The sequence below is a fragment of the Henckelia pumila genome, chromosome 2, assembly GCF_033568475.1.
Source record: "Henckelia pumila isolate YLH828 chromosome 2, ASM3356847v2, whole genome shotgun sequence".
Taxonomy (NCBI): domain Eukaryota; kingdom Viridiplantae; phylum Streptophyta; class Magnoliopsida; order Lamiales; family Gesneriaceae; genus Henckelia; species Henckelia pumila.
In genome coordinates this window covers 160,613,683-160,685,771 of record NC_133121.1, presented here as the reverse complement: position 1 = coordinate 160,685,771, position 72,089 = coordinate 160,613,683, and the positions used below count along the sequence as shown (strand labels likewise).

Genomic DNA, 72,089 nt, shown 5'->3' with positions numbered 1-72,089 from the left:
GTTGCTGAAACGTCCTAAAACTCCTACTGAATTTTTTTTTAAAACTCTCTAACTATAAAATAATGAATATAAATATATATATATATATATGCCAATACATATATATATATATATATATATATATATCGTACTTTAAAAATAACTTTAATTAATTTAAAATACATATACACAATAAATACAATAAAAGTACACGAATGCAATTAAATACTTAAAATTTATTTACTAAATATTCATTTATAAAAATTCCATAATGAAATTTCTAAATAATAATTCTACAACAAAATTCATGCAAACATTAAAATAAATAATTAAATCTAACATCCATGCATATACTAAAAAAATCTAAAGTACTAAAACATGTGTGGAAATAAGTGTTCTAAATCTCAACGTAAAAATAATCATAGAGCAATGGTCATGGGTTCTAGCCGCCTGGATACTCATACGCCCTCGCCGCCAGTCGGGAACACATTATCCACATCGACAATATGCTCACCTGCACCATTTAAATTTAGTGAGCCTAGAGGCTCAGCACGTTCTATCCTTATGTAACAACATGAAACCACACACAAGCACACATCATATAAAATATGTGAATATACTTATACATGCATGATCTTAAAATTATATGCATATAAACATGAAATAAATAATTATACTGTTTTATCATCATGATATAACATATATCATCATACTTAATAAATCTCATAAAACGACATAACATGATTTCTTAGTTCTCAACAGGTCGTATCTATGTCGGTGGCCTCATACTAAGCGATTGATCAATCTTAAACCAATGTATGCGACGGTGGGGTTTCCACCTCTGTGCTGCCACTTCACCAGTTCTCTCAGCTGGATCCATAAGCTCATCATACATAAACATCATTAGGAAGGTCACCGGGTCCATGTATCCCGGCCTCCAACCACATCACTTTTCACCTTCACTTCAACTTCCATAAAAATTATATTTTTCTTAACATGCATTTAAACTTATCATAAAAATTCTTACATGATGCATGAACTTGAAAATTCTCACTTATTTCTTTATTTTCATGAAAATTTGCCCGTAAATATATATTTAATTTATTTTCTTAAAAATCATACTTATATAACTAATAAAATACATGTATGAATTAAATATATATTTACGGACCCTTTTTTATTTTCCATGGACTTGTTCGAGCTGCTGACCACTGAACTTAAACCCATAAATTTCTAGACTGACTCAAAAACCCAAAAGCCCCAACCTGACCTGGCCCATTAAGTTTTATGGGCTCCCAGGCCCATGGAAAACTAATGAGCTCACTTAAAACATAATTTAGGCCCATCAACTTATTAACTTAAAGTTGAATTAATAAAATTATTAACTACCCATTAACTTATAAATTTGACCGATAAAATTACTAAACCCGACACAACTTGGCCCAATAATTCTCATGGATCACACGGCCCATGACAAATTAGTGGGCTCACCTCAATAATTATTAAAGCCCATTAAATTAGTCCAATTAATTAATCAAGCCCAACCCATAACTTAAACTCTTAATTAACTAAAATAACATACCCGAGCCCAATTAATAAAATCTTGACCCAGACTAAAATTAATTTGAATCAACACATGTTGACCCGAACCGGACCTGGATCCAAGGACCCAATCCCAGCCCACTAAACACTCCAGAACCCACGGCCCACTTTCAAACAAATGTGACCTGCACAAAAATTGTGCAGGTCTCGGCCATGCAGTAGCAGGCTTTGAGGCCTGCTGCCGGCCAGCTCCGACCGCCAAACGGCTGGAGCTCCACCGCCCAGACGTAGCCCACGTCTGGGCAGTCCCAACGAACCAAGCCTCGCCTTGAACCGAACCCTACACCGCCCTAGTGACCCACGATTTGGGAATCCCGAAACTGCCGCGATTTGCTACCATCAACCCTTACCAGCTTCGACCTCGACCCAATACAACCCAAACCTAGCATCCCGAACCCCTCTCCCCATAAAAATAACTTATTTTGGGTAAAAACGGGCACATAAATATATATAAATATAAATACTATAATTTTCTTGAAATAATACCTTAAAATAATATTTTATGGCTCCTAAAAATCTCATAAAATATTTTGGGTGAAAAAATAATATCTCGTCCGTCCACGGTCCCGCCTACGCGATCGTAAAATAACATTTCTCAAACAAATTCATAAATTACCACCTAACGGTTTAAATGCCGCAATAATATTTAAAACGTGCAACTAAATCACATAATAACACATAAAATTAATTTAACACATTTTTACTTTATTTTAAAATCATTAAATCTCCTAGTTATGTATGCGGGTTTACGTAGCGAATTTCCGGACGTTACAGTTGCGATAAGAAATTTGTTGAATGATCTTTCTAGGATAAAGAATAATATTGTTTGTGGAGGAAAATTGTTTCATGTTAGATGTTGTGCACATATCTTGAACCTCATAGCTCAAGATAGCCAAAATGAAATCAAGGATATTGTTGATGATATTCGACATAGTGTTGATTTTATAAGGCGAACAGATGCTAGGCTCCTTAAATTTGTTGAGATTGTGAAGTATTTAAATTTATCTGAAAGGAAATTGATTGATGATTGCAAAACAAGATGGAATTCCACGTACGAGATGCTCAAAGTTGCATTATCTTTCAAAGAGGTTTTTCCAAGATTCAAGGACAGAGAACCAAGTTATGTTGATTGTCCTACTGATTACCAATGGAAAAGATTGGAAAAGATATTTTGTATCTTAAAGGTGTTTCATGGAGAAACAAAGGTAATTTCCAGAACAGAATATCCCACTTCTAATTTGTTTTTGAATGAGGTTTTCAGAGTGAAGATGATATTAGATGACAAATCTCATGATGAAGAAGAGTATATTCGCAGAATGACTCAAAGAATGAAAACCAAGTTTGACAAATATTGGGGGGAATGCAATTTACTGATGTGCATAGGTTGTGTTTTGGATCCAAGGTGTAAAAAGAGAGTACTTGTGTAGTAACCCAGATTCCATTTTAAGATAATAATCTGTTAAACATGCTTTAGGATTGGTGATTAACCAAATTCAGGGTTTAATCGGACTTCAGAATCAAGAATTGGATTTTAATTTTCTGAGTCAGTTCGGACGGTCCGAAGAGGACTTCGGACGGCCCGAACTCAGCACACCGGGGGCTCCGAAGGTGAGCTTATTGACTTCGGAGTTAAGGCAAGTTCGGACGATCTGAAGTAGGATCGGACGGCCCGAACTTCACCTGTGCCAAGTAGGCAGGATTACTCAGCTATGGTTTTTGACAAGTGTCGAATTTAGGACACTTCGGAAGACCTGAAGTGGTGATAGGACGGTCCGAACTCGACGTGTCTCGCATGCAGGCAGTGAGTTGGATCGGACGATCCGAACCCCAGTTCGGAGGGCTGAACTCGACCAGGAATTTTACTATAAATAGGGCTCGTTCGATTTCAATTTGAATTACAAATTTTCGAGTATCCTTCTCCAGTTTTATATTGTGAGTTATACACTTGAGGGCCCTATCGGTTATAATCGAGGTTCTGGAATAACCAAGGTGTGGTTATAGTCATCCGGGACTAGCGACTCCAAAGGGCTATCTACGGACGAAGGTATGATCCGGGAATCTATTTAAGTTTTGGGAGTACTTATTAGCTTAGTTAAGGCTTATAGAATTTATGTAGTGATACGGTGAACTTTTGAATATAGGCTTGGAACCTAGGATCTACTATACATGAACTAGCCTAGAGGTACGTACACATTGACTGAGATTGCCAGCGAGTATACATGTTTATATGTTGCATTTATTTGACATTATTATATGGCATGATATATGATTTACCGTTTTCCATATTCATATGTCATGTGCATATACACATTGAGCATATACCTTGTTATACCTGATTATAGAGCCACTCAGCTCTATACTCGATAGTCTGTCACTGAGAGTACCGCGACGGCGGGGACATGTATGTCTGACTACTTTGGTATACTAGACGAGTGTGGTTGCACCCATAGGTTGATCCATGCGGTGGCAGCACTCATGTGGCGCCGGTACTGAGCATGACTTTTCAGATGACCTTTTACTAGTCATCATGTTGCATGCATTATATACATATGTTTACTCATGTTTATGTACTGGGCGTTAGTGCTCATGTCCTATTGTTATCTTGGACACCCTATTTCACGGGGTAGGTCGCAAGATGGACGGAGCTGGTAGTTCAAGGCAGGACTAGGGAGCAGGAGCCTTAAGGAGTTTATTATACAGCAGGATTCGATATAGCTGTATAATGTTTACTTTTAAGTTTTTTCGATATGGTTGTATCACTACAGTATTAAGCCTGGATATATTTTACTAAGCTGATATGTAATTTATGGATTATGTTTCCGCACGTTTTACTCTGTTAAATATTTTGCTGGATTAAGTTTAATGCATGCTATTAGTTGCCAGTTAGTAGGTGATTCCATGTAGGGTCACTACATTTTTGGTATCAGAGCATGCTTAGATTTTGGGAATTAGTACTTGAAATTTAGTTTAGTCTTGAGTAATTCTTGCGCATTTGGGATTTTAAATGTGCAATTCTTTTCAGGATATAGCTGACAAAAGTCATGGTAGTGTTGGCCAGGGAGGTGGTCATCATCGTCATCATCGCCATCATGATGATCGATATCATCCTCATGAGGGTAGACGTCGTTACTCTTTCAATAAGTTTATGCAAGTAGGACCGAAACCCTTGGTGGGAGGCGAGAATCCTGAACAGGCAAGAGGCTGGATGTCTAAACTCGAGAGTGCTTTTCGAGCTTTCGATTGCACTGAGGAGCAGAAACTGGAAGTTCTAGAATTCGTTCTAGAGGATCGAGCACGCTTATGGTGGGATTCCAAAGCTACTCAAGCACGTACTGAGAGAGGACAGGTGACTTGGGGGGATTTCTGTCAGCAGTTTCAGAAACTATATTTTCCTCCAGCAGTTCGACAGGCACGATCTATGGAGTTGCTGACTCTGAGGCAAGGATCAATGACTATTGATCAATATCAGCAACGATTTCTTGATCTGCTACCTTTTAGTCCTCATATCAATGACAGTGATGCGTCCAAGTATGATATCTTTTTGAAAGGCCTGAATCAAGATATCTACTCACAAGTTGTCGTATGTGATAATCCGACATCTTATTAGGCTTTGGTGAACCATTACCGTCAAGTGGAGAACAGCAATAGGCGGGCACTGTTGATGATGCCAGGACAGCCTAGTGGATCTCTTGGGCCTAGGGCTCAATCTGTTGTGCAATCTGGACCTATGTCCTCTTCTACTCCTACTACTTCGTCTGGTTGTCGTGGTTCACGAGGTACTTTCCGCTTTGGGAAGAAGAAGAAGAAGGAGGAATTTTGCAGCCACTGTGGTGGGAATCAACCTGCAGCTTCGTGTCGGAAAGCTACTGGTGCTTGTTATATTTGTGGTGAGCAGGAACATCTGCGGAGAGATTGTCCTCAGCGCATGGGTTCTGCTGGTGGATCGGGATCACAGGTTGGATCTCAGGCTTCTACTTTTCCACGTTAGCAGAAAGAACCACAGAGTTCTTCTGGTTATCGTCCACAGACTCAAGGGCAGGTATTTGCTCTGTCTCAGGAGCAGGCTATTGAGGGAAGAGATCGCATGTTGGCAGGTAACTTTTTGTTATGTGGTATTCCTGCACTTATTTTAATTGATACTGGAGCATCGCATTCCTTTATTTCTAGTTGCTTTGTTAAGAGACATAGATTACCTTATGTATCATTAGATATGGATTTAGTTGTATCTACTCCGCTGGAGTAGGAGGTAGTGACTAAGCGTCTAGTGATGGGTTGCCTTCTAGAGTTTCAGGGTCATGCGTTATCGGCTAATTTGATGATATTAGCGATGGCAGATTTTGATTTTATTTTGGGAATAGATATGCTGACTTTGTATCACGCTACTGTGGATTGTTATCAACGTCTGGTACAGTTTCATCCGGATGAGGGTGATAGCTGGTACTTTTATGGTGAGGGTGCGCGACCTCCAATGACACTTGTATCGGCTCTGAAGGCATGTCATGTCTTGGAGTCAGGTGGGGAGGGCTACCTCATTTATGTAGTTGATATGTCCACGAGTAGTTCGAGTATTGATCAGCTACCGATTGTCAGCGAGTTTCCTGACGTATTCCCTGATGAGATTCCTGGTTTTCCTCTGGTTCAAGAGGTTGAATTTGGTATTGATCTAGTACCAGGAACTACGCCTATATCCCGAGAACCTTATAGTCTGGCACCGTCAGAGATGAGAGAATTGAAACAGAAGTTGCAGGATCTTCTAGATAAGGGATATATCCGTCCGAGTGTTTCTCCGTGGGGAGCACCTGTGTTGTTTGTCAAGAAAAAGGATGGATCGATGCGATTATGTATTGACTACAGGCAGTTGAATCGTGTCACCATCAAAAATAAGTATCATTTGCCGCGGATTGATGATCTGTTTGATCAATTACAGGGTACTTCTGTTTATTCGAAGATAGATCTGAGATCTGGATACCACCAGATGCGGGTACGAGACTCAGATATTTCTACGACTGCTTTCAGGACCAGATACGGCCATTATGAATTTCTGGTGATGCCATTCGGTTTGACGAATGCACCGGCAGTATTTATGAATCTGATGAATCAGGTATTTCGGGAATATCTGGATTGATTTGTCATCGTCTTCATTGATGATATTCTTGTCTATTCTCATGACAAGAATAAGCATGCACAACATCTGAGAATTGTTGTACAGACGTTACGAGATAAGCAGCTGTATGCGAAATTGGATAAGTGTGAATTCTGGCTTGATCGGGTAGTGTTTCTCGGTCATGTGATTTCTAGTGAAGGAATATCTGTTGATCCAAGTAAGATAGAGGCAGTGCTGAACTGGTCTCGTCCAACGACGTTTGCTGAGATTCAAAGTTTCTTGGGTCTAGCGGGTTATTACCGTCGGTTCATAGAGAATTTTGTACAGTTGGTCAGGCCTTTGACATAGCTTACACGGAAAGATGTTGCCTTCATATGGTCCTCGGATTGTGAGGAGTCATTTCACGAGCTGCGTAGACGTCTTACTACTGCACCTATGCTAGCTCTACCTTCTGGATCAGGAGGTTATGTTGTCTATATTGATGCCTCTGGTCAGGGGTTAGGATGTGTTCTTACACAGCATGGACATGTTATTGCCTATGCTTCTCGACAGTTGAAGACGCATGAGAATAATTATCCAGTACATGATCTCGAGTTAGCCGCCATTGTATTTGCACTCAAGATTTGGAGGCATTATCTTTATGGCGAGAAATTTGAGATATTCACGGATCACAAGAGTTTGAAGTATTTATTCACTCAGGCGGAGTTGAATATGCGACAGAGACGCTGGATGGATCTTTTGAAGGATTATGATTGTAAAATCAAATATCATCCAGGTTCTGCTAATCTTACTATTGATGCCTTGAGTCGGCAGGTGAGACTTTCTGCACTTCAGACTAGTGAAATATCTCATTTGGTTCAAGAGTGTTGTTCATTGAGTTTTACACTCAAGCACAAGAAAGGAAGAAATGGAATTCATTTATATACTATATTATCTGAGCCAGCATTGTATTCTCGGATCAGAGATGCTCAGATATATGATGTTAAGACTCAGCGTTTGGCACGTTTAGCCAATGGGGGTAATACATCTGGATTCCATTTTCAGGTAGATGGTTTATTGTGTTTATCAAATCGAGTGGTTGTACCTGATGTTACGGAGCTCAGGAATGATATTCTATCTCAAGCTTACAGGAGTCGATTGTCTGTTCATCCTGGAAGCATGAAAATGTATAAGAACTTGCGAACCAGATTCTGGTGGAAAGGGATGAAGCAGAGTGTATATCAGTTTGTTTCAAGATGTTTGGTTTGTCAACAGGTCAAGGCTGAACACCTACGACCAGGTGGATTACTGCAAAATCTTGAGATTTCCAAATGGAAGTGGGAGCACGTGACTATGGATTTTGTCGCCTACTTGCCTATGACTTCACGTCAGTGTGATGCTATCTGGGTCGTTGTTGACCGTTTGATGAAATCAGCACACTTTATTCCTTACAACCGGGAGTATTCTTATGATCGCATGGCACGCTTATATGTCCAGGAGATAGTGCGATTACATGGGATTCCAGTGAGTATAGTTAGTGATACAGACCCGCGATTTACCTCACGTTTTTGGGGTAGTTTTCAGCAGGCTTTGGGTACCACTCTGAGTCTGAGCACTGCATATCATCCGGAGACTGATGGGCAGTCAGAGCGGAAAATTCGTACGTTGGAGGATATCCTACGTTCTTCTGTCATGGATTTTAGCTTATCTTGGCAGGATCAGTTACCTTTGATCGAATTTGCCTACAATAACAGTTATCATCGTAGTATTGATATGGCACCTTTTGAGGCATTGTATGGTCGATGGTGTCGTACTCCGTTATTCTGGGATGAAGTCGGGGAACGACAAGTCGAGGGTCCTGAGCTGGTGCAGCAGATTGTAGATAAGCTAGATTTGATCAAGCGGAGGATCAAAGCTGCTCAAGATAGACAAGCCAGTTATGCTAATATTCTTCGCAGGCCATTGCAGTTTGAGCTTGGTGAATATGTGTTCCTACGAGTATCACCATTCAGGAAGGTGATGAGATTCGGTGTGAAAGGCAAGTTGTCACCTCGTTTCATTGTGCCTTTCCAGATACTGGAGAAGATTGGAGATGTTGCATATTGTTTGGCGTTACCGCCATCTCTTTCCAGTATACATAATGTTTTTCATGTGTCGTTACTTCGACAGTACATACCTGATGAATCTCATATTATCCATCAAACTGATATTCAGCTAGAACCAAATCTGTCTTTTGTTGAACGACCACTCCGTATCCTAGATAGGAAGAAGAAAATTCTTCGGAACAAGACTATACCACTTGTGATGGTACAGTGGCAGCGCCGAGGCGTTGAAGAAGCAACTTGGAAAACCGAGAGCTATATGCGGGCTGAATATCCTGAGTTGTTTGCTTTGTACTTTTGATTACCATGTAAAGATGTAATTACAGTTGTTGTAATAAAACATGGTTTGATGTTTCATATTGTTATCTTGATTTGTCTTTAGATTTTATTTCGCGGACGAAATATCTAAAGGTGGGGAGAATGTAGTAACCCAGATTCCATTTTAAGATAATAATCTGTTAAACATGCTTTAGGATTGGTGATTAACCAAATTTGGGGTTTAATCGGACTTTAGAATCAAGAATTGGATTTTCATTTTCTGAGCCAGTTCGGACGGTCCGAAGAGGACTTCGGACGGCCCAAACTCAGCACACCGAGGGCTCCTAAGGTGAGCTTATTGACTTTGGAGTTAAGGCAAGTTCGGACGATCCGAAGTAGGATCGAACAGCCCGAACTTCACCTGTGCCAAGTAGGCAGGATTACTCAGCCATGGTTTTTGATAAGTGTTGAATTTAGGACACTTCAAATGACCCGAAGTGGTGATCGGACGGTCTGAACTCGACGTGTCTCGCATGCAGGCAGTGAGTTGGATCGGACGATCCGAACCCCAGTTCGGAGGGCCCGAACTCGACCAGGAATTTTCCTATAAATAGGGCTCGTTCGATTTCAATTTGAATTACAAATTTCCGAGTTTCCTTCTCCAGTTTTATAGTGTGAGTTATACACTTGAGGGCCCTATCGGTTATAATAGAGGTTCTGGAATAACCAAGGTATGGTTATAGTCATCCGGGACCAGCGACTCCAAAGGGCTATCTATGGACGAAGGTATGGTCCGGGAATCTATTTAAGTTTTGGGAGTACTTATTAGCTTAGTTAAGGCTTATAGAACTTATTTAGTGATACGGTGAACTTTTGAATATAGGATTGAAACCTAGGATCTACTATACTTGAACTAGCATAGAGGTACGTACACATTGACTGAGATTGCCAACGAGTATACATGTTTATATGTTGCATTTATTTGGCATTGTTATATGGCATGATATATGATTTACCGTTTTCCATATTCATATGTCATGTGCATATACACGTTGAGCCTATACCTTGTTATACCTGATTATAGAGCCGCTCAGTTTTATACTCGATAGTCTGTCACTGAGAGTACCGCGACGGCAGGGACATGTATGTCTGACTACTCTGGTGTACTAGACGAGTGTGGTTGCACCCAGAGGTTGATCCGTGCGGTGGCAGCACTCATGTGGCTCCGGTACTGAGCATGAATTTTCAGATGAACTTTTATTAGTCATCATGTTGCATGCATTATATACATATGTTTATTCATGTTTATGTACTGGGCGTTAGTGCTCACGTCTTATTGTTATCTTGGACACCCTAATTCACGGGGTAGGTCGCAGGATGGACGGAGCTGGTAGTTCAAGGCAGGACTAGGGAGCAGGAGCCTTGAGGAGTTTATTATACAGCAGAATTCGATATAGCTGTATAATGTTTACTTTTAAGTTTTTTCGATATGGTTGTATCACTACAGTATTAAGTCTGAATATATTTTACTAAGCTGATATGTAATTTATGGATTATGTTTCCGCACGTTTTACTCTGTTAAGTATTTTGCTAGATTAAGTTTAATTCATGCTATTAGTTGCTAGTTAGTAGGTGATTCCATGCAGGGTCATTAGAACTTGAATTTATTTTTCCAAAACTCTACTCCCCTGTCGAGGCACGAGAGAATATCACAAATGTTATGAAAACTCTGTCCTTGATTTACAAGGAATATGTGGATGCTACAATTGAAAACATGCAAGAATCAAGAAATGGTTTGGAATCTCAAGGTAGTAACCAGGTTAGGAGAAATGTTGAAGATAGTAGAAGTTCATCTTCAGGATGGTTTGAGTTTTCTTCTTATTTAAGAGAAACTGAATTGGTGCAGCCAGAAAAATCTGAATTGGATGTTTATTTGGTGGAAGGGTGCCATTTGTATGAACCAGAAGAAAATTTTGATGCTTTGAGTTGGTGGAAGTTGAATACATATAAATTTCGAATACTATCTTCTTTAGAAAGAGATGTTTTACGCATACCAATCACCACAGTAGCTTCAAAAGCTACCTTTAGTGTGGGAAGTCATGTTATTGATAAGTGTCGTGCTTCTTTAGCTCCCACTATCGTGGAAATGCTGATGTGTGGAGGAGACTGGTGTCGAAAACAATATGGAGTGACCAAGAAGACAAATGTAAGATGATTAAGTACATTTGATGTTTTTATTGTTGAATAATAATTTTATTTTTATGATTTCAGGTTGAAAAACAACATTTAACAATTGAGTTGCCCAACAATTGAACAGACATTGGTATTCAAATTTATTTATTGAAGTTAACATCATTTTGTGTTATTGTTCATTTTAGTTATAATAATTGTATTTAACTATTTGATTTACATACAGGTTTGCATAATTTGAGGAAGTATTTTTTGTCGTGTGGTGAGTTGTTTTTAGGATTACCTGATTTGTTAGCATTATAGTGCATTATTATAAATTTTAGAAATACAATTATATTTATATGTAATATTACTGTTTTTAAAATTGTAGAATATAAATATACTTTCTTGGATTGTAGGATCGGTGGAGTATAATTTAGCAGACTTGGAGGAACTGATTTTATGAAGAATTTGTTAATTTCGTGGGATGAGACACTTATTGATTAAATGGATTGTTTTGATGAATTAGTGTTTTGTCATTTTGATGAGATATTTAAATATTGAAACTCATGATATGCATGAATTATATTTTGAGATAATTTAAGTTTTATTGTTAATTGGATGTATTTAGAATGTACATTTATTTACAAAAATTTTTATATCTTGTAACATAATATATTTTCAAATCAAGCTTCAAATCGAGCATTTTTGAACTCGAGCTCGAGCTTGCTATCGAATCGAACTCGAGCCAAAAATAAACTTATTTCGAACTTCGAATCGAGCTTCGAATAGTTCTATTCGAACTTGAACTCAAATACTAAAATTTTCTTATAGTTCGGCTCGGCTCGTTTACAGCCCTAGATGAGACTCCTCCATGGCAACTAATGCACCTGCTGAATCCGCTACACTTACTTTGTTCAATGCAGTCACTTGTGTAATCAAAGCAGACAACTGGGCAGAGATAAAAGTGAGAGGATCAACTGCATAAACTCCTACAGATTTCTTGACTACCGGTGATCTTCCTTTTCTTCCTCATGAAGCTCCCCCAACTACTCAAAACCAATTTCCTTCTGATCGTCTCTTTGAAACTCTACATCTTATTGAGTCGAATGTTAACCGCATTGAGGGTAGCATGGCCAAGCACTTCGCCACTTTTACAGTGTCTATCGATGCTTTGACTTATCGAGTTGCTCTGTTGGAGTCTTGATTTGACCACTTCATGGCTCATCCTCCGCCGCGGAATAAAGACAACTCTTAGATTTTATTTTTGTATTTAAGTTGTACTTTTTTAATTTCAATGTAATTTCTTTTAAGTTGTTTAATGAAATTAGCTTATGTTTTATTTCTCTCTGTTAAATTATTAGTATTTTTTATTATCGCAATAAGGGGAGAATAAAATTGGTTAAATAATAAAATTAATTAAATGGGGAGTTATTTAAATGTTTATGTTATTTTAATTCATATTTATTTCTCCTATTTAACAAAGTTTTGTGATCATCAAAAAGGGAGAGATTGTTACGCCTTAAACACATACAAATCTCGTGTTGTGAGATTAATGTTTTTAATGCATTAACAAGTTTCAAATATTATGTTTTGATGATTAAAAAACTAGGTCAATTTTTAATAATAATTTAAAGTGAGAAATTTGCAGATATTAAAAATTCTCGTCAAAGAAAAATATTGGAAGCAAGTACCGATAGCTAAAAATTGAAGAAGAATTTTATAATTAAGTGTTCAAAATTGTAGAGTTCGGAGGGTCCAAATATTTTCTATGAATTATTTAAAGAGTTCGGAAGCTAGTTCGGATGCTGCGAAGACAGAGTTCGGACGATCCGATCCAGGATCGGACAGTCCGAAGTATTTCCCTGAATATTTTATTCTTCGGAGGGTATTTCGGATGCTGCGAAGTCAAGTAGTACGGACGGTCTTCTATGAAGTTCATCAATTATGTTATTCTTCGGAGTCAAGTTCTGTGGCCACGAAGTTCATGTTTGGAGGATCCGAAGACCAGATTGGACGGTCCGATCTCTTTACGGCGATGATAGATTTTGTTCGGAGACTTTTTCCTGACAGTGAATTTAATGCAGCCGATCGGACGATCCGATCTCAGTTCGGACGGTCCGAACAGTGCCACATCCACATATTTTGAATTTGAATCAGCACAGTTAGGAGGCTCCGAAGTCCAGATCGGACGGTCCGATCTCACCCTATTCAGCACTATAAATAGAGACATTCCGAGGCCATTTCAAACACAACTCACACTTCCAACTCTCTCAAGTATTCAAGCATCTTCTGAGTGATTATTCAAACATTTTAATCATATTTCAAAGTCCCTCAATATATATTTTTGTATCGAGTTGTATAAGTGCTTGAAATTGTAGTTTTGTATACTCGAGTGTGAAGCCGAGTTTATCGAGTTGTTGTGGCTATCCTTGGAGCTCTTAAGGCCAAGTGTTTCGAGTTGTTGTGATGTTATCCTTGGAGTCCTTAAGGCCAAGAGACGCGGTAATCGTATTATTGTTGTATCGGCTAACTTGGAGCCATCAAGACCAAGACAAAGTGCCAGTGATACCTTGGTTAATCGATCTTAACCACTAAGGGGAGACGTAGACGATTTATCGTCAAACTTCCATAAACATATCCTCTCTATTTACTGCTTTATTTACTTTCCGTTATTTACTTTATTTACTTACTGCATTTATATTTGACTGTCCTAAGTCTTCTGCTTGCGTTTTTGCAAAATCATTTTAAATTTCTAAAGTTGCCAGTAGAACATAATTTCCCCATTAGGTTCCAACACTCATATTCTTAAAAGGGTTGACCCCGAAGGAGACCTCATCCCACATGAGTCAGAGACACATTGACTCATGCGGTGATTAAATCGAGGGATGTGCACGAGCGGCATGAACCTGAGTGAGGGAGCAACATGTCCAACCCTCAGAGCATACCCCACAATATTTCAGCAGAGAATATGTTCCACACAAGGATCGAACTCGCAACAGTGAAAAATTTCTTCCCACATCATCTTAGGCCTTATCAACTCGTCTATGCCCATGTGGACAATTTATCCTTATATTATCCGTTCCGTTGATTAGTACGTTCATCAAGGCCGGCCCTGGCCCTGGGCAGCCAGGGCACGCACCCAGGGCCCCACCCTTGTGTGGGGCCCCAAAAATTTTTTTTAAAAATTTTTTATATATATATTTATTTATATATAAATATTATATATTATGCTCTCACACAAAATTCATCCACATAAAAAACAGGATTTGAGTTTTTAATTTTGAGAGTTTCGATAATATTTTGCTCTTTTGTTAGTTTGTGGTTGCGTGCGATTACGTGAATTGACTATCAATAGTTTAAGAATTCAGAAAATAGAGAAGTACAGAATTTATGAAAATATACAAACACATTCAACAAAACGATCCAAGGTATGAATTACAAGACTCTTGTTCAATTTTATTTTATTTTCGAATTTTGATATATTGTTTAATCTTATTTTGATTTAATGTTTTTGTTCACATTATTTTGGTTTAAGGTAAGATATTAATATTGTTGTAATTTCACATAGATTCTGAAAAATTCGAGGATTACAGGTCTGAAAATGAATATTTTTCCTATGATCGTGGTTGCGTATCAAATTTTATTGACTATTCCTGTGACTGTAGCATCAGTTGAGAAAAGTTTTTTCAAGTTAAAATTATTGAAATTTTATTTGAGAACCACAATGAGTCAAGAATAACTGAATGATTTGGCGATCCTCTGCATTTAAAAAAAACATATTGGAAGGTATATCTTATGACGACATAATTGATGATTTTGTTTCAAAAAACATAAGAAAAGATAATTTTAAATAATATTTTTTGTTGATTAAATTATTTTAAAAAATTATGTAAACCTTTTTTCATTTGTGTACTTTATTGATTTATGTATTTTGGTTTATTTTAATTATGTTATTCGAATATATATATATATATATATATATATATATATATATAAATTTTCAAGTTAATACAAAAGGGTCCATGATTTAAACTTTGTTTAAGATCTCATTTTTTTTAGGACCGTCCTTGACGTTCATGCACATCCAAATCCAATTGTGAGTTCATATAAAAAAATAAAAAAAAATAAAAAAAAAAACAAGATAGAGAATCAAACATGGAGAGTATTACTGCACGGCACCGGCGAAAAGTCTTACCGCCATCCCCTCAAACTTATCTCTTTAATCACTCTCCAAATATTAGTATAATAATATAATATATAAATAATTCACATCACATTTTCATTTTCATCAATCTATTGAGAAGCGTGCCTTTTATCCTCTTATTATTTTATATTTAACACACGCAAAGACTACATTTTTACATCCACATTTTCATTTTCATCCATTCTTTTCCTTTCTTTGCGTTGTGTTTTTTATTGTAGCATAGTTTAATGGAATCGAGGGCGGAGCGGCGGCTGAGATTGATTCAAGGGCATCTCATCTCCTCTGAAGATGATGATTCACTGGCACGGTTTTCTGCCACCCCCACTGCTGCTGAATTCAGCCATGGTATTATCATTTTGCTGGTTGTTTTGTGTTTATGGGAGACTTCTTTTCAATCTTTGACCTTTCGTTGTTTTCTTTGAATGTTGTGTTGTCTCTTTTTTTAGCATGGATCCCTTTTGATCGATCGCACATTAGCATTTTCGTTGAAAAGTAGTGTTCCGCTTTTTTACTTTTTGTAACGGAGCATATTAGATGCTAAGAGATTCTGGTCAATCATCTGCGATTATGGGAATCTAGATGTGTAACCCTCTGGTGTGGCCAGTCCTGGTCGTATGAAGGGCCCATTTCTTTCGAGAAAAGATAGGAGTTCTTGGTACCTAAGAGCCCACTTCTTCTTTTTTTTTTTTTTTGGTCTCCTTTATATCTCCTGCCAAAGCTAATAGTTTGGACACACACGCTCATCATTATTAGACCACCCGATGTCTTGCCAACAAGAATTTAATAACTTCCTGCGATTTCCTGTTTCTTGGCATCTTCATGTAATAATTTTGGCATTGCACTGCGTCAATTATATATGTATCAGATTTCTGATGGCAACACAACTTGTTTCTATTTTCAATAATTTCTTTTATATTGTGGAAAATTATTCTGTTTACCTCTTTCATTATCAAACTGATCAATATTTCCTTTTCATAATAGATGATCTGGGCCATTGCATGACTGGAATATTCTTTAACCATTTCGTGGAAATCAGATTACAGGCATTGCCAGCCCAATAGAACTGGTTTTGATAACTTTTAGACCGTATATAAGGTTTCTGGAAGATTGGATTTTGTAAAATCTAGACTTGACTTTGTGTCACAACCTTCTTTGTATCATGTAAAAGTGAATATATATCAATTATTCTTCAAAAAGTAACTTTACTAGTCTGGAATTTGTGGGATTTTCAGACGTTTAATATTTACTTTGAAAGACCCACTTATATCGCTGAGCCTTCCTCCTTTTGAGGCCAACATGCTGATGCATGGAGAGACATGCACATAATTTATTTTATTCTTGTCCTTGGTCCTTTTTAGGTAGGGATATTCCTAAATTATATCTGTTGATATTTGACATTCATGTGTACAGATGAAATACAAGATACTTGGTTGATCTCAATTCAGCTTAGGATGGATAATTTGTGCCTTGTTATTCTTTTCTTATATATCTATGAGCAATATGAAATATTTATGTTTTTCCACATGCCAAGGGATATCTACTAAATTATTTAAAGGCAAGGTGTACTTACACAATTTTTATTGAATATGAGTGGATGTACTTAAAACTTGTGCACTTGGGGAATGATTGTATTTATCCCAATATTTTATAAGTTTAGTGTGGAAAATTAATTTTTAATATGTTCAGGTGAAAGATATAGTGTAGTTCTTCCTGAGAAATTGCGGACGGGGAAATGGAATGTCTACAGGTGCTCTCATTTCTTAAACTTAAACTAGTTGACATTCTTGTATTGTTTTGTCTCGTGAAAGGTATGCATTTTGACCCTTTCTTTGTAATGCTTGTCTTATGGAAGGTCCACAATCTCTCCACTGAAGCTTGTTGAAAGATACCTAAATCATCCTCAAATTGGCACATTGCATGATAATTTTCAGTGAGAATTCCTGCTGGTTTGGCAGTTACCATTCTGATGTTGATACTTGTGTTTGATATTTATTTTTATGAACCCTAGTTTTAGCTATTATGCGAATGTGTTGTTGGGTCACATTATTCTTTTTTCAAACTATCAATATCTAATGCTTCCATATATATTGGAGAATCTAATTTTTCATTAAGCTGTTATAGACTCGTATGGTTCCCTTGTAAGGTTATTTTACTTCCAGGCACGCAGTTGAAAATTTCCAAGACCATAAATACTTGGGCACACGTATTCGAATTGATGGAACTATCGGAGAGTAAGTTATCAAGGAAATCTTATCTTCTTGCGTTGGAAAAAAATTAAACTGAAGAAACCTAAATACTGTGTTGGCTTTATGTTATCCTCGTCATGTGAAGCTACAAATGGATGACATATGGAGAGGTAGGTACTGCTCGATCGGCAATAGGCTCTGGTCTCCGTCATCATGGTTTACAATCGGTATGTTATGGTAAACTTTTTTTCTTTATATGTCAATCTCGGCAGTCGGTGTGTTCAACACATATGATTTGATTGAAATGAAATTTTCCTTAAAAAAATCAGAAGAAAAATAAACGCAAATAAATTAGCTGATTTATCAATCAACTAGAGAAGGGAAATGTATGAAACAGTAATATTAGCTGGATCCTAATCTATTCAGATATCGAGAATTTAATTGATTGAAATGATTATTTTATTTGATTTTTGAATGCTACTCTTGAAACGAACGAATGAAATATGCTTTAAGCTTGCGTAAACGTTAAAAACCCAATTGATATGGACATGGAAGCAATTACTTTGTCAAATAGCATACTTTGTTGTTAAGCCCCTGATTGCCAAACTCATAAGGTGCTTGATAAGATTTTTTCATTATTTACTGCTCAAGAATGTGAAGATTGATTGCTAGTAGGATGATACACAGTCATGGAAAAAAATGCCTTGGCACAATGAATCGATGCTATATGCTGCTTGTCTTGTAAAGGTTAACTTACTCTCTCGTATTATATCATTTTTCCCGATGAGGATTAACAAAATATATTGCCATTTCATGTAGCAGTCATCATTCCATACCATATTGGCACTTATGCAACTCATAATTTTGTAACGACTCTTAAATGATACAGAATTGCGGTAAGGTGAATCAAAGGGATGAAAATTGGTTACGAAAACTCATAAGAGAGTGCTGAAATTGAAATTATGATTGTGCAATGCCTTTGGACTGCTTTGAAAAGTCAATGGCTTTTTAATAAAATAAAACTAAGTTGAAAAACTCAATGTTGAGCTGAATAAATCTGAAGACAAGTTTTTTCTCTTCTATTTGTTGTGACAGCTATGGGTCAAATAGATGGTGCTGCAGTGACACTAGGGTTTGACAATTATTTCTCTCCTCAAGAACTTTCAATAACTTTGATAATTCAATGTCAAAAGAGTGGATGTATTATTCTTCTCTTTTTGATACTCTGTTTGCACTTCTAGCACCAGAGTTGTTTTGGAAGTTGGAAGTTGAAAGTTGGAACATCTGTTAAATCTAACAAATGGCTCCTTTTCTTCTTTGATATGGATATTTGAACTTATTTATCATATATTTTGAGGTGTCATGCACACTATCAGTGAACTGAAGTAACTTGATTTTTTCGTGGAAGGGAGCTTGTATTGGACTTTATTTTATCAACAGACCAGAATGGCTCGTTGTCGATCATGCCTGCTCAGCATATGCATATATATCGGTTCCTTTATATGACACCCTTGGTCCGTAGGTTTGCACATTAATCATTCTTCTCTAGTCTAGTCACCTTTATAAAACTTGTGACAGTTTGGTTGTTTTGCAGGTCCTGATGCTGTTAAGTATATAGTCAATCATGCTGATATACGTGCAATTTTTTGTGTGCCCAATACCTTGAACACCGTGAGTCCTTTTCCTCCCTGTAATGTTTGGTTGCGGATGTGACAACCCATCAAATGTCTTCTGGAACACTCGCAACTGCGCTAGTTTTTACTCAACTTTAACATATAACACAAGGCATGGAAATGGTGACAGTGTAGTTTTGAAATCACTTGTACGTCTCTTGTTCCACCTAGTAAACTGGAAAAATTGAAAATAAAATAGCACCGCGTGGTATCATTATGTGGAGATGTATGATTGGATTTCGATGTCATGATCTTTGTAGCCGTTCTTTCTATTGCACCATTTATATTACCACGGACTGAGAAAGAAACACTATTGGTGGTGTTGTTCTTCATTGAAATTAATAGTTAAAGTTCTTGAAGTTTTTTAACTTATTTGTCTAAATTTTACAGCTTCTTACGTTCCTGTCAGAGATTCCATCTGTACGTGTTATAGTGGTATGCTCGGGAATCCAGTCTGACTTTTAATTTTGTAATTAAAAAAACATAGCACCATTTCTTTTAATTGTGTCTGAATGTTTCTTAAATAATTTAGGTAGTGGGAGGGATAGATGAACATCTTCCAGCTCTACCCTCCGCGTCAGGGGTTACAGTTATATCATATTCCAGGTTACTCGGTCAGGTAATTGTACTTTCTTTGCAGTGGCATGCTTTTCTTTTTGGACACTGCATTAATACTTTTAGTTTCACTGGATGCATAGGTGTTTTGGGGCCTGTGCTAAAGATACTAGTCAATTTTTCTCTCGCAAAAATTGGTAGATACATGTCAAATTTCATTGGTAACATGAAAGATCAGCCAAAAGTTCTTGTTACATACAGTGGTTTTTCTGGCTAAAAAGAATTGTGATTTGTGAAAATGTTGGTTTTAGAATGAAGTTGAATGGTTGTCTATCATATTCTTTTACATTTATCATTTATCTATTTAGGCTCGTCATAATCATATTAAATAGTGGTAAATACTGTAGCAAGGCATGTCGAAAACCTCAAACATTCCAAAAAATGTATTGCTTATTTTGCTCAATCCGTATCCCTTGAATTCTGTTCCGGTATCAATCTGTGTCAAGTACTGAGGCAACACATGTTCCGAGGATCAATATCTTTCCCTTGAATTATGCCTTGCCTTATAACCAACCCAGTTTAACTTGTCGCTTCCAAGCTACGAAATTCTGTCTGTCTGAAACTTGAGAGGAGAAATGGATGTATGCTTCTTTTGTGAATCTTTCCGATGACTGGAATGCAAATTTCAGTATAAGCAACACAAGAAACGTTCCTTGTTCCTTGTTCCTTGTTCCTTGTTCCTTGTTCCTTTACTTGAGCAGCTTGTTGCCACCATTTTGTTTTTAAATGCGACGTGCATTGGAATAAGACGATATTTGTGGCCTCCTTCCCACTTCTATATTGAAGCAACTGGACGAAATTTTTCTTCTTTCCTTTACTTCTAGTATGTTTTCCAAGTAATAACTTAGTTCTTTGCTTTATCCTAATTTGGATGCTTGCTTCGGAAAACAATTGCCCAGTGATTGAAAGATCAATATATAAATCCTGGTAGTTTTTGTACTTGTTAGGGCCGCGGTAATATGCATCCATTTTGTCCTCCCAAACCTGAGGATACAGCCACTATATGCTATACAAGCGGTACTACTGGGACACCAAAGGTACAGTTGTCAGTATTAATTTTTGGATATAGACAGCTGAAGCATCCTAAAAAATTGGTGGTTATTACAACGCAATGCCACTTTTTCTTGTTTTCCCATCTGTTTCATTTTATTTTACTTTGCACAGGGAGTTGTATTGTCACATGGAAATTTGATAGCAAGTATTGCTGGAATGACACGTTCAGTCACATTTTATTCCTCAGATATGTGAGTTTTGTCTTGTATTACATGTATTATTTCTATTGCCCTTTTAATCATGGAATAACTTGTTACTCTTTTGACAGTTACATATCTTATCTTCCCCTGGCACACATCTATGAGCGAGCTAATCAAATCATGAGTGTGTACTACGGTGTTGCCATTGGCTTCTACCAGGGGGTATGTGATTCCTGCATGGCAGATCTTTTTCTTCCAGGGATCTGTCTATACACTTGAGGGTATTGTTGGCTTTGTTTTACATGTATACCTGAATAAAGAAAACATAATTCTGAAACTTGATAGCTTGAAAAGAATATACTTCCGTAGCTTCTCACCCTCCCTCCTCTTGCTTTCTCTCTGCCTTAGATAATTTTCATGATATATGATAGTGGAACGTAAGATGATTACTTCGTAGAAGAACTGGGTCATTAAGTGCTTTTTGTTTAGAAAATTGACTAGCCGAGGCATCCTATTTTTAGTTTTTACTATCATACAGAAGTGGTGAGAGAAGTTATCCTTGTCTAGTAATTAGTACTTAATTATATTTCTCATTCTGGATTTAAATGATGCATAAAATTGGTTAACACCCGTCGACACAAAATCAATTACAAGTGGGATCTGTTTCCAAATAGTGTTTCTTATACCTACTGAGTGGCTACAGTAGGGACTCACTTAGTCACTGAGCAGTGGAAATTATGTCCAGGTTACGATCATTAACCAATAGCTTAAAAATTGGAAATAGGAATTGCAATGTTCAGCTTTTGGCTATTAATTGATAAAGTTAAAGTGCCTTGATGGAGCTTAATTGTGAAGAAGAGGTGGTTGACTTGGTGGCAGAAACCGGTTGTGTTGTGGGAGAGATTCTTGGCCTATTAAATACTTGGGGATTTCATTTCCGTTGGAGGTAATTCAGTGAAATTATCGTTTTGGGAACTGATTTTGTCTAAGATTGCAAAGAAATTAGCAACTAGCAAGTTGGAAGAAGACATTTTTGTCCAGACTCCAGAAGGGGTAGAATGACATTAATTCCAGCAGTGTTGAATGTTTTGCCGATGTATTTCATGTCTCTGTTTGGAGTACCGAAAGGTGTAGCGGATGTTATGGAAAAGATTATGAGAGATTTCCTTTGGGAAGGAGCTGACGGGGATTCACATGATCATTGTGTGGCTTGGGATAAGGTCTGTACACCGAAGGAAAAAGGCGGTCTGGATATTGGGAATATTTCCTTAACGAATAGGGCTCTTCTAGGAAAGTGCAGGTGGAGATTTTCACGAGAGAGGGAGAGAGGCATTGTGGAGAAAAGTTATTGTTAGTAGGTACGGGATGCAGAATAATGGATAGGATGCAGGGTTGGCTAGCATCGTCACATTTAGAAGCCCTTGGAAGTGTATCTCCAAAGTTTACCCGGTTTTCATCCCGTCGGTGAGAGCAGTGCTCAAAAGAGGTAACATTTTAAGATTTTGGGAAGACAAGTGGTGGGGGGATTCTGCTTCCAAGGATCTTTATCATTCTCTCTTCCAGTTATCTTCGTTCATATTTCTCTAATTTCTCGTTTTGCTTGGTTGGAAAGTCAATCCCTAGATTCGATTGTCTCGTGGAATTTTCATTTTAGGCGGGTTTTGACAGATGTGGAAGATGATGACTTGAGTCTTTTGTTAGAATCCTTAGAGAGGGCTAGGTTGGATGCAGGGGCTTCGGATTTTAGGAAGTGGGTGGGTGATTCTTTGGGTTTTTTCTCGGTTAAATATTTCTATGAGTTCTCTTTCCTTGACAGGGATTCCCTTCGTTCTCATTGTTTCATGTCATTTGGAAAATGCTTATCCCATCGAAGGTTCAAGTTTTTCGTGGGATGCAGTGCAAGGAAAGCTTCCAACCTGTGACACTTTGCAAAAGCATTGGCCCTCTTGTTCTCCAAGCATAGTTGTCAATAGCGCTTCAGCGAGGCGCAATGCCTGCACTTCAGTGTGCTTCAAAGCGCACGACATCCATGAAGTGTGCGCTTCTATGCGCTTTTTTGTGCTTTGCGCTTCACATAGAAGCGTGCTTCGGAGAACAGCTTTTTTTAAAAAAAAATATTTGAGAGAGGTGAAATTGCCTTTTAAAGTGCTATTTATCCTTTATTTACCCTGAAAAAAACATAGAAACCCCAACATCAAATTGCCTTTCCTCCCCAACGCCTCTGCCCTTGTGTCATTTCGTCATTTGCTCTCTGCATTTTAATATTTGATATTCAAAAGATGAAGATTATGATGATTTCAATATTTGATGTCTTATGCTTCATAAATTTTATTTAAAAAGTGAATGTTTTTATATTTTTTAAGAATAATTTTTTATTGTTCCGTAAAGCGTGTGCTTCGCTTTGCACTTCAAGCGACACTTGAGCGCTTTAATTCGCCTTGCGCTTTTGACAACTATGTCTCCAAATCCAAGTTGGTGTGTGCTTTGTCGGCGGGATGTGGAAACACAGAACAACATATTCATTCACTGTCCTTTCACCAGTGGCCTTTGTATAGGGCTCTGGCTGAGTTGGGTTTCTTGTAGATAACTCCAAGGTAAACAAAGGATTTATTTGCGGGTGATCCAGGGCGCGAACTTGGTAGGAGGGGGAGACTACTTTGGACGGTGATTCATTGTATTTGCTGGCACGTTTGGCTGGAGAGGAACAAGAGAATTTTTTAAGATAAAGCGGAATCGGGAGTTGTGTGTTGGTAAAAGATCAAACTGAAGGCCTCTACGTGGATTAGGAATCATAAAGAGTTTGCTATATTCTCGATTCTAGATTTAGTCAGAGATTGAAGTGTTATATTTTGTTGATATTTAGTGGGTACTAAGAGTTCCGTCAGCGGATATCTTATCCGCCTTTTGTAATTATCACACGATCCTTTTCATATATATAGTATAATATGTTCTCGTTTCTTATTTTAAAAAAATTGATAAAGTTGAAGTTTCTACTTTGTTTAATGGTTTTCCCACTGCACATGCAGAGTATGTTCTTTGTTGGAAAATTTGAATTGTTATGTCGTATGAGTGTTCTATGCATGAAATTTGCTACAAACTGCAGGATAACTTGAAGTTGATGGATGATTTAGCTGCTCTAAGACCCACGATATTTTCAAGTGTTCCTCGTCTATACAACAGAATTTATGCTGGGTATCAACTGATTGATTATGTCCATTTAATTATTGCTTGAAAGTTGAAACTTTTCATTAGAATTTAGAAGTCTAGTATGATATTCATTTGGGGTGTGTAATTGCAGGATAACTGGTGCTGTAAAAACTTCTGGTGCCCTGAAGGAGAAGTTATTTAATGCAGCATACAATTCAAAAAGGCAAGCCTTGATAAATGGTATGACCTAGTGCAACTTAGTATATTTGTTCTTACAGTTCTCTTTTGTAATCTCTGGTTCATCGTAGTGGAATTTTTTAGTTGCAGCGAGCAAGTTGTTAAAAGCGAGGGTGAGAGGCGCCACCAGGCGACCCCTCTGCGCCTGCGCCTTGGTATAATAAGGCGAGCCTAGAGCCTTTGAAGCCCATTGAGACGCGCTGTTATTCCTTTTTTTTATTTCTGTTTTAAAATTTAAGATAAAGGGAGGAAAATCTACCAAACCCTAGAATAAAATAAATGGGATAAAGAAATTCATATATTTCCTTAATTATTTAATTTAAAGAATATTTAATTGAGGTTCTATTTCCCAAAATATTAGAAAATGACATTTATAGATAGTTGGATAACAGATATAAAGTAGGATTTAAATTGCCAATCAGCCTTAAACTAGAAATTAGTGGAGAAAATTTCTCCACTAGTAATCTAGATTAGAAAAATAAAAGTAATGCAGAAATATGCGAATAATGAAAGATTTTTACCCCATTCTAAATAGGGGTGTCAAAACTCAATCTAACCCGCCAACCCGATCCGAAAAATTTCTAATGAAAGATTTGGGTTTGGGGTTTTTTGGGTTCTGGTCGAATCGGTTTGACCCGATAGCTAACCCGAAAAAAGTAACCGGGTTGGGTTCGGGTCAAACCCTGGTTGATCCGAGATGACACGAAAATTTGTATTATTATTATTTTTTATATAAAATTAAGAAAGATTTTCTACATTTTTATACATTGTATGTTTGAAATTTTTTTATTGTATATTGATATAATAGATTTTCGTCATTTAAATGTTTATTTTGTACAATTTTTATTTTTTAAAATAATTTTTTTTGTTTTGTAGTAAATATACTTTAAATTTTCTACAACTATACTTTCAAATTTAAATTATATATAAGTTTAAATTTTGTTATTATGTGATTAAATTAAATATTACTATTATTATTGTGTGTTTTGAATTTTTATTTAATTATTTTTTTAAAAAAATACAAATAAAAATAAAAAAACGGGTTGGTTCGGGTTAGTCGGGTTCTGGTTCGCCATTTTCGGGTTGGCGAAAATTTTTAAAAATTTCTCAACCCAACTCGAACCCACCCGACCTACCCGAATTGACACTCCTATATAAAAAAGATAGCCACTTTACCACAAAATAGCTTAGTAGATAAATATTTTTTTGTGACGATATAACTTTTCTTAGCTTAAGCTCTAATTATTTCAATAAAAATGTTTTGTCATGTAGTAGCAATAAATAGATATATTTTTCTAAAAATTAATAGCGCGCCTTGTTTCGATAAGGCACGCGCCTTGTGCCTTTAACAACTATAGTAGCAAGTGGACGTCGCTCTCACGTCATCAGAGCCACTATAAATTTTGTGTACATTCTGTGTTTTTTTTTCACCAATTATTGTTGCTTACAATAGATTAGGGCTTTGGTCCTGATATCTATATTGTTTAAGTTCTCTTTGTACTCTTACCTATTAAATTCCCTAGTAGTTTTTTTTTCAGCAAATTATGTAGCGCAAGATTCAAGATTTGGCTTGACTTGATTTCTTACCTCCTAAAATACGTTTTATAGGGTTTCTGCATATGTTTACAATATTCAGTGCATTTTAGGTCGAAAACCATCGCCAATGTGGGATAGATTGGTATTCAACAAAATAAAGGACAAACTTGGAGGTCGAGTTCGTTACATGACCTCAGGTGCTTCACCTTTGTCTCCTGATGTGATGGAGTTTTTAAGGGTGTAAGTTTATTTTCACATTCTTCCATTGCATAACCAATATGACCCGTTCCAGCCGTTTTAGTCACTCTCTTGCCTAAACACCTATCTGCAGATGTTTTGGCTGTCAAGTAATTGAAGGCTATGGTATGACCGAGACTTCCTGTGTCATAAGTTCCATGCAGGAGGACGACAACTTAACTGATCATGTTGGTTCTCCCAACCCTGCATGTGGTAAATAACCAAATTATTTATGCCAATGTCAACACTGTGATGCTGCAGAATCTTTAGCATGTAAAATATTTTTATTTCCTCATCCTTGAAGAGAACTCTTGAAAAGAGGGAATATTAGAGAGCTTAAGAAGATGCAGTATATCTTAAGCTTTTTCCTTCAATGATATGATGGTTCTTTTCAATCGATTTCAAATTCTTCGCAGAGATCAAGCTAGTGGATGTTCCTGAGATGAATTACACTTCTGAGGATCTACCTCATCCTCGCGGGGAGATCTGTGTCAGAGGACCCATTGTTTTCCAAGGCTATTTCAAAGATGAACTTCAGACGTACTCACCTTTCTGAATTAGAGTTTTATGTGCTGAGATTGAAGTTTCTATTCAAATCATAGTTGCTTTTTTTTAATATAATGATTAACAGGAGAGAGGTATTAGACGATGAAGGCTGGCTGCACACAGGAGATATTGGATTATGGCTACCTGGTGGCCGCCTAAGAATTATTGATAGGCAAGTTTTGACATCGCCACAAGACATCCCTATTCATGCTAAAAAAATGCAGTTAGTTTGGGTAGTTATTTTATCTTTTTATTGATCTTTAAATGTCACTATTCAGTTGAGGACCTTCAATGAGGTTTGAAAATAAAGATATCGATTTTTTCTTTAAATATCGTTTTTGGTTCAATATTTTGCTTGAACTGCTTTAGTCTGAAAGTTTTCTTTTTCTAGTCAGGTTTTGGTCAAGGTGCAAATATTTAACTTTTCACTGTTAACAGGAAAAAGAACATTTTTAAGTTGGCCCAGGGCGAGTACATAGCTCCAGAGAAAATTGAGAATGTCTATGCAAAATGTAAATTTGTTTCACAGTGCTTCATATATGGTAAAGCTTACTTTTGTCTCCTATATAAAAATTTCCACTGTTTATTTTTACTGAAAGTATCATCCTGTTCATAGGCGATAGCTTGAACTCCTCTTTAGTTGCTGTTGTCTGCATCGAGCCCGAGTCATTAAAGGATTGGGCTGTATCACAAGGTGTCAAGGTAATTTATACCCTTCTACTTGTTCGGCGGCAGAAAATTATGGTAGCACTGATATTATCTGATATTATCATCTTACATTTGATTCAGTATATAGTATAGGGTGCTCCGATGCTACACATAAGATAGTACCCCAACTCTTAATCCAAGAGCTATATGAGGCCGCATGCATTTTTTTAACATGGGTGCACATTGCATTACATGCCTTGTATTAACACTTGGGACACTATCCATATGATAGCATGAATAGTGTTGGATCCTTTTCCACGTATGTGAAGCTGCATTTTCTCATTTCTTATCTAATAATATAAAATCTCTCTTATTTACACAGCTATTTATACAAAATATTTAATGTACTCTGTCTGCGATAAAGTAAAACAATCCTTGAAAATCTTCTGGGAAAGGGACTTAAAAAATTACGACATTCTTTGATAATTGGATCCGCCTCCAATATATGAAACTGGAACACGGAAAATGTTGATTTTGTTTTGTTTTGAAGGAAAATAGTAGGGAAAGGCTTGGACAATAGTCATCACGAGATCTGGTTAATTATGCATGCACTCCATTCGTCTTTTAATTGATGGTTGATCTCATTTTCATTTTTTTTTATTTGAACATGATTCAAATGGAGCATCTGCGAAAAATGGAATGAATTCACAAAATTTTGGGAACTCAAATTTGGAATCTTTATTCGTCGTCTTCAGTCTAAAGAAAATATTTGCACTTGTTCCTTATGTTTGTTATTTCGTTGAAGAGGAAGACGGTTTGATGTACGAGTTCTGTATCTATCTTATGTACCTGGTGAACTTTACATGTATCATAGCATGATAATTTGGGTGAGCTATGTTCCAATCCAAGAGCAAAGGCAGCAGTTCTCGCCGAGATGGATGCTGTTGGAAAAGAAGCTCAGGTAATCTGATTTCACGGAGATTTTACTTTATAATTTCATTAAGAAGATTTGGTTTTGAAGTTAGGCATCTGAATCAATTATATGCATATATATGATTATTTGAATTTGCTGAGCAGTTGAGAGGTTTCGAATATGCAAAAGCTGTGACGTTGGTGCCAGAGCCATTCACAGTGGAGAATGGCCTGTTAACACCTACCTTCAAGGTATTCAACTTTACATTAAATCTCAGATGTAAATAAACGTCCGAGGTTGAGATTGCTAAATACTAATTTTGCATTAAACACTTGTTTTGGAAATTCAGGTGAAGAGGCCTCAAGCAAAGGCATACTTCGCTGAAGCAATATCTGTGATGTACAAGGAGCTTCAAACATCTGATCCGACACCCCAGGCAATGTTGTAACAGGGAGTCTGTTATCGACAATGACAGATACTTTCTTGAATTTTGAGAAATGCTTACACTTTAAGTCTTACTAAATTTACTACAGCTTCACAAAGATTGTAGAGATCAAGTGGCTTAACAAGGACTCGCACAAGAGATGTAACCAGTCGACACCTTGAAGTGTGTTTACTACATCCATAAACATGTATATTTGGGAGAACAAGTATGAACTTTATTTTTATATAAAATAATATTATTCCATGCAAATGTGTGATCCATACAGCAAATGCTATTTGACATTAAAACAGGTAAAAATACAAGACTAGGTTTGTACTTGAGATCAAGTTGAGTAATCCAGGATTCGGAAAAAGTATAATGGCATGCAAACAATGGAAATTATAGGCTATTTCTGTGCAGTAAACAAACTAGCATCTACCTTAGGTATAACCAAGTGCAGGTCGTTGGCAACACGTTATACATTTCCATGTGCTTGAAAATTAAGGTTCAACGACTGGGCCTTGTATTATCCCAAAGCCACTGTCTTGCTGCACCGTCCAGCAATGGAGAAACCTGAGGATAAAAAGGAGTATATTTCAATACGAACCATATGCACTCTGGTCCCGACCATCAATCTACAAATGCAATTTCCAAAGAAAATAATAGATACAACACAAATCATTAGTTACTTTTTGTAGATATATTATACGTTCTTGGCACTGCATTTTATACACTTGCAGTACCCTAAAACATGCCCAAAAGATGGATGAATCAATTCCTAAAGTGGCTCTTTCTAGCACTGTATGCAATTGGTGGACAGCAAGTAAAGAGGAAAAATCTACTGTGCACAACATGCATCGTAGTCTGGTGTAATCCATTAAAAGTTCAAATGGCCATCACAATATTACTAAGGACTAGTTTTATGATATTGTTGATGTCTCAGTCATAAAATGGGAAACATTAAATAGAAAGCGAGCAGATATATATTACACAAGTCAACATGATTCGTCAATGCAACTAATAGATGTTCTCTTACCTTCTCCCACACTTGTTTATGGTAACCATTGAGCCAATCGATCTCTGCCGCAGAGAGTAACGAAAAGTCAACCAACTTGATCTGCATGACATACGAATAGATAATTACTTACCAACTTGATCTGCATGACATACGAATAGATAATTACTTATTGACATAAACACAGATCACGTTTTCAATTAGATCTCATCACAAGAATGCAAGCTAAATTCATGTTACACCATCAGGAAAAATGGAGCAAAATTGAAGTCTTCGTGAAATATATGGAATACCTAAATATTTGATATAAGGCTGTCACGAATGGTCCCAAAACAGTATTATTAAAATATTAAAATAACAGTAGATCTTGCAGAGCAATGACATGCACATCAAGGGGTTAGACAGTAATGAACCAAGTCAAACACAGGCAAATTGTTGGACAAGTCAATGTACTTATAAACCTTGAACGCTGTTGATATGTAGGAACAACACAAAGCTTTATTGCCTAGTACCTATTGCCCCATGGCCACAATAAACTTATTCATAAACACTCGCACACTGGTACGTGAAGTTCCTGTTTATCTGATCCAAGGTCCGTGATTTTAAATCACAACTAGAAGTACATCATGGTGCAGAGTGGATAGCACAATGAGATTCAAATGTCCTAACTACATCATCCATCAGTAGCTTGTTGGAAGTAACATTTATCTCGGGACTTCTCAAATTAAATAATTATCTGCCTCACAATTGGTATAGAACAAATAGGTTAGACTAATAAGATATCCGCTGCAAGATGAATCTGGGTATTTATTCATCAGAACAGACTGAACTCCGAACATTACTTAGTGATCAAGTGAGAAGATTATACAGAGTTCCAGATTCATGCTTCGCTTTGTGAGCACACTCACAATTTATCTTATCTGGTCATTGTTTTCCCAATTTTCGGAAATTGGAAAGAAAAATGGTATCAAAATAAAAGTGATTAGTAACTTAGTAAGTGTTAAGATTCTGGACTTGGACTAACTCAATCCGAAAAGCTAACACAGTCTCTCAAGCCCAGGAATGAACATTTCGAGTGTGGAGATATTAACGGTGACCCAACTATGGACGGCCCAACACATAACGGCGGAACTTGGCTATGACACCATCTTAATATAAATGGACTTGAACCTAACTCATCCCTACTAGCTAGTTTAACGGGGGAGGATTGTCTTTGACTATACACGCAACTCTCAAGAATTTTATTTCAACCGACACACCCCCACGCCCAGAAATGAACATCCGGAGTGTGGACATATTGACGGGTAACCCAACTATGGGAATAACTGGTGGCCCAACTATGGACAGTCCAACACACAACGACGGAACCTGTCTCTCGTACCATGTTAAGATTCTGAACTTGGACCTAAGTCAATCCCAAAGCAAGCTCAAGGTAAAGGATTGTCCAGACCATTCATAGAACTCTCAGGAATTTTATCCAACCAATGTGGGACAATTACACACACCAACAATAAGCACTACGTGTTGCCATTGTCATTGCCCTCTACCTTAGGTATGTCGTGTTAAACAAACAATATATTTCCTGCTACCACAAGATTAATCAGCAGACCATCTTCATCAGATTATAGGTGGTGTTTACTCCACTTAATATTCCTTTGTCCAAGGTTGAAAACCAAAGATCATATCGAACAAAAGTTTATAAGCTTCAAAATGTGTGATGATTTCTAAATCGTGAGAAGCTCTAGCGCATATGGTAATTGAGGTGTTGAACTATTGGCTTAATATGTTCCCCATTTCTCCATAAAAGTGAAATGTTGTGTTCAGTAGGAAAACACTGTTCCCGCCTTTCATCAAAACCGCCTTTCAGCATTTGCATTTGAGCTCAGTAATCCATGACAGCAGGGTGCTTAGAAAACAAAATTTGATGTGTGTGTGTGTGTGTGTGTGTATAATTTGCATAATTGCTAAAAATGCAGGTATTTGTTAGCAACCATCATTACATTTGACATTACGTAGTATCGTTTGACATTTTCGTATTCAACTAATTAATCTCACGGGTAAAGTAATATGTCAGCAACAATGGTAGTAGTAAAAAGACCAATGATGCAATTGTGTATGGCATAGGTTAATAAAAATTAAGATATTTGCTTAACAAAAGGTGGTAGAAGAAACCGAGCCCAAGTTTCTAAGACAGGAAATTCAGGCAAAGCAGAACTTGACCTTAATATTAAGTTACATTACCTGAATTGGAACAAATGTAAGCTTTTCAAATCCAAAATATCCAATTCCTCCAAAGCGATTTGGCGTGTCAGCTTCTTTCACATAAAGGAGATTCTACATGACAAGAATGCATTAGGAACATTTATAAGACAGCAGGCTGGTAATAGCGTCAAATATTGGTAGGTCAATGCCATAACAGCTCCCATGGCCCCAAAATCTTAAAAAAACATAACTCACAACTAATATCATTTATGTATTGATGTTGGTGTGAAGACAAACAATATGAGAAAAATGGTTACAAACTTCGATCCTGATGCCAAATGCATGGTCTTCATAATATCCTGGTTCATTGCTGACAACCATGCCTTTCAGCAACGGAGTCATGTTTCCAAATCGGAAGCTGATACTTTGAGGGCCCTCGTGAACATTCAGGGCAGCTCCTACACCATGACCAGTACCTAAAGGAAGGATGAAAAGAGTCACAAAAATAACAGATTATTTGAATAAAAACATGCATCAAGAAAATATGTCATTATGTCTTCATTATAAAGGATGAGATGACAAAATACCATGGCGATAGTCAAGACCAATCTTCCACAGTGATGACCTTGCAAAGGCATCTAATACAAAACCAGGGTAATTTTCAGGAAAAATGGCCTGGTCTAGAGCTATATGTCCCTGTATAAGAGGGGATGACTATTAGTTCAATCATTCATATTCTTTACTTTTTTTAGAAATACTGATGAGCGGCAAAGACTTCTCAAATGACAACAAAAGTAAAGAATAATACTCTATATGTCGAGGCACTTAACAGAAGAAGCTGATTACCAATACAAATATACTACACACTAGTTTTATGCTCCGAATAGGAAACATCATTCATTTATACCACATGATATTAAGATAAATTGTTTTGATTACAACCCTAAAAAACTAATGATAATCACATATGTAAATATCTTATTGGATGAATGTGGAATTTCTCTCTCTTACACCTGTCATTCAAAAAGAAATTGTGAAGTAAACAGCATCAGAAAAGCCTAGGTGTTTAAGTTGGCCAAGTAAAGATGAACTACATTATCAACATTCATCACTAGGCTTTTGTGCCTATAAAGTGAGATATCCCATTTTCCCCGTGTCTTGGATCACCATGAGCAAATATTGAGACCACCAAAAAGAAGTTCTTGCCATGTACTGTGTTATTTGGTACTGAGAAGAGAGGACTGTATAGTAAGCGGTGATAAATGGATTTTGGGAACAGAAACTAGATTCCCCACTCAAGGTCTCTAGAGTACCCACTCAAGGTATCATTTCTAGCTGTCTCCAAGGATGAAAATCAAAGTTTCTGAGCCTTACATGTTACCATGAAGATTTGGAGAAAAAACAGATAATAGTTTTATTCAGTCACAACAGCAAATATATACAAAGGAATGCAAGAAGAACAAGGTTTTTCAATAAAAAAGAAAGCTAATATAGAGATTCAAACAGCTTAATTTTGGAATTTATAATTATAAATATTAACTTCCCCCTTACAGGCCTGATTTCCGAATTAACTATTAAAAAAGAGCAATAATACCTGGAGAACTCGGGTAAAACATTCTTTTTGCCATGAAGAAGGCTCACCAAAATGCACTGTACGGGTAACATCTGTTGTTCCATCAATATATTGAGCACCACTGTCCAATAAGAAGAGTTTCTCAGGATCTATTGTGCTGCAACTGTTTGGCTCTGGTTTGTAATGTATGATAGCACCATTTGCACCAGACGCTGTGGAGAACAATCTGGCAAAGTGAGTCTAATTGGGAAAAGGATAACCTAGTAAGCAATTCCGCATGATGATTCAAAATTGAAAAGTATACAACTTGAGATGGTATGCGTAAAATTCATAATGCAACTCATGGATGTCCAGCATCCCTAATGTTACATATCGTTACCTGGAGTTAAATGAGTACACTAATGAAAAAGATAATGTTTAGATAACTTAAACAAATGAAATGTGAATCAATCTCCTACTTATTTACACTATAACTGTACTAATCACAATGGATTTAAAATTTCTCCAATACTATGTGGATTTGAAATTTATTGTGCTTATTAATATAGTCCTTGGCTTGGACAAGACATTTAGGTAGTGTTTGAGAGAGCTTTTAGGAAGCACTTCTCGGATTTTTTTTAACAAATTGTTTTTAACAAAATTTCAAAATTTTGTTAAAAAAAATCCGAGAAGTGCTTCCTAAAAGCTCTCTCAAACACTACCTTTAACAAAATTTCAAAATTTGGTTAAAGAAAAGCTGAGAAGTGCTTCCTAAAAGCTCTTCCAAACACTACCTTAGTATATGTCACTATTCCTGGATCCACTGGGGAGTACATTCAATGGAATAACCGCATCACCAAGGGTTGGCCCATATTTTAGAGGTCAGTGGAATCTTTATGCTCAAAACCCTGATTCGAGTATTCATTTATTTGGATTAATACTCGAATCTGATTGAATTTACTGTTTTACGTTGTGGAAGAAACACATGTGTAATAAGTAAGAGGCGTATTTGAATTTCCTTTGTATAATTTGTCTACACAATGAAAATATATCCGAAATCATGGATTTCAAATGACTCAATCCAAATGCATGAAAGTTGCGGATATTCTAGTGACTAAGGTGATCGGTAATCCCTTTTTTTTTAAAAAAAAACATATAAAAAAGTAGGAAAAAAAAATCACGTTCAAGAACATGGCAAGCCAATTTACCACTTATTGTGTCGAAGCTTGTATCAACAAAACCATCTTGCCTAGACCGGAATTCGAGAAGTTTGTCCACAGCGTCTACTTCTGTCAAAATAGCACCATTGCTAATTTTATTCTCCAGCCAAGTCCAAAATTGTGCAAGAGCTGCTGCATCTCTACAAAACATTAATCTTGCTTAAATACTCCTAATAAAAATTCACAAGTTAGTTCATCAATCACTATTAGAAATTGCACCTGATGCTAGGCAATAAAACATGAACCACACAGACACTTGCAACTTATTCAATAAAATCAACAAAAAATTACATGAAAAGAGAATTTGGATCGAGCCAAATCACAATTGCAAAAGTAGAGTTCCATTAATTGTTCTCTGCATGAAGTACATCCTTTCAAAGAGGTGGTGTTACCTTAGATGAGAGCCACACATCCCTTGTAATTCAGCTTCATTCTTGACTGCTTTAGCCAGAGAAATAGGAGAGCTCTTGTATACGGCAGTAGATCCACAGGATTGGTCTTCTATTCCATTTGGTAAGACCCTTTTGTTTTTACTTGCAACCCCAGCAGTGCCCATGTATTTATTGCAAGCACCTTTGTATGTGTCAGTGATAGCTGCACTAACAGATGATGAATCCAACCAAAGGCATGCCCCTTTTGCAGCCAAACTTCAAGAAAGTTACACTCAAGTTAACTGGTTATGAAAGTCTAGTAAACAAGTGCTCCGAATGAATATCACATTCTATGACTGACATAATAACTTTATGGTAAAAAAGAAATCACAAAAGACTGCTTCAATGCCAATAGAATAGGTTAAGTGACTATAGGGATGGCAACTTGTAATAACCCAAATCCGTATTTGATTAAAATACAATTTAAGACATGATTAAAAAGTAGTTAATTAAGCATTGTTAACTAATCGATTAATTAAGGATCAGCACGTGAGCATCCACCGACCAATCTAAGTCAGATTATCTTATCCCAAGTTAATCCAACTAGACGAATGAGATGGTGACACGTGTCAGATAAGATAAAAGTTTGGATCTTCTGAACTAGTCCGGATCCAGCTTATAAGTAGCAGTCCATTTCATTGGTTTCCTTTACCAATTTCCCTCAGCTTCTCTCTCGAGTTCTGGGTATATACCTTAGGTTTTCTAGCCAGTTCTAGTGCATTTTAGTGTTGAGAAGCTTCAAAGCTAATGTCGGCTTGAGGAAAGGACACCATCAGATCGAGACGTCATCAGTGGGCTGATGACGGACGCAGATATAACCGTAAAGCCCTCGGTAGTGAGTTTTTTTTTATAAGAAACTTTATATATTATATCATAGGATAAAAATTTACAAGAGGTATGCGGACAAGATATCCGCTAATTACAAAAGAACCTAACAACTCCCTATTATATCAACAAAAAACAAAAGACCAATCCCTTAATAAATCCGAAATTGCTAAGTTCTGAAAATCTTTAAACGCTCTACTCCACATAGCTATCCGTATCTTAATCTTTTCCCAGCACTCTTCCGCCGTTTGTTCCATATCCTCAAAGATTCTTCCATTTCTCTCCGACCACACCGACCAACAAATACCATGAACCACCAAGGACCAAAATTTTCTCCCCCTCTTACCCAAAAGAGAAGCAAGATCAGTAGCGTATAGCTCATGTATAGATCGAGGTGTCACCCACGTTAACCTCAATTCCGCCAAAGCTCTTGACCACACGTAAAAGAACAATGTATAAGCATGTGATCCTGAGTTTCCCCCTCTCTACGACATAATACACACCAATTCGGGTTCAAAGCACATGAAGGTCATCTTCTTTGCATCAACTCCGAAGTCGGCAACTTACCCAAAACTGCTGTCCAAGAAAAAATTTGAATTTTCGAGGGAATCGGTAGTTTCCAAATAACATCGAAGAAAGAAAACAAAGGATAATCAGTATCAGGAAAGGACTCCAAAAATTATTTGACCGAGAAAGTGCCAGAAAGATCCCCAACCCACACTCTCACATCCTCAGCCCCCTCAACTAATCTAACTCTCATCAACTCCTCTAACAATACACCTACCTCCGCTATTTCCTGATCCCTCAAGTCCCTCCGAAAATGAAAATCCCACGAAGTGTGACCAATAGTCAGCGAGTTTTCCGTTGACACAAAATGAAAAATATGCATATTATGTGCATAAGAAATCTGGAACAAGGCTGGAAATAGAACTCGAAACGATGACTCCCCCCACCAACTATCTTCCCAGAACCTCACTTTGTTCCCTCCTCTAACCACCGCCCTTACCAGAGGCTGAAAAGACGAGTAAGACGTAGAAATAAACTTTCATGGACTCCTAAACGTAACATTTATAGCCAAACCAGCATCCCAACCATTATCTTGTACTCCATACTTGCTCTTGATGACCCTTTTCCAAAACGTATCTTGTTCCACAGAAAATCTCCACCACCATTTCCCCAACAACGCTCTATTCCTTAGGCAGATATTCCCTATTCCCAGGCCCCCTAAATTTTTTGGCTTACAAACCTGCTCCCATGCCACCAAATGACAATGCGACTCCTCGTCTACTCCGTCCAAAAGAAAGTCCCTCATATATTTTTCCATCATATTTGCGACACCCCTCGGCACTCGAAACAGTGACATAAAGTAGATCGGCATGGCATTCAACACTGCTGATATGAGTGTCAACCTCCCCCCTTTAGAAAGAAATGATTTCTTCCAACTCGCCACTTTTTTCGACAAACTGGTCAAAATAGGCTCCCAAAAAGAGATTTTAAGTGAATTGACTCCCAGAGGTACCCCAAATACTTGATAGGCCGCGACTCCTTCACACATCCTAATTGTTGTGCTAGCTCTTCGACCTCTCCTTCCCCGAGATTAATTCCCAGCAACGCACTCTTTTCCCAATTGATTTTTAACCCCGACATACCACAAAACGATTTCACCGCATCAGCTAAAAACATAACATGACATTTCTCCTTAGCAAAGAACAAAGTATCGTTCGCAAACTGAATATGTGAAACCTCAACCTTCTCTCTGCCTACCTCTAGACCCCGAATGAACCTCGTAACCTTAGCTTTATCAATCAATCTCCCCAAGACATCTGCTACCAAATTAAACAAAAAAGGAGACAAATGATCCCCTTGTCGAAGCCCTTTCTGTCCATGAAACTTACCCCTCGGTCTCCCATTAATCATCACTGAAAATGATACATTCGATAGACACTCTCTAATCCGTTTCCTCCAACGAACGCCGAACCCCTTCTTTGATAGGACAAAATCAAGGACCTGATTGTTTAGTTTAGTGAGGTACGTGATGTACTGACTGAGATATTCAAGCGTAGCATACACACTTATATGATGTGTAGAAAAAAGGAAATAAATATTGTATTTAGTCTTAGAATATTTGACTTATATTTATTCCTTATTTCTTGTCTATTAATTAAGGTTAGATTGTGAATAGAATATAGAAATAAGTTTCCTATATATAGTGTATATATAGGTGTAGGGTTGTACTGTGAATAATTATTCAAAAAAGAATATTTTTCTACCGCACATATGGCTGTCCCTATTTCTCTCGTTCTTGTTAATCTTCATGGTATCAAAGCCTAGGTTTTGTATACCCGCTGCATAATTGACAGGAAAAAAGACGGGCATGTCAAATAACAACGAAGACGAAAATAAGATGTCTTCGGGTGAGAATGATGGTACGAAAGGTGCTAAAACACCGACCATATATCCTCTGAATCCTACTGGGTTTGAAGGCTCCATTCAATTGACCATTCATAAGTTGAATGGCAAAAATTACTTGGAGTGGGCTCAGTCAATTAAACTTGTCATTGACTGAAAAGGGCGTTTAGGTTACCTGACGGGAGACATCAAAGAACCGGCCAAAGACGATCCAAAGTGGACAGGCTGGAAATCTGAAAACTCCATGGTAATCTCGTGGCTCGTTAACTCCATGGACTCTTCAATTGGGAGGACGTATCTATTCCTACCTACTGCCAAAGAAGCTTGTGAGGCTGTTCGGGAGACTTACTCTGATCTGGAGAATTCATCCCAGATTTTTGACTTGAAGACTAGACTCTGGCAGTCTAGACAGGGAGAAAAAACTGTCATTGAATACTATAATGACATGAAAGGGTTATGGCAGGAACTAGATCTCTGCTATGATGATAAATGGGAGTGCAAAAATGATAGCATGAAATATCACAAGCGTATGGAAGGTGATCGAGTGTATGTTTTTTTGGCTGGACTTAACCGTGACTTGGATGAAGTTAGAGGAAGAATTCTGGGCAGAAATCCATTACCTTCCTTGAGTGAAGTGTTTGCTGAAGTCAGAAGGGAAGAAGGTAGAAGGAAAATCATGTTGAGCGAGAAGGCATCTTCTGTTTCGGAAACCTCAGCCTTGTTCAGCAAAAATTTTCTTACACCTCAAAGCCGACACCATACTGCCCAGACAAGGAAGAGAGAAGTTGTATGTGAACACTGTAAAAAGCCCTGGCATACTGCAGAAACATGTTGGGATTTACACGGCAAACCACCTGACTGGAAATAACCCGTTTAAAAGGCTGTCTCGCATTGGAATTTGAGATAAAAGATCTAGGACTACTGAGATATTTTCTAGGGATGGAAGTTGCGAGATCAAGAAAGGGAATCTATGTATCCCAAAGAAAATATGTCCTAGATCTACTCCAAGAGACAGGAATGAGTGGATGCAGACCAAGTGATGTACCCATGGATCCAAATCAAAAGCTAAATGAAGTGACCAGCAAAACTTCCATTGATAAAGAAAGATATCAACGTCTTGTAGGAAAACTTATATATCTCTCTCATACAAGACCTGATATTACTTTTGCCGTTAGTATGGTGAGTCAATTCATGCACTCACCACACGAGGAACACATGGATGCTGTGCACAAGATTTTGAGATATTTAAAAGGTTCTCCAGAGAAAGGTTTATTGTTCAGAAAGAACAATCAGAGAAGCATAGAAGCATACACAGATGCAGATTGGGCAGGATCCATTTCTGATAGGAGGTCGACCTCAGGGTACTGTACTTTTCTATTGGGTAATCTTGTGTCATGGAGAAAGTAAAAAACAGAATGTTGTGGCTCGTAGTAGTGCAGAAGCTGAACTTAGGGCTATGGCTAATGGTGTATGCGAGTTACTATGGCTAAAGCTAGTTCTTGAAGAATTAAAGTTAGACTGGGAAGTGCCAATGAATCTATTCTGTGACAACAAGTCAGCCATTAGCATTGCAAATAATCCAATACAACATGATCGTACAAAACATATAGAAGTTGATAGACACTTTATCAAAGAGAAGCTTGAAGGAGGAATCATTTGTATGCCATTTCTCAAATCTGAACAACAGATTGCAGATGCCTTGACAAAGAGTCATTTCAGACCCAAGTTCGAAGATTTCATCTGCAAGTTGGGCATGATCGATATCTTTGCTCCAACTTGAGGGGGAGTGTAGAAAAAAGGAAATAAATATTGTATTTAGTCTTAGAATATTTGACTAATATTTATTCCTTATTTCTTGTCTATTAATTAAGGTTAGATTGTGAATAGAATATAGAAATAAGTTTCCTATATATAGTGTAGGGTTGTACTGTGAATAATTATTCAAAAAAGAATATTTTTCTACCGCACATATGGCTGTCCCTATTTCTCTCGTTCTTGTTAATCTTCATGATGCATTCTTATATGTTGCATTATACATGATTCTGCTTTGGCATATTATGCATGGCATATCACGTTGGACCTGATATCTTTGAGATATACCTCGTTTGTTGGGGCCACTCAGCCCTGTTCTGTATTGTGGGCGGTTTGGTATCGAGAGCTATAGTGTCCGACGGGACCCGCGGGCTCTGATGACCATGGACATTGTAGGTCCACGTCTTTGTTAATGAGTGTGAAGCCAAAACATGCTTAGGGCAGATCAGAAACTACACACTCAGGCGCCTCTATACTCAGATTATCGTCTGTTTTTGTTTGGGTTGTAAAAGTATTTAAGTCGTTTCCGTTGTTTATTTGGTGGTGTTAAGTTTAATTATGCATGCTTATTAGTATGTTCAGTAGTGCCTCGGGTAAGGGCACGACACAACTGATCTTTCCCAGCACATTGACAAGAAGGTTTGGCACCTTAATGACAGCTCTTCACCCATTCGTGGATGTAGAACACATATATGAATGTCAAGAATGTCATAACCAACAGAAGAAGATATTCTTCTTGACAATTGAATAGGTAGATGTGTTGAAAAAGAAAACGATGCGTTTACAAGACCCACTATAAGAGGTGTTGAAAGTGATATTCAAATCCATATGCTCGTCATCTTTGATGCATTGAAGTTAGGATTGATAAGATGCATATCGAGGTTAACAAGGAAAGAACACATGCTTCATCTTATCACAAGAACACATTTAGAGTAGCCTAATAGAAAAATTTGAGAAGGATTTGTAGCACAAAAGAACGAGTGGAGTTTGAAGTCATTGTATTAGTAGGTCATCTGATGCGATGCAAATCGAAGAAGAGTTGCAGATGATAGCATCAACTAAGGCCACCAGATGTATGGTTTTGTAAAGGTGTTCGGAATTTGGATTAGAGTGGAAACTAATTCACATTGATAAGGCAACTAAAAACAATTTGGATATTGTCATATTGATGGATTAAGTTTAGAGACGGTGCATGATAAAATAGAAACAAAAGGTCCATGTAGCTAAAGCACGGCAAGCATGATTTATTGTTTCTGTTAAATTTAAGCAGAGTTGCATTGCACCTTTATCCAGTTAATGATCTGAAGATAAAATTAAATTTGGTATAATGGAAAAGTAATGGTGTGAATTTTACTCTTTTTTATACACAACCTTAGAACCAACTCTTCAGCCCTCCAATTTTTGTTGGTGTTACTTTTTGTGACGACTATACTCCTTCATGTGAGTTTCTTCCAATTTTTAGTTTCAGTAAACCATCTATATGACTCTAACAATCTTCTAACCCTGAAAGTCAACAAAGAAATGTAACAGCATAAAGTTCATTTTATCGTGAACTTGATGCTTCTGAATTACCTTTCAACTTCTGGAAGAATGGATTCATATGGTCTCAAATCTATTCCGGAATTCTTCAAATATCTCATCACTTCTGGGGTAATTTTTGCATCATCAATAAATAATTTTGCTTCATCAATCTCCACAACCAAGTAGGCATACATGACTGGTGAATGTGGCACATCACTACCTCTCTGTCAACAAAAGTCATATGTTAATCATGTGGAGGAGACAATAGTAAGAACCTTAAGTAATTCTCATTAAATCACTAGCATCTTCATCGGAAGAAAATCACAAGGAAAAGTTTTTATACATTTACATTGCACAAAAAATATCAGCTTCAATCTTTAATATATCCTCAAATCACTAAAATGAATTTTGATTATATAATTAATTAACCAATGATATTTTAAAAACAGGTTGGTGTTTCCTAATGTGGAATCTACTTGACAAAAATATAAAGTAGAAAGTTTATAAAATTCTTCCCTCTAACATTTTAATTTCAAAACAGCCTGATGTCAAACAAATATAATTAAATGGAAGCTTTTGTTTTTATTTAGTAAAGAATATATTTGGAAATAAATATTTTCTTACCTGCATGGAACTATACCTGGACCTGATCACCTACTTACTCAAATCTCGACCTACACCACTTACTGCCTATTTAAGGGATCCTGATGGTATTTCTGAAATGTAGGCCCCACAATATGATTTGGCATACACAACATTACATTCTGTTATTATGTTTTTTAAAAGATTTTTTTAGGCTAACTTATCGGTAACATGAAGAGCCACGTAGGTTTATTACAATATCATTGACTGGAACTAACCCACCCACCCACCCCCAACCCTCTTTTTAAGGGGCAAGGAAGCAGGAGTGGAGGTTAACCTAATTTCCTAAACCAGTTGAGCAGAGATTCAAGAAAGCAGGTTAGCCAACTACCAAGTTCAACAGCCATGCTATCTCATCCAGCATTGAGACAACAATTGCAGATGAACCAGCATCATTTAGTTCTGCCCGCAAAAAAGACAGCTTAGATGGCACATCTAGACCGGCATATTTCAGGTCATGCACTCTGATATGTTTCTTTGGTGGCTTTGGTCTGGATAGTTTCCATATCTCATCCACAAGATTGTTATCATATAAGAAGACCAACTTGTGATTCTTTTCGGATAAGGCCTCCTTGAGTTCATCAGCAGCATTTGAAGAAAACAGGAACTGCTCTCTTCACAAAAACAAAAGGTGAGATTAGATGGATGCAGTTGAAGAGAACGAAACAGAGATTGACACTCTCAGTGGTCACTGTCAAGACAACAAAATAGGGAAAAGTGTTTTTTTTTTTGGATAGACAGAGGGAAGAGTTGTGAGCACATATAAGAAAATGAATACAGAAATGACCATGCCAGCTAGTAGCAATACTATTAATGATTGCCAGCTAACACCGTTCCATGAAGGTGTAAATAAATTTTTTTGAGGATAGTTGCTTAAATTTTCTGAATATTATAAGCACCTTTTCTGGATTTGAGGAAGGCCACAGCACATGGGGAAACAGGACCAAAATCACCACAACTTGACAGATTTATTCACTAACTTTGGTGAGTGAGTGAGTGAGTTTGTTTTTTAAGTGCTATTAGCCCAAAAAAAAAAACAAAAGATATTACTCACAGGATCAATACCAATTCTGGAACCAGGAGCCATGACATTATTAAGCCACTCACTTGTCGTGGGTACTCCAAGATTACCAGCTCTCATAAGAATCCAGCCCGAAGTTAACTGCTGCTCAGCCTGTTAAAGAAAAAGAGGAGGTCATAACATAGAGTGAAATCCCAAAAAACTTGACGATTCCTGACATATAACTGGAAGAGATGATCTATGCGAAACCTGAAGGAAGTAACGGCCATCAGTCCAAAGAGCTGCTTTATCTTTGGTTACAACAGCGGTGCCTGCGCTACCAGTAAAACCTGATATGTATGATCTCCTTGCGTAACAATCCGCAATAAACTCACTCTGAAAATAAGAAAATCCAAGTGCAATCACGATTACAGAACCAAAGAATGATTGGAAGTATGCACAAATTTGCCAAGAAGAAGAAAAAAGTAGATAGATACCTGATGAGCATCCTGGGAAGGAATAATATAGGCGTCGATGTTGAAGTTAGGGGTGGAGAAGAGTTGACGAAGGGCGGTAAGCTTGTGATCGGGCTGGGAAATTGGGGAATTCCTTTGGAGCTGTGACGAAGGCTTGGGAGTGATGGAGGAGCATGATATCTTGCGGGTGGGGATGAAAATGAAACCATGGAAGCTGATGCGTTGAAGATACGACTGGCTAAACATTTTGGTCGCAGACAAGCATTCCATGGATAACAAAACAATTTATTTTGGTCTCTGTCTGTCTTGCAACTGATAAGGTGGATGGAAGGAAGGTGGTGTGGTGTGTTCTCGGTTTCTTTCCCCCAATAAATTTTTTTTTTTTAAGATAAAAAATAGATTACTTCATAAAACTTGGCATACAATACGATTCATCCATGATGCTATTGCGTTCCACAAAAAATTGAATGATGGTCTTGATCCTATTTCAACCTCCAAAATATCTTTATCCACATGTATATATGATGGTTTTGACCTTATTTCAGCATCCATAATATCTTTATCCTTAAAAAATCTGTTTTTCATAACTCTCGCCACGAGTGAATTGGGCATTTGAATGATTCTCCCCACTTGTTTGGTTAGAATAGAAGTGCTTTGTTAAAAGCAATAAGACTTCGAAAACCCATACCACCCCCTCTTTTAGGCAAACAAAGTTTCCCCCATTTAATCCAATGCATTCTCCTTTTTTCGTCCTTATCGTTCCACAAAAAATTGGCACAAGCTTATTCTATCTTTATACATAGAAAAGTCGGAATTCGGAAACATGACACTGCATCAGATGATATGGCCTGTAATACAGATTGGATAAGGACCTCTCGTCCACCCATCGAGAAAAGTTTAGAAGACCAACCTTGTATTTTTTATTTTTTTTTTTTTGCAAATTCTTTCCCTCAAGAAGAGAAAATATGGGCAGCCCTAAATACAGTTCATGGCTCTTAACCACTGTCGATAGCACCCCCCTTTCATTTCCTCGATTGTTTGTGACGTTGTACTGGGGCTAAATGTTAATGTTAATTTATCATAATTCTTTAATTGCTCGAAATAATACAAGGCTGTCATCTGCAAAGAAAATGTAAGAAACCATAGGACATGAATTTGCCACCTTAACACCTCTAATAAGTTTCCTTGCCACTGTCAAACGACAAAAATATATGGAGAAAGCGGATACCCTGTCTTAAACCTCTTTTGGGAACCATTTGGGAGTAATGATTCCATAAATATTTTGGTTGATTCGAAATGAATACGTTACTGTCGTAACACACCTCAAGAGCATATTTATCCACTTCCCAGCAAAACCCATTTTCATCAGCATCTTCTCAAGAAAACTCCATTCAGTTCTATCATATGCCTCGCTCATGTCCAGTTTCAAGGCCGCAAACCCTGTTTTGCTCTTGATAGGTCTATCGTCAGCCAACAAACTTAAAAATAATACCTACTCCTTAACAAAATGACTGTAATGGCGAGTAGGGTCGAATCCACAGGGAACGTGTATTTTTTTTCTTTCGAGTGAATGTAACTAAAAGATGGGTTTTTGGTTTGCAGTAATAAAATAAAAAATTAAGACTAATGCGAAAATTTAATAAATGAGATGAACAAATAATTAAATGAGAAATTCAATATTTTACCAAACTCTGATTCAAGGAGTTTCTGTATTTCAATTATATCACTGATCATCGACTAACAAATAATTTATTCATGCAGTTTCTAGCAATTAACCTAAAAATCATAGGGATAACCACTACGATTTTTGTGTTTTCCTATTTTAATTGCTAGAAACTGCATGAATAAATTATTTGTTAGTCGATTTTTGTGTTTTCCTATTTTAATTGACCAAACCCAGCATCTAGTCAAACTTATCAATAACCAATTGAGCACGATAGCGTTCCATATTGACTAAAAATAGCTTTTCGATTTGTGAAAACAGTTAATCCTAAAATCTAAAAATCGAGATAGCTGCAATTGTTAAATCTAGTTTCGTTAATTTATTTAGATCAAACATGCTATGATAGCACAACACACCTAATCTATCGCTACTCAAGTACCAATCATTCATGACAATTACGGATCATTGAATTCATGGATAGCATTCAAAAGATGTAAAACCAATTAATTTGTCAGAATAATTGACCTACAACTTTCATGAAAATAATCATAAATCAACAAATACTGGAAACAAAAAAGAACATCAATTTAATCTCAAAACCTCACAATGATAAATTGAAATACAAGAAAATATCCCTTGAATCAGAAATAAAAACTTAGCCAAACATATTTGGCTTCATAATTCCTAAGAAATATAAACGATCAAACCTAGAAATTCTGAAGTAGAAAAGAGAAGAAAAAAAAATCATCTGGTTGTTTCAAGCGTGCAGAAGGATGCATAAAATCTCTAGAAAAATAATCTAAAACTAAACTTAACGTGTAAAGCCTAAGAGAAAGGAAAAAAATAAGATTATCTACAAGATAATTTTGATAATTGTTAAATAAAAACAAATCTCCAACAATATTTATCTAAAACAAAATCTTCTCTTCAAAATTCTTCCATAACTTAAATACCATATTTAGAATTCCTAAAATATGGTATTTTCTTCTCAAATTCTAAAATATTCTATTCACCACAAGACAGTAACAGAGTTGTCACACAGCGTGCCCACGCCTTGCTTCAGGACCTCTTCTAGTTTGCTCAATTTTTCAAACTTTCCTCTTGGCAACTCTAAATGTGATAGAATTCAACTTTTAGCCCAAATGTTTTTCCAATATCATCAAACTTCATCTAAATACATATGCAGAAGATAAAAAAAAAACCCGAGAAATATGATACTAAAAATATAAATATTATGAGCCTATCAAAATCTCCCACACCTAAACCATGCTTGTCCTCAAGCATATAATAGTTCAATCTATCATCCCAACTCATCATCCTCCTTTCTCTTCTCATTGAAATTTTCTTTTTGTTTCCCGATTTTTTTTCTGATTTTTCTTTTTTTTATATTGTTTTTCTTTTTTTCGGGAATTTGAAATGTAGAAAAAAAAATTACAAGACTCGGAGCATGAGTAACTAAATCTCAAAACTTTTTCACTGCCTTTGATTCAAATAGTGCCCTATGTGAAAGGTTTACATGATTTTTCAATTCAAGGTTCAAAAAAATGGGATAACCAATAAATAAAGGATTTTCATGGCTTGTAATGTGGTTATTCTTCAAAGAAAAGGATCGGGCTCAAAATTGGCTCACTAAGGATATATGCATAAAAGTAGGCTCAAAGCAGGGGCATATAAAAAATGGTTTTAACATAGGGCCCTTAATTTTTGAACAATACATTCAATCCACCAAAGGGATTAATGAGGACATGTATAACAATGCAAGTTCTAGAAAAATCAACAATGAATGGCAAACACACAATCAATAAAATAGAGCATGATATATTGATTGCTCATTGGCCCAAATCTCACCAAGTAGATGGCTATGTGTTAAACTCATTCATTTGTCCTTTCAACCAATTATCAAGAGTAACTACCCACAATGCAGCAAAGAGAAAACAATTTTTTTTTTCAAAAAGGACCAGTGTCGGAAATATCCAAGATTCAGAAGAGAGAAACAATAATCATGAACTAAATACATCTTGGACAGAAACTCACAACAATAATTAACCACCAATAAGAATGACACAAACAACTTAAAACCTCCCAAACCTAAATCTGGCATTGTCCTCAATGACATAAATAAATGCTCAAATAAAACAAGAAAAGCGTAAGGATAGTTAGAGAACTCCTCTGACAATTTTGAGCATCGAATAAAGTGCCATATATTGCTGAGGTGGGGGAAACAGTGGATCAAACCCCATGTGTCGATAAAATGCCAGCTGATTTTCTCCATTCTTGTCAATTGCTGCCGGAGATTAGAAATTTCCTCGATGAAGCGCTTGGTAGAAGGTTGGGAACCGGATGGTGTTTCAGAATTCGATGATGGTGGGCGAATGTCCAATGGCTCGGCGAGATATCGGGATCAAAGTTGGTCTGGCTAGACTTCAACATAGCAGGACCTGGTGGACAAACAAGAAAAATCCCTGCACTTGTTTTATGAGTGACATACTCTCTAAACAACGCAAATCCAAAGGATACATAGGAAAAGCCACATGCAAATTATTATCATTCAAATCAAGCAATTTGGCATTGATAGCTAGTGCAGTAATAAAGGAACCAAGAATCAAATGACGTTTATTTGTTACTACACTAGCAAATTGCGAAACCAACCAATGACCCAAATTCACTTTTTTCGGCCTTCCATGCACCAAAGGAAGAAAAGCTCAGATTTTGTTAACACACCTGCAAAATCTTTTCGACCCGAAAAATTAAAAGCCAATAACCTATGAATGTATTTTCAAGCTGGATCGAAAAGGTACGAGTCATTGGACTTGCTTGGATCATAATATTTTTGGTTAGAAGTAGCTTGACAAACAAGAATTGGAGTAAATTTTTCATCATAGTCACAAGCACTAGTCAAATAATCATCAGTTTGAGCAAATTCTTTGGTGATAAAACCAAAGGTCAGATTAAATTCAGTGATTGCTAAATTGAAAGTGCGCCCCATCAATCGAAAACGAACTACTCCTGGGCTTGAAGTGTAAAATTATCAGGTTTGACAAATTCAAAAGTTGTATAAAAATATCGAGCCAACTCAATATATGTAGGACATGATATATAGAAATAAGACTCCCACCCAATGTTATCAATCAATTGCAACACTCTATGCTTAATATCTAAAGTCTTTAAAGTAGGGTGATCAATATATTTACAAGGAATTATCTATTTTTGACATATTGATTCGTACATGTCCTTTTTCGTTTTTTTAGTGAAAACTAACTTACCGTTCAAATCAGATTCAAAATGCGGTAAGACATTCATTTCCTTTCCCATTCTAGCCCTTTTATACGCAGGAGACGAACTAGATTCACCAACTCTCTTTTGTGTAGCACTAGAATCTCGACCCATGGTACCAAAAATATATTTTCAGCAAATATATCGCAACAATTAATCCCAATCACAGTAACACATAAACGATCAATTACTGAGCAAACAAAAGGGGAGAGATATCACCGATTTGTTATTGGCGGAGGCGCTGGAGGCTAGTGGAGGTGAGAGGCAGCAGCACGGTGGTGTTATGGATGTGCAAAAGGAGAAGAAGAATAGCAGCAACGATAATCTATGACGGTGCAGGCCACGACCAATGATGATAAAAAAACAGCGGGGTGATGCGATGTAGAAAACGGCAAGTGCACGGACTGGAGAGTGCAGACGGCAGGCTACGGTTGTGGTGATGGGTGAGAGAGTAGGCGGCGAAGAGAACGAGAGAACGGCCGGGAAAGAGGTACAATAGCGGTTGTACCAGACGGCGGAGTGGAGATTGCTACCATTTGTGATGATTGCCAATGATGATGATAAGGGCAGGCCACGACCGGTGATGGTAAAAAAAATAGCGAGTGATGCGATGGAGAAAACGGCAAGTGCACGGACTGGAGAGTTCAGGTGGCAGGCTGCGGTTGTGGTGATGGGTGAGAGAGTAGGCGGCGAAGAGAACCAGAGAACAGCCGGGAAAGTGATGAGAAGGTAAGTGTGGGAGAAAATGTATTAGCTGTGATAAAAAGGTCTTTACCAAATAAATGCAAGGATCCAGGTATGTTTACTATGCCTTGTGTTATTGGAAATTTAAAGATTGGGCGTGCATGTCATGTTAGATTTAGGTGCATCCATAAATTTCGTGCCATATTAAATTTATTGTGATCTAAATTTGGGTCATTTGAAAGAAACTAGAGTTGTGATTCAATTGGTGGATCATTCTAACGCTTACCCAGAAGGGGTTGTTGAAGATGTTTTGGTGCAGGTTAAAGAGTTGATATTCCCCGCAGATTTCTATATCTTGCGAATGGAAGAGGACTTCACTTCGAATCCACCTCCAATTCTGTTGGGAAGGACATTTATGAAGACATCTAAGACCAATATTGATGTTGATGATGGTACCCTCTCCGTCGAATTTGACGGAGAGATTGTAAAATTTAATATTTTTGATGTTATGAAGTACCCGAGTGAAAACCATTCGATATGCTCGAATGATGTTGTTGATTCAATTGTGTAGGAGGTCTTTGAGGAAGAATGTGAGATTGAAAGATTTCAAATGTATGCACAATTGGATGCGGAAGGAGACTTAGCTGAGGCTTATGAATTTTCAGAAACAAAAGTCGATCAAACGAGGGTAACAAATTCAAAGGTTGAAATTTCATTCTCTCATAAAAAATTACTACCTTACGTTTTGCAGGCACCCAAACTAGAGTTGAAGAGTTTGTCAGATCATTTGAATTATATATATCTTGGTGATGAAGAGACCTTACCGGTGATCATCTCAAAGAAATTGACTGAGGACCAGGAAGAGAGGTTGGTCACAGTGCTCAAGGATCATAGAACTGCAATCGGATGGACTTTAGCTGATATCAAAGGCATAATTCCGTCGATTTGCATGCACAGAATTCTTGGAGGATGATGCCAAACCAGTAAGAGAGTTCCAAAGAAAACTGAATCCGATAATGAAATATGTTGTAATGAAAGAAATCATCAAGCTCTTAGATGAAGGAATAATATATCCTATCTCGGATAGCAAATGGGTGAGCCCGATCCATGTTGTACCAAAGAAAACAGGCATTAATGTGGTAAGAAATCAAAATAATGAGTTGGTACCGAAAAGGATGCAAAATGGCTAGCGAATGGTCATTGATTTCCGAAGGCTTAACTTAGCCACCAAAAAAGATCATTTTCTCTTACCTTTTATTGATCAAACATTGGAAAGGCTAGCTGGAAAAACTTATTTTGTTTTCTTGATGGATTTTCAGGGTACTACCAGATAGTCATCGCTCAAGAAGATCAGGAGAAGACGACTTTCACATGCCCTTTTGGAACATTTTCTTACAGACGCATGTCATTCGGACTCTGAAATGCCCCAGGTACATTCCAAAGGTGCATGTTTAGTATTTTTCTGAATATATTGAGAATTGCATTGAAGTATTTATGGATGAATTCACAGTTTATGGGAATTCATTTAAGGATTGCTTAGGTCACTTGTCCAAGATTTTGAAAAGATGCATGGAAACCAAATTGGTTTTGAATTATGAAAAATGTCATTTCATGGTGAATGAAGATATTGTGTTGGGACACGTTGTTTCTTCAAGGGGTATAGAAGTTGATAAGACAAAGATTGATTTAATCACACACTTACCATTCCCCACTAAAGTTAAGGAAGTTCGAGCTTTTCTTGGGCATGTAGGTTTTTATCGCAGGTTTATTAAGGATTATTCAAAGATTACTTTGTCAATGTCCAAGTTATTGCAAAAGGATGTGCTTTTCGAATTTGGTGAGAAATGCAAGGAGGCTTTTGACAAACTTAAGAACATGTTGACTACTGCACCTATAATCAAGCCTCCTGACTGGACCTTGCCTTTTCAAATCATGTGTGATGCCAGTAACTATGTTGTGGGAGCTGTTTTAGGCCAACGGATTGATAAGAAGAGTCATGTCATATATTATGCATCAAAGACACCCTGCACAGTGCAACTACACAACTACTGAAAATGAGCTTTTATCAATTGTTTTTGCTTAAGATAAATTCAGATCATATTTACTTGGTTCTAAAGTGTTGGTGTATTATGATCATGTAGCTCTAAAGTATCTATTGGCAAAAAAAGGAGTCAAAACCGAGACTGATAAGGTGGATACTCCTACTCCAAGAGTTTGACATTGAGATAAAGGAACGAAAGGGGACCGAGAATCCAGTGGCCGATCACCTAAACAGACTGGTGAAGGAAGAGGAATCCATACCTATTTCTGAATTGTTTCCTGATGAGCGGTTATTCCAAGTTAAAGGTATGGTTCCTTGGTATGCAGATATAGTAAACTATTTGGTTACTGAAATTTTACCCTCTTCCCTTAGTAAATCCCATAAGAATAAAATTTGTTGCGAGGCAAAGTATTATGTGTGGGAGGAACCCGATTTATGGAAATTTTGTGCTGATCAATTGATTAGGAGATGTGTGTCTGAGAGTGAGTATAAGTCAGTTTTGGTTTTCTGTCATAATTATGCATGTGGTGGTCATTTTGGACCGAAAAGAACTGCTAGAAAAATTCTGGATAGTGGTTTGTACTGGAAAACTCTGTTTAAAGATTTTATTTGTTTTGTAAAAACTGTGAAAAGTGCCAAAGAACGGGTTCTTTGTCCCATAAAAATCAAATGCCCCAAACTCCCATTCTCGTTTGTGAAATTTTTGACATTTGTGGTATAGATTTCATGGGTTCGTTCCCTTCATCATGTGGTTATGTCTATATAATTTTGGCAGTTGATTATGTATCGAAGTGGGTGGAAGCGAAACCCACCAGGACTAACGATTCGCAGGTTGTTGTAGGTTTCCTCAAGTCTAACATTTTCAGCAGGTTTGGAATCCCTACAGCGCTAATCAGCGACCAAGGGACTCATTTTTGAAATAGAACTATTGAGGCTTTACTGAAAAAATATGGAGTGTATCACAGGGTAGCCACCGCTTACCATCCGCAGACGAATGGTCAAGCAGAAGTTTTCAATAGGGAGATCAAGTCTATTCTTGCGAAAATGGTCAATCCAGGGAGGAAAGATTGGAGTATTCGTCTAGATGATGCACTTTGGGCCTACCGAACCGCATACAAAAATCATATTGGGATGTCCCCTTACAGATTAATGTTTGGGAAGGCATGTCATCTGCCGGTTGATATTGAGCATAAAGCCTACTGGGCGGTGAAACGCTGTAATATGAATTTGAATGAGGCAGGAAAGACTAGGAAACTGCACCTGCAAGAGTTAGAGGAACTACGTTTGGAGGCTTATGAGAACTCAAGAATTTATAAAGAGAAAACTGAAACGACTCTAATTACCAAATACTTTAATTTTTTTTAAATAAAATAATAAAATAATACATATACGCCCATACATATATGTATAAATACTTGAAATAAGTATTTAATTAAAAACTTGTTAAATAATTTAATTATGTATCAATAATATCTTGAAATAAATAAACACTAAAATAGATCTCAAAATCATCGATTTGTGCTAAAAATCATCAAATATTTTACCAAGCGAGCATTATAAAAATAATATTTTCAACCAACCATAAAAATAAATAATATGCGAAAAAACTTGTTCAAAAACTTATAACATCCCATAACATCACTAAAATAGCACTGGTCACGGGCGCCGTCTGCAAAGAAACTCATAGGCCCTCACCGCCGGTCGGAGAAACCGTGTCATCAACATAATCATACTCATCTGCACCATATAAGCGTAGTGAGCCTAGAGGCTCAACATGTTTTATCTCATAATAACAAGGTTTAAAAATCACACATAAGCACATAATCATACTAATACATATACTCATCATGAATATGCATGCATGCTCTTAAAATAATGCATCATAAATTTTTTCATGTCATAACTTTCATCATAAAATAATATTCATGTGCTATATCATATAATACATAACATAATTTGAGCATGTCATAATCATAAAGAACAGTGTAGGTTATATCCATGAGTGTGGCTCGTAATCATGAACGAATGATCAGTCTAAGAACCATCGTACGTGGCGGTGGATAAATCCACCTCTATGCTGGTATTAAAACTACCCTGTGCTCGGTGGTAAAACCACCTCTATTACGGTAGTACACTACCTTTGTACTCGATGGTAAACCACCTCTATGCTGCCACATCACTTCAATTTCCATAAAATATTTTCATGCTCAACATTAAACATATCATTCATCATAAAATTATTTCATGTATGCATGCACTAAAATTTGGTTCGAAATATATATTTAAATAATTTTCATAATATTAATACTTGTACATAAAATAAGTGTCATACATAAAATAATTTAAATATATATTCCGGACTTATTGATTTTTCATGGGATTGTCCAGACTGCTGGTCCCCTAAACTTAAGCCAATAAATTCTAAGACTGGCCCATTAGCTTAATTTAAGCCTAAATAAAATATTTAAGTCTAATATAAAATTCTCGGCCCAATAACTAGCCCAAGCCCAATATAAACCACTGACAGACCCAAATATTCACAGACTGACCCAATAATTTCCATGGGCTTTCAAGCCCATGAAAATTATTGGACTCACTTAAATAAATATTTTAAGGCTTAAATAAATATTTTAAAAGCCCAAATAATATTTATAATAATTAACTGAGCCCAAAAATAACACTTAATCTAATAATTACTTAAAAATAAAAATACCCGAGCTCAACTAATCTAACCCGGACCCGGACCCATCTAACCTGACCCGCCCTATTTTAGTCCCAACCTGGACCACCCAGCCCGAGCCCAGCCCATTAGGCAGCGCACAAGCTCATCACCTAACTTGTGCAGAAATCTGCACATGGCCAAATCTGAGCAGCTGTACCAAATCATTTCGTTCTTCTTGCTCTGTCCACCTTTTGTCATGAAACAACCGCCTACATCTAGCTCACTTCTAGAAGTTTCCAAAAATCCAAAAACTAGCCTAAACCATGACCTCTACAGCTCAAACGAATCAACACAAGTTAGCCATAATTCTGCTCGCGCGCAGAACACAAGTACTGACTTCCGGCCATTTTCTCGGCCAGATCCGGCCACCACCGGCAGGAGAAATACCTGTAACACCTTTCCCAATGTCTTAGGGTTCTAACCCAACTAGAATCAACCTAAAACTCGCTCTGTGGACTGAGAACGAGTCAATCTCCCAAGCTCGCTCATTCTGCTTCCACCTACAACCAGCTAGCTTTTCTGCCCAAACCAACAACTAAGAAACATAACTAGCTACAAAATCATGACTCTAAGGACCTAAGACACGTCCCTAGATGCTGGGCAGCAGCTTGGACCACTACATGCATCAGAAACATGACCATGCACATACAAATCAAGCAAAAATGTGAGTTGTTCATGATCTAGCCATAAAACTTCATAAAATTCGAAAATATCAGAAACAAACCAATGAATTCAGATCTGAATGGATTACATAGCTTATATTGTGGTAAATAAGAGAATTCGACATGCCTTTGATAAAATATTTGAATGAAAACCGAGGCCTATGACGCGTGTACGATGCTCCACGACGAACGGATCACCAAACCGAGTTAAAAACCTTCAATCTATGGCAATGGAGGCTGTTTTCTGATGGAGAGTCTGATGAAAAAGATGGAGGTGGCGGCTGAGTGTTTAATCGTGAGGTTTGGGTAGAATTTATGGTGAATATTATTATAAATAAGCTTAGGATAATTAATTAATTAATACATTAATAAAATATATTTTTAAAATCTCCCAAATATATTAACAAATCTGATAATAAAACATAATCCCGAAATATTATTTTAAGGAATTTTTAAAAGTCTTAAAAAGTCATTAAAATGACTTATTTTGGAGAAAAATAGGCTAATACATATCTATAAATATTAATACTATTATTTTCATGAAATAATACCTTAAAATAATATTTTAAGGCCCATAAAAATTTAATAAAATATTTTGGATGAAATTCAAACATCTCGTTTGTCCACGGTCCCGTCTACGCGATCAAATAAATCATTTACGCAAAAATCTAAAAATTTCATAATTGCGGGTTAAATGCTGAATAACTTTAAACCATGCATATAATTCACATAAAATCATTTAACCCCAAAAACTAAATTTTTAATTAAATTAATTTCCTAATTATGCATGCGGATTTACATATAAAAAATATCGGGTGCTACAAAAACGAAGTTGTTTCATGATAACTCTATCTTGAGAAAGAAATTTACCGTTGGCCAAAAAGTACTGCTCTTTAATTCTTGGTTGAAATTCATGCCAGGTAAACTTCGTTCCCAATGGATTGGTCCATTTGTTGTTCCTCACGTGTTACCTTATGGTACAGTAGAAATTAAGAGTTTGGATACAGAAAAAAATTTCAAAGTGAATGGACATCGACTGAAGGTGTTTTATGAAGATGAAAGTGTGTCGTACAAGGAGATCGAGTTAACAAATCCTGATTATTCCACAACTTGATGAACTTGGTAACGTCGAGCATAACGACGCTAAAAAAATTACGCTTTTGGAAGACAACCCAACATTTTTTAATTATTATTATTTATTATTTTTTTATGCTTGATTTTGAAAAAAATATCAGAAAATGATTTTTTAAAAGGCGTGGGAACGCCCTATGACAAATCATTTTCTGTACAAAAAATCAAATTTTCTTCTTAAAAGCTTTAAAAAGTTCAGAAAATGATTTTCTACAAGGCGTGGGCACGACCTATTGAAATTCATTTTCTGTTTTGAAAAAAAAATTTCAAATTTGCTTAAGTTTTATTTAGTTTATAATTATAATTACAATAATAGTAATTAAAATAAGGGTTTATCGCATAATATTTTTATTTTCTTTTCTACAGGGCCGCTATCCTCCTCTTTCTCTTAAAGCACCGAATTTTTTTCTCTTCTCTTCCATCTCCAAGCAAGCGGTCACATGCTTTCACCATCACCGATCGTCACTTTTACCACTAGAGATCATCTGCCCCTTTCCTTCATCTCCTCACCACCATCACAGATCACCACCGCTCGCTTGCTTCCTCCATCTTCACCATCACTGGTCGTGACCTTCCCTTGTTAGTGCACAAATCCTTCAAAAAATTAGCATACCTTGGGATTTGATTAATTGCATCAATCAAGGGTATGTTAATTTTCACTTTTCTGAACGTCTCCAACACTTCATTCTCATAATTTGCTCTCTTAGATTTCTCTAACCTAGAAGAAAAAGGAAGAACAACCACATTAGATATGCAAGATAAAGGAGGTGTGGATTTTACCTTTGTTTTCTCCTCGGATGTGTCTTTAACCTCCTTGTCCATGTTTTTCCTTCACTAGTCTGCTCAGGTGAGGTAGACCCAATTTCGATCATCTTTCCACTTCTCAACACCATTGCACTTGCATTTTCTCTTGGATTTACTTCCGTTTGTGATGGTAGTTTTTCAGAATTTTGAGCCTCCAAATTGCTGATCGCAGTAGCTAACTGGGTTATCTGATTTCCTAGATTCTGAATGCTGGCCCTTGTTTCCTGTTGGAATTTTTTAGTGTTAGTCGCAAGGGCCTTAACAATTTCATCTAGAGACATACCTGAGTCAGAGGATTGTGCATGTGCCAGTTGTTTGTTGTAATTCTGTTGTGAAAATCCTTGTTGACCTCCTTGGTTTTTGTAGCTGAAGTTCGGGTGATCTCTCCATCCCGGATTGTAGGTATTGGAATATGGATCATATCAACGTTGTGGTTGTCCAGGAAAACCGCCAATTGCATTGGCTTGCTGCGTTGGATCTTCTTGTAATGTTGGACACATATCCGTCGAATGTCCAACAACCGAACATATACCACGATATTTGACCTGTTGTGCTTGTACTACAACCAATTTTTTCAAAAGAGATGTTAAGGAATCTAATTTTTTATCAATGGGACTAAGACTTACCTCTTTAACATGTCACGGAGCATTGTCTTCTCTTGTTCCGAATTGTTGAGCATTGGCTGTCATGTTGGCGATAAGATCATTTGCTTCTTGAGGTGTTTTGTTCACTAGTGATCCTCCACTTGCAGCATCAATCATGTTTCTATCAAAAAATGAAAGTCCCTCATAAAAGTACTGCACTAAAAGTTGTTCAGAAATTTGGTGTTGTGGACAGCTCGCACACAGTTTCTTGAATCTCTCACAGTATTCATACAAAGTCTCTCCCTGTAACTGCCTGATCCCACAAATGTCCTTCCTAATGTTAGCTGCTTTCAAATCTGGGAAGAAATTTTCCAGAAATTGCTGCTTCATGCCATTCCAAGTTGTTATAGTTCCAGAGGGCAAATAGTAGAGCCAATCCTTAGCCTTGTCCGCTAGAGAGAATGGGAAAGTTCGCAGTGAAATTTGTTCCTCTGTAATTTCTTGAGGTTTCATGGATGTGCAAACAATGTGGAACTCCTTCAAATGCTTATGTGGGTCTTCACGTCCAAGACCACGTAAAGTTGGCAATAAGTAAATAAAACCAGATTTTAATTCAAAATTTGCCTCAGTAGTAGGGAATTGAATGCATAATGGCTGTTGAGTAACATTAGGATTAGCCAACTCCCTAAGAGTCCTCTGTGCTAGCTCTTCCATTGTTTCTTCGTACTCACTTTCTTCGGTTTCAAATTCGAAATCAGATTCCCTTTCAGATTCGCTCGAGTTCTATGCCACGTTCAATTCAGGAGATGAAATTGATGCTTGGTTACGTCGTAGCCTCACCTCTTTTCTCAACCTCCTAGTTGTCTTCTCGATTTTCGGAATATATTCTAGTTCACCTGTACGAGAATAACGAGGCATAAAAAGAATAAAAATAATTAAATAACAAAACTCGAAATAAATAAATAAAAATACTGTTCCCCGGCAATGACACCAAAATTTGATAGACCTATCGTCAGCCAACAAACTTAAAAATAATACCTATTCCTTAACAAAATGAGTGTAATGGCGAGTAGGGTCGAATCCACAGGGAACGAGTATTTTTTTTATTTCGAGTGAATGTAACTAAAATAGGGGTTTTTGGTTTGTAGTAATAAAATAAAAAATTAAGACTAATGCAAAAATTTAATAAATGAGATGAACAAATAATTAAATGAGAAATTCAATATTTTACCAAACTCTGATTCAAGGAGTTTCTGTATTTCAATTATATCACTGATCATCGACTAACAAATAATTTATTCATGCAGTTTCTAGCAATTAACCTTAAAATCATAGGGATATCCACTAAAATTTTTGTGTTTTCCTATTTTAATTGACCAAACCCAACATCTAGTCAAAACTTATCAATAACCAACTGAACACGATATCGTTCCATATTGACTAAAAATAGCTTTTCGATTTGTGAAAATAGTTAATCCTAAAATCTAACAATCGAGATAGCTGCAATTGTTAAATTTAGTTTCGTTAATTTATTTAGATCAAACATGTTATGATTGCACAACACACCTAATCTATCGCTACTCAAGTACCAATCATTCATGACAATTACGGATCACTTAATCCTAAAAAAAAATCCTCTGGCCGTTTCAAGCGTACAGAAAGATGCAGAAAATCTCTAGAAAATAATCTAAAACTAAACTTAATGTGTAAAGCCTACGAGAAAGGAAAAAGATAATCTAGGAAAAAGACAAGATTATCTACAAGATAATCTTGATAATTGTTAAATAAAAACAAATCTCCAACAATATTTATCTAAAACAAAATCTTCTCTTCAAAATTCTTCCATAACTTAAATACCATATTTAGAATTCCTAAAATATGGTATTTTCTTCTCAAATTCTTAATATTCTATTCACCACAAGACAATAACAGAGTAGTCACACAGCGTGCCCACGCCTTGCTTCAGGGCCTCTTCTAGTTTGCTCAATTTCTCAAAATTTTCTCTTTGCAACTCCAAATGTGATAGAATTCAAATTTTTAGCCCAAATTTTTGTCCAAGATCATCAAACTTCCTCCAACTACAAAATACGACAAAAACGCACCAATTAACATATGCAGAAGATAAAAAAAAACCCCGAGAAATATGATACTAAAAATATAAATATTATGAGCCTATCATTCGCTCGGGGTACAATTTTGTAGCATTATTACACAAACTGATAGGCCTAAAGTCCTTCAAAGAATTCAGATGCAGCTATTTTGGAATAAGAGTAATCAGTGTTGCATTACACTCCGAAATATCCCCTTTATCATTGAGAATTTCTAAAAATGCTTTAAAAATGTATTCCCCTATTATTGGCCACAATTTTTGATAAAAAATAGTTGTAAAGCCATACGGACCTGGAGCTTTCGACGGATGCATATCAAATATAGCTCTTCCGACCTCATCTTTGGTAAACATGGCACACAATTCCTTGTTCATTTGTTCATCCACCAATGAATCTACCTCTTGTATGATTGCCTCAATATCCCATTGTAAAGGCTCAGAATTTGAAAAAAGTTTGGCAAAATATTATAGTGTAATATCTACTTTACTTTGTTCTTCTTCACACCACTCTGCCCTCGAATTAAACAGTCCCTTGATAAAGTTTTTTATTCGATGGTTAGATGTCATGGCATGGAAAAACTTTGTATTTGGATCCCCATTTTTCAACCAATTGACCCTAGAGTGCTACGTCCAATGATTCATCCTGCTCTGATAGTTTCTCAATATCACTTTCCAACTGGTTGATACGAGTAAAATTATGTTTAATGACGTGCGATCTCATCAAACATCTCAGCTGTAACGCCCCAAATCTATCTTAATTGAGCTTATTTGAGTTAATCGGACATTTCAGAGTTCAAGAGCCGACTTGATTTTGTTAAAGGACTATTTTGTAAATTTTGGAAATTTCAGGGACCAAAGTGCAATTTTGAGAGTTTGACTTGGTCTTAAATATAAATATGAGAGAGAGAGGCATGGGTCTTCATCTTCTCCTTATCCTCCACGCCTCCCAAGCCGATTCCTCCATTAACGTGAGCTTCCAAGCTTCCAAATTTCAGTCCGAGCTCGATCCGTCCATTGGAATTTAATTCTGAAGACAGATTAGCGATCATGGCAGCGAGAGCTCCATTATATCGTAAGTTTTTCTATGATCAGATTTGTTCTATTTTTGGATGTTGTTATAATCGATTGAGTTGCTAGTATGTTGTTCTTGGCAGAGGTCTGATCGTTTATTCTCAGTCGGTTTTGAATTAGAACGTCGTTCGAAATTGTTAGGAATTTTGGAAGTTTATTCTAAAAATTGAGTTTTGGGATTTTCTGGGTTTTAACCTTTATTGTGGTTTTAGCATTGTTATGAGTTGTTTGAGATGCGGTACTGCTGTCTGTATTCCCGATTTGATCAGTTATAGCCGTTATGCCGCCAGTTTGAGTTTTGGAATATCAATCGTTTATATTGATGAGATTTTGGATTTAGGAGTTGGAATTGAGTTTGAATGGTTTGAATTGGATAGATTGACTTTGGAATTCTTTTTATATCCTTCAGATTCAGTTGCAGATCGTGGAGTCCGGAATTGACCGAATTCGAATCGTTGAAGAATTGATCAAGGTTTGGTATCGAGGTTATTCTATTTCCTTGACTTGTATCGAGTGATGTTTAGATTGAGCCTTTTGTTCTTGTAGCTTGTCCGGATTGCAGCTACGCTAATCAAAGAAGAGGTAAAAGATGACTTTGGAATGAAATAGGACGATTAACTCGAATCCGGATTGATTCGAGTGTCCTAGGGAAAATCACATACTTGCATGCTACTTGAATTTTATATTGTTTGTTGTTTGATTTGCACTTGCATTCATATTGAGCCAATTACCTTTGTTTTGCAGGCAAGAGAGGCCCAGAGGAGTTAGATGTTCTCTGGACTATAATTGAGGGACATTGGTTAGCAGATTTTTTTACCAATTTTCGAGAAACACTCTATATAGGCGCCCAGAGTCTAGAGGAGTAAAATATGCATCGTCCACCTCGATCGGGAGAGTCGGTGTGTTGGTGATATTTTGTCCTCGAGATCCCAAATGAGAGAAGAAGAACCTTTACCTTGTGATTATCCAGACTTGATAATCCTGGTTTTAAAGACATGCATTGTATTTTATGCATTTTGATTTGGAGTTATTGACATGCTATTGGAATTTCTTGTTTGATTGTTTTATATATAGCGTTCGATATATTATTTGATATGCATGTTTTGGTCTCTTTTACTAGGAATGCTATTCTCACCGAATTTATCCGACTGTTGTCTTGTTTTGTATGTGTACTTGGCAACAGGTGGGGCAGGTTCGAGTCAGAAGCTGCATGACTAGATCGAGTTGGAAGTGATAGAAGTGAGACTCGGTTTAGAAGTAGAATTTAGCATGTCTACCTAGTTATGTTGAAGCATGTTAGAACTCGAACTTATTATGTTTTGTATTTGGATCTGTAATAGCTAAAACTTATGCATGTTCTACTTTTGAGGAATTGTATAACTCTAGAACTACCATGTATTGGATTTATGCATGTTGTATGTTGAAATAATGGATTTGAATTGGGATTGGAATGCATGTCAAAAGCGAGCGCGGGAGTATTTTTTTTAAGCTGAACATTTCTGCCCAGGCCTTCCACGCGTGAGCGATGTGGTACCTCGCGCGCGCGCGAGGAGCTTCCAAGGGCTCGGGTTTGTTAGCCCGCGCATGCGTGAGAGTTGCATCTCGCGCGGGCGCGAGCCTCCAGCAATGTTGCTGGAGGTGAAGCCTGCAGCCATCTCGCGCGAGCGCGAGGCAATTTTTTTTTTTTAAAAAAAGAAGAGAAATTGTTTATTATTGTTTGGACCTTGGATTATTGTATGGTTTATTAATTGTTTAATCCGAGATTTGTTGTTTAGAACCGAGGTCTCACATTAAGTGGTATCAGAGCGATAAGTTCTTGGTTGAACTAGAGTGAGCGGGGTAGTTCGAGTCCGCATGAATTGAATCCTCGCATGTGTTTTAATTATTTAATTGATTTATTAAATACCATGCGAGCATGCTTTATTTTGTGAAGATTATTTGAATTGCATGATTTTGTGATTAAATTGTAAAGCATGAATTATCTGAAATATAAACTGTAATTGTTTCTCAATTGCAACTGAATATTTCTGAGATAGAAGAAAATTGTTGAATAGAGATTATGGACACGAGATGATTGAGATTGAGATGTTTGTGTCCTAATGCTCTCGAAATTGAGATATGTGTTCCTCGATGAATTTTGAACAGGAATCTTTTCGCATCGGAATCCGATTGAATGAGGGTGTTCTACGACTGAAGAATGGGCATTACTCCGACGCCGATGGAAGCCTTGTTGATGAGGTTCCAGACCTTTCAACCCCCAACCCTGAGGAGTACAGAGAATGCAGTGGAATGTGTAAATTGGTTAGATGAAATGGACCAGTTATTTGATTCTCTGGAATACAACGATGATCGTAGAATTCGGTTAGTTATGTACCAACTGCAAGGGACTGCCAAAAGCTGGTGGATTTCTAGGAAGAAGGCATTAGAGAATCAAGGTTTGGTTGTTTTGTGGAGTTTGTTTAAAGCTGAATTTCTTAGGCAGATTCCGTTCCAAAAATCAACCGTGTACATAGGAAGTACCACTAGGGGTCTTTTGCAACCGAGAGGACGGTCATTCAAGAAGTATGAGAGTAGTTCTTCTAGCTCCAGCGGATCGAAACAGTCTGGTTCCGGACATAGTTCAGGATCTTCCGGTGTATCTTGCAATAATTGTGGAGGTCAACACCTCAGTGAGCATTGCATTGGAATTTCTGGATGCTGCAATATCTGCCATCTGCCAGGACACTTTGCGAGGAGATGTCCTCAGCGTTATACCATTGGATCTCAGTCGTGGAGTTCTTTTAGACCAATGGTTCTACAGGAGAGACAAGCTCGTGTGGTTCACTCATTTCAGCCGCCGTACCAGAATCGACTTAGAGGCTCTTCGATCATGAATCAACCTCCGATTCAATAGACGTTGAATCTTACTCTCAACGAGGATCCGCAGGCTTGGGCTGCACCCGATGATGACACAGCAAGTAACCGTTGAGTATGATTTTATGCTCTTATTCTGATAGTTCTGTTACGCTCCTTATTTCTTAACTGAGGATATTACTATGATGCATCTCTGCCTTTTGAGCTTTTGCATTCCATAGTTGATATTGTCTGTCGCATGATCGCTTGATTCAGAATTGTGCGGAGGAATTCTCTTGGTATGCAGTTGATGTCCTAGAATCTAGCCCGAATTGGTTGATAAACCAGTGGTTAGAGAGTTTGCTGGTATTTTCCAGATGAGATTCCGGGATTGCCTCTGATTTATGAGATTCAACAACGACTTGAGATCAGACATCATCAACTGAGAGTTAGTAAGAAAGAGGTATGAAAGACTGGATTTGGAATGAGGTATGGCCGCTTTGATTTTGTTGTAGTACCGTTTGGATTGTAAAATTCGTCTTCAGTGTTCATCCACCAATGAATCTACCTCTTGTATGATTGCCTCAATATCCCATTGTAAAGGCTCAGAATTTGAAAAAATTTTGGCAAAATATTATAGTGTAATATCTGCTTTACTTTGTTCTTCTTCACACCACTCTACCCTCGAATTAAACAGTCCCTTGATAAAGTTTTTTATTCGATGGTTAGATGTCGTGGCATGGAAAAACTTTGTATTTGGATCCCCATTTTTCAACCAATTGACCCTAGAGTGCTACGTCCAATGATTCATCCTGCTCTGATAGTTTCTCAATATCACTTTCCAACTGGTTGATACGAGTAAAATTATGTTTAATGACGTGCGATCTCATCAAACATATCAGCTATAACGCCCCAAATCTATCTTAATTGAGATTATTTGAGTTAATCGGAGATTTCAGAGTTCAAGAGCCGACTTGATTTTGTTAAGGGACTATTTTGAAAATTTTGGAAATTTCAGGGACCAAAGTGCAATTTTGAGAGTTTGACTTGGTCCTAAATATATATAGGAGAGAGAGAGGCGTGGGTCTTCATCTTCTCCTTCTCCTCCACGCCTCCCAAGCCGATTCCTCCATTAACGTGAGCTTCCAAGCTTCCAGATTTCAGTCCGAGCTTGATCCGTCCATTGGAATTTAATTCTGAAGGCAGATTAGCGATCATGGCAGCGAGAGCTCCGTTATATCGTAAGTTTTTCTATGATCAGATTCGTTCTATTTTTTGGATGTTGTTAGATGACTTTGGAATGAAATAGGACGATTAACTCGAATCCGGATTGATTCGAGTGTCCTAGGGAAAATCACATACTTGCATGCTACTTGAAGTTTATATTGTTTGTTGTTTGATTTTCACTTGCATTCATATTGAGCCAATTACCTTTGTTTTGCGGGCAAGAGAGGCCCAGAGGAGTTAGATGTTCTGTGGACTATAATTGAGGGACATTGGTTAGCAGATATTTTTACCAATTGTCGAGAAACACTCTATATAGGCGCCCAGAGTCTAGAGGAGTAAAATATGCATCGTCCACCTCGATCGGGAGAGTCGGTGTGTTGGTGATATTTTGTCCTCGAGATCCCAAATGAGAGAAGAAGAACCTTTACTTTGTGACTATCCAGACTTGATAATCCTGGTTTTAAAGACATGCATTGTATTTTATGCATTTTGATTTGGAGTTATTGACATGCTATTGGAATTGCTTGTTTGATTGTTTCATATATAGCGTTCGATATATTATTTGATATGCATGTTTTGGTCTCTTTTACTAGGAATGCTATTCTCACCGGATTTATCCGACCGTTGTCTTGTTTTGTATGTGTACTTGGCAACTGGTGGGGCAGGTTCGAGTCAGAAGCTGCATGACTAGATCGAGTTGGAAGTGATAGAAGTGAGACTCGGTTTAGAAGTAGAATTTAGCATGTCTACCTAGTTATGTTGAAGCATGTTAGAACTCGAACTTATTATGTTTTGTATTTGGATCTGTAATAGCTAGAACTGATGCATGTTCTACTTTTGAGGAATTGTATAACTCTAGAACTACCATGTATTGGATTTATGCATGTTGTATGTTGAAATAATGGATTTGAATTGGGATTGAAATGCATGTCAAAAGCGAGCGCGGGAGTATTTTTTTTAAGCTGAGCATTTCTGCCCAGGCCTTCCGCGCGCGATCGAGGTGGTACCTCGCGCGCACACGAGGAGCTTACAATGGTATGGGTTTGTTAGCCCCCCCGCGCGCGAGAGTTGCATCTTGCGCGGGCGCGAGCCTCCAGCAATGTTGCTGGAGGTGAAGCCTGCGCGCGCGAGATGTTTATCTTGCGCGAGCGCGAGGCAATTTTTTTTTTTTTTTAAAAAAAGAAGGGAAGTTGTTTATTATTTTTTGGACCTTGGATTATTGTATGCTTTATTAATTATTTAATCCGAGATTAGTTGTTTAGAATCGAGGTCTTACATCAGCCCTTTCCCTAGCTTTTTAATTTTTCTGCCCAAGCCATCAAATCTAGTTCTAGAACACCGTTTAAGATCATTGCTGCATTTCACTAGCATGTCTCAAAAGTTCTGCTTACCCTTGTTTTCTCCCCAATTTCGAATGAATTGCTCTGAAAAATCCTCATACAATAGCCACTTGTGCTAAAAAAAAATAAACCTCTTCAAAAATTGAGTCAAAACACGAGTGTCTTCTGCCTTCAAGCTTAGGTATATATCTCTATGATCTGATCCAAAATATTCTAAATCTTAATCTCAACCAACAGGAATTGTTTTTGCACATCATAAGTACAAGCAAATCGATCCAACCGAGCTACAATAAGTTCATCTTCTCTGCGACGATTACACCAAGTAAACAAATTACCAGAAAAAAGAAGTTCTATCAGACCACAATCCTCTAATGCTTCAGCAAACTCTGAAATCTTAGACACATTCCTTGGATTCCACCACATTTTTCAGATTGGTACAATATTTCATTCAAATTCCCTCCAATCAACCATGGTAAATAATTGAATTCATTCATACTTGCTAACCTTCAATGGAGTTTCCATGATTGAGTGCGAAGAGAAGTTACTGATTCCCAAATACACTTGTGAAATGCCACATTTCCGAGTCATGTTTTACAATACAATCGATATGACCTACCGAATATGATTTGATCTGAATTTCGAAAAGTTCCCTCCAAAGAGAATAAGACCGCCACTACGTCGGTTTAAATCTACTACAAACTGACCGTTCAGCTAAAATTTGCTCTTACACCACCTGCATTGGCTCTCAACCAATTTTCTCGTAGATAAAAATTAGAGATAGGTTACATTCTGAAAGAGTAGGTGCCCAGTGAGCCAACTTGTGGCTAAGAGCTTTGATGACTCTTTGTATAAACAATCTTTTGTTTAATATAATTTACACTTTTTAATGGCAATGACTTTATCTTTCTTCATATTGTTATATTGTGATATACTATTGTTATTTTGATAAAGACCTTGAATATACTATAGTGTATGTAAGATGTGGTAGAACATGGAGATGTCTATCATGAAACACATCTTATAGTCACTGTGTATTCTAAACTGTTCCTAGTCGATTGAGCCGTCCGATAATAAGGATAAGGATCGCTCGAGTTTGAGACTAGCATTTGCGATGCAGAGTACCACGTTTCATTGGTAAGGAACATAGAGATGTTCGAAGCATGCAAATGGATATTCATACGATGAATGATCGAACTACCCTATCCGGACTTTCCAAGTGGTTATCACTTATCGAGTGGATAAAGTCCGCGGTTTTGGTTGTACACCATTAGTCCTTACTACTTGAAACATCATTGAGACTCTATATGCTAGTACTGTGCTTTGACTCGTTTACCGACTCTATTGGGGTCATCAGGTGTCGGGATTGGGTACAGTTACAACACATATAGGAGTCGATGCTTTGTTGTCAAGGATTCACCACATACTTGCGAGTGTGGATATCCTATGCGATCTGAGGAGATATTAGTGTGACGAATCTCTGGCCAGAGTACATGATGTGATTTAAGAAATGGTTTCTTAGTAGCACATGCGATGTCACTATTTGATCTTCAAGATGCATTGCATAGTTATCGAATCTCGAACGACTCTCGATTTACCAATGGTTGTTGATTCGATCGGGATATATGGATGAAGGGACCGTACTGTACGCTAACCAAAATCTATTGGTTCTTGCAGGCACTATCAGTGATACCTAGGGAATCATGGGGCGATGTTGCTAGGCGCTCTTACCATGATTCGATGGGCAAGTCGGAAAGTGTTGTTCCGAGTCACAAGGAGTTGTGAGCCCACAGCTAGCTGTATCCCTGAACCATTGAGGGTCACACAGAGTAATGGATTTTTAATCCCCGTTGAGATAGTTAAATTTAAAGAGTTAAATTTAATGAACAAAGAAGTTGGACTTCTTATTTAAGAGTAGAGGAGTAAGATTTTCTAAAATGACATAGGGATGGGCATTTTTGGAAATCACTGAATTCGGATTCAGAAAAATTTATCTTGACTTTAAAAGGTACAGAAATGGTTTCTGTGTACATTGGTGAAATCGGTTTATCAATCGGAGTCATGATGAATTTTATATTAATTTCTGAACATGCGGGCTTTGCTTGTTGGGCTTGAACTTATGACTAATGTGCCCTAAGCTGTTAGCGGCCTACATTATAAATAAGTTATTGCAGTACAGAAATTAAACAACAACAGGTCACAATTTTCGAAAACCTAGTTATTTTCTCTCAAAAGTGGCCGCCCCCTCCCTCTCCTACTCGGGAAAAATCCAGCCTGTGAATTTTGAATTACAGTCTGGTTTAACGGATCAAATTCGTTAATTCTCTTCGTAGAAACTTCTGATAGATTTTCTAGTGCAATCTATCAGAGGGATTAAATATCCGTTCATGGACTTGATTGAAGAACAGTTCGTCCATCAGTCCCAGGGAGATACAACAAGAGCAGAGCAATCTGTTGGTGTCCATAATCTCAATTTGAGATTTGAGGTAAAAATTTATAATTGTTATTTAATTTTTACACACACAATTTAATCGTTAAGTTTTGATACCCATTATGGAATCGTTCCATATAAAATTTTTAAACTTCCGTTGCACCGGGTATCAATTCTGATTGATCTGATCGCCCCATTCTCCAACACATTCATCTAGTAGACATTTAAATTCGCGGATTACACGTTGGTTCCCAAGTCCCCATGCATTCCAAGTCAGGCAAATCATATCAATTGTGCAGCCCTCGCCAAATCCAAAATCTCATCGGTACTTGCCTCCAACTCATTCTTTTTTTATTTTAGAAAATATGTGGGAGTTTCTTGTATCACCATAGGGCATTTTCCTTGTGATTTCGATCCACCTTCTGCTAAATTTTCCACTTGCGCAGTCTGTTTTTCTCTTGCAATCCTTTATAACTTCCGATTTTGAATATTATTAGTTTGACTCTTTTCATTTTCCAAAATATTATCTTCATTCATTAACACCTCCACTGACTCTCTCGGGTTCGCTTCTGCCAAGGATAAATTCTGATTAGAAGACTCCATCTTCTGAACTAGATTATCATCAGTCAAATTTTTTTTTCCCGATGATACATCCTCCGTCTAAATTATAGGAGAGTTAGCCAAGACCATCAATTTATTGTTTTCTCCCTCGTCTTGAGATGTTTCTTTTTACGACAATTCTCTACTGTGAGTACTATTAGATTTTGTAATGTTTGGTTTCCGATCTCCCCCTCCATAGGAAGCCCGGAGCCAATTACCAAATTGTGTTTCCTTTCCTTTGTTTCCATGTAATTCACAATCTCTATGTACGTGTCTCAATCTCAAAAATTGGGAAGACGTTCATACAGTAAAATAATACAAAACTCTTATGTAGTATTCTCTGGATGAACTCATATCCCTTGTAGTAAAGGTTTAGATATATCAAGCATAACCCTAATTCTGGCATATTTTCCTGAGCAAAGACCATCCTCCCCCGCCTCAACTTCAAGAATTGTAGTGACCCGTCCCAAAATCACCTACTAACAGAGACTTTAAGAATGCAATTAGAACTTAAATAACAAAAATCAAAGAAAACTATGGAAACTTAAATCGAATGCTAACCCGACAGAATACAACAGGTAAATAATTACAACCTAAAAAATAATAATACAATCCAATCAAAAACCCTAAACACAAGGGGATAAATCCTAACTAACTCTGCTGGTACCAACTGAGTCCAAAACTACCTTGTCGTCAACTACCAATTGGTTCCCTAACCTGGGAAACCTACAAATGCCCCGTCGAATGGGCTGCCCAATAAAAATATAAGGACGTGAGCTAACAACGCTCAGTACAGATGTATGAGTATACATATGCTATGAATGCATTATGCAAGTGAAAGGTACCGGGAACCTATCATCGATAGAATACTGCTCAGTCAAAGGCGTCATGGTATGTAACACACTGGGCCGTCGCATCAGGAGGTACTCACATACAATAAAACCATGGACATATCCGGATCCAAAGCTATGGTATCCATCCACAAAATATAATGGGGATGAGCAACCCCTCTACAGGTTATAACAATGGTAAAAGGCTCAACATGATAATGCATGCAACATACTATCCATGACATAATCAATGCACATATAAGTAATGCCACATAAAACATGCAAACATAGAATATGCATACTCAACCAGGATATCTCAGATAGTACGTCCGTATCTCAAATCATGCAACTCAAGCAACTTAGCCACCCGGGTACTCGAGTCCAAGCCTATAACATAAAATCACTATATCACTTATAGTTCTCTAAAAGTCTTAACTAAACTAATAGCTACTCACAAAATCTAATCAAAGTCTAGCAATATGCATGCATCCGTCGTTAGTTCTTTGATGAAGATGACCTCAAAACCTAGGCACAACTCCGCTACGATCTCGGTAGCTCCTAACTATCGTCCGACCTCCAAAACGACGCCTAAAATGGCCTAAAAACCCCTTAGAAACACCTAGAGAGAGAGAAAAAGGGACAAATGAGCAAGTGAAATGAAGTCTCGGCACCCCTATTTATAGACCACGTTCGAAACTATCGAACTCGCGATCGGAACTACCGATCGTACTATGGAGCTTCTGATCGTGCTTCTGAACTCTCTCCACCGAACACCTGTATTTTTATTGGACAACACGACTACTGACAACATTCAGTTCGAACTACGGGATCGAAACTACCGATCTCCACCCTGTCCAATCACAACTTAGAAAGCCCATATTTGACTGTCGAGGAACGTTCGGAACTTTCGAGCTCAGGATCGGAGCTTTCGAACTCCAATTATTGCTTCCGAAGGGATCAGAACTTCCAATCTACAACTTGTTCAAGTTCAGACCTTCCGAACTGCTCGAACACTTGGAACCCTCCGGATCATTTTCGAACATCTTGAATCCGATTTTCTACTTATTAATCTCATCCGAAAATTTCTTAATCACTGTTTGACCATTTTAAACATTCTTATATAATTAATTGCTCATTTCTGGAATCGGCTTACTAGATTCTACCCACCTTTAGAGATTTCTTCCTCGAAATCAGGTCTTGATCAACCCTGAGAATGTACCTTAACAAGATTCTGAAAACTATTGATCAATTTCTGGTCTATACCACAAGAAAATTTAACTTCTAGCACCCAAAATATCTTGTTGAATATATACGATCTGATCTCTTACTGAACTACAACATTCCTACATGTTCGAACTTGAACAAACATAATGTCATTTCCAAATATTCGTGGAAATAGTACCATAACTAGCTTTGAGGTCTTTCTTGTCACACAAATCTTCTGGCTAAATATTTATGATATCCTCACTTAACTGCTTAACTAATTCTAGCGGACAAGTTATCCTACAAATCCCATATACATCTATCAGATGTGAAAACCCATCTACAATAGTAGAATCTGCCTTAATTTTGTTCTAACCACTTAATATGGTCTAAATTTTGTTATATTGTTGCATCCTAAAGCTGATGCTATACTTGAGCATTTTCCATGGTTCAAGCTATAAGTATCATTGATCAAGTCAACAAAACTCAATCATCAAAGTTCCTAGTCACATAGCAGAATTCAAATGACAGTCTAATTACCCAATACTTGAACAGATACACAAAACTAAAGTCATTCCTGGATTCCAATAAATAACACGGAAATTTCCGTCGAACTGAAAGAGTAGGTGCCCTGTGAGCCAACTTGTGGCTAAGGGCTTTGATGACTCTTTGTATAAACAATCTTTTGTTTAATATAATTTACACTTTTATTAATGGCAATGACTTTATCTTTCTTCATATTGTTATATTGTGATATACTATTGTTGTTTTGATAAAAACCTTGAATATACTATAGTGTATGTAAGATGTGGTAGAACATGGAGATGTCTATCATGAAACACATCTTATAGTCACTGTGTATTCTAAACTGTTCCTAGTCGATTGAGCCGTCCGAAAATAAGGATAAGGATCGCTCGAGTTTGAGACTAGCATTTGCGATGCAGAGTACCACGTTTCATTGGTAAGAAACATAGAGATGTTCGAAGCATGCAAATGGATATTCATACGATGAATGATCGAACTACCC

General features: G+C 37.1%; 3 protein-coding genes across 4 annotated transcripts; 2 read left to right on the top strand and 1 right to left on the bottom strand.

Annotated features, from left to right (window-relative positions):
- The first annotated feature begins 15,471 nt into the window (after positions 1 to 15,471).
- LOC140884461 (long chain acyl-CoA synthetase 6, peroxisomal-like) lies at positions 15,472 to 28,819 on the top strand. Of its 2 annotated transcripts, XM_073291232.1 has the most exons (23): positions 15,473 to 15,745; positions 17,087 to 17,147; positions 17,253 to 17,330; positions 17,560 to 17,631; positions 17,732 to 17,813; positions 18,995 to 19,100; positions 19,181 to 19,257; positions 19,650 to 19,694; positions 19,792 to 19,878; positions 20,822 to 20,911; positions 21,039 to 21,118; positions 21,196 to 21,289; positions 24,171 to 24,259; positions 24,366 to 24,454; positions 26,098 to 26,227; positions 26,319 to 26,437; positions 26,641 to 26,764; positions 26,856 to 26,942; positions 27,209 to 27,312; positions 27,387 to 27,472; positions 28,293 to 28,379; positions 28,496 to 28,582; positions 28,681 to 28,819. In XM_073291232.1, exons 1-23 carry the CDS (start codon positions 15,628 to 15,630, stop codon positions 28,777 to 28,779), a joined length of 2,091 nt encoding a protein of 696 aa, XP_073147333.1. In that variant the 5' UTR covers positions 15,473 to 15,627; the 3' UTR covers positions 28,780 to 28,819. The 2 variants fall into 2 exon arrangements, with proteins under 2 accessions (XP_073147334.1, XP_073147333.1); XM_073291233.1 differs by lacking the exons at positions 28,293 to 28,379; positions 28,496 to 28,582; positions 28,681 to 28,819 and adding an exon at positions 28,224 to 28,263 and having other exon boundaries at positions 15,472 to 15,745.
- Positions 28,820 to 28,831: 12 nt separating this feature from the next.
- On the bottom strand, positions 28,832 to 44,228 carry LOC140884462 (aminopeptidase P2). The gene is made up of 13 exons (XM_073291234.1): positions 43,882 to 44,228; positions 43,655 to 43,780; positions 43,439 to 43,558; positions 42,716 to 42,991; positions 41,794 to 41,966; positions 35,137 to 35,391; positions 34,733 to 34,884; positions 33,567 to 33,757; positions 32,560 to 32,668; positions 32,294 to 32,448; positions 32,012 to 32,104; positions 29,792 to 29,872; positions 28,832 to 29,328 (listed from the first exon to the last, which is right to left on the bottom strand). The coding sequence occupies exons 1-13, from the start codon at positions 44,128 to 44,130 to the stop codon at positions 29,263 to 29,265; spliced, it is 2,046 nt and encodes a 681-aa protein (XP_073147335.1). The 5' UTR covers positions 44,131 to 44,228; the 3' UTR covers positions 28,832 to 29,262.
- Positions 44,229 to 49,406: 5,178 nt separating this feature from the next.
- On the top strand, positions 49,407 to 52,886 carry LOC140878798 (uncharacterized). Its single transcript, XM_073282420.1, has 9 exons — positions 49,407 to 49,525; positions 49,730 to 49,964; positions 50,052 to 50,168; positions 50,232 to 50,347; positions 50,800 to 50,923; positions 51,011 to 51,478; positions 51,649 to 51,826; positions 52,243 to 52,390; positions 52,487 to 52,886. Exons 1-9 carry the CDS (start codon positions 49,407 to 49,409, stop codon positions 52,884 to 52,886), a joined length of 1,905 nt encoding a protein of 634 aa, XP_073138521.1.
- Positions 52,887 to 72,089: the final 19,203 nt, after the last annotated feature.

What these genes read in the sequence shown, in the direction of transcription:
- LOC140884461 (XM_073291232.1), top strand. Translation starts at nt 15,628, where the DNA reads ATGGAATCGAGGGCGGAGCGGCGGCTGAGATTGATTCAAGGGCATCTC. An exon ending in ATTCCAGGTTACTCGGTCAG is followed by an intron (nt 19,879 to 20,821) that starts GTAATTGTACTT and finishes TGTACTTGTTAG; the next exon opens with GGCCGCGGTAATATGCATCC. An exon ending in CCATTGGCTTCTACCAGGGG is followed by an intron (nt 21,290 to 24,170) that starts GTATGTGATTCC and finishes TACAAACTGCAG; the next exon opens with GATAACTTGAAGTTGATGGA.
- LOC140884462 (XM_073291234.1), bottom strand. Translation starts at nt 44,130, where the DNA reads ATGGAATGCTTGTCTGCGACCAAAATGTTTAGCCAGTCGTATCTTCAA. An exon ending in ATGTGTGGCTCTCATCTAAG is followed by an intron (nt 34,885 to 35,136) that starts GTAACACCACCT and finishes AATGTTTTGTAG; the next exon opens with AGATGCAGCAGCTCTTGCAC. An exon ending in TTACATTTGTTCCAATTCAG is followed by an intron (nt 29,873 to 32,011) that starts GTAATGTAACTT and finishes TATGTCATGCAG; the next exon opens with ATCAAGTTGGTTGACTTTTC.
- LOC140878798 (XM_073282420.1), top strand. Translation starts at nt 49,407, where the DNA reads ATGGAGAAAACGGCAAGTGCACGGACTGGAGAGTTCAGGTGGCAGGCT. An exon ending in CAAAAGTCGATCAAACGAGG is followed by an intron (nt 50,169 to 50,231) that starts GTAACAAATTCA and finishes TACGTTTTGCAG; the next exon opens with GCACCCAAACTAGAGTTGAA. An exon ending in GCCCCAGGTACATTCCAAAG is followed by an intron (nt 50,924 to 51,010) that starts GTGCATGTTTAG and finishes AATTCATTTAAG; the next exon opens with GATTGCTTAGGTCACTTGTC.